The sequence below is a fragment of the Phascolarctos cinereus genome, unplaced genomic scaffold (assembly GCF_003287225.1).
Source record: "Phascolarctos cinereus isolate Bilbo 61053 unplaced genomic scaffold, phaCin_HiC Scaffold_5;HRSCAF=322, whole genome shotgun sequence".
Lineage (NCBI taxonomy): Eukaryota > Metazoa > Chordata > Mammalia > Diprotodontia > Phascolarctidae > Phascolarctos > Phascolarctos cinereus.
In genome coordinates, this window is record NW_027555958.1 from 376,693,235 (window position 1) to 376,765,023 (window position 71,789).

Sequence of the window (71,789 nt, forward strand, 5' to 3'; positions counted from 1 at the left end):
TTTTTAAGTTCAAGTCACTTTACTGATCACAGCCCTTTAGGAGGGAAGAATAATCCAACCTATATAACCAGAGGTTTTACTGTCTTCTCCCCAAATGCCACACAAAGACACATAGTGACTTGCAAATAAACCCATTTATCCAAGTCCAAAGCAAACAGAAATCAGAGAAGTTATACACATTAAAACATATCAGATAATACACAGGGTAAATGAGCTCTCCCATTGGGAGTGAGATATCTCTGCTGAATTGAAAAGAAAGAGGGGAGGGGAGAGAGGGGAGGGGGGGAGAGAGAGAGAGAGAGAGAGAGAGAGATTGAACAACCTTATTCAAGGGGAAATTCTCCAAAGTCTCCAGTGTAGTAAGTTGGGAATAGGGAGGCTCCTCTAATTGGCTCTTCTAAATGTCATCTTTTTCCTGGAGTATTTCTCTCACTTCAGGGATCTCTCACTGAAGAGAACATGGAAATTTGTGTATCCTCTTGAAGTTGGAAGCCGGAGAATAGGATCTCTTCTCTCTCAGGCTCTCATAAACTTTGCCCTTCATGCAGGCCAGGAACATTAAAGAACATTCTCTACCAATAAATTCAACATGTGACTTTAAGATATATCTATGTTGGGGCAGCTAGGTGGCTCAGTGGATAGAGCACTGGCCTTGTATTCAGGAGGACCTGAGTTCAAATCTGACCTCAGACACATAACACTCACTAGTTGTATGACTCTGGGCAAGTCAGTTAACCCCAATTGCCTCACCAAAAAAAAAAAAAGATATGTCTATGTTTCCTTTGGAATTTCTTTCTACCTGCTTGTGTGCATTTTAAAAAATGTTTCCATGCTCTTTTTCATTCTTTTCTTTTTGCAACCCTATGGATATTCTCCCTTTCCCTCTGTCCTCCTCCTACCCTAAAAGAATTTAAAGAAAAGGAAGCAGAACCCTAGGCAAAACAAATTTCATCACTATGTCCAAAACTGTAGGTCTCATTCTGCATCTTGAGTCCTTCGCCTCTCTGTCAGGAGGTGGGCAGCCTGCTTCACCTTTGGTCCTCTGGAACTATGGTTAATCATCACATTTAACATTCCCGAAATTTTCCAAGTTGACCTCTTCTATAATGTGAGTATTATATTAATTGTTCTCTTGGTTCTGCTCATTTCACTCTGCATCAGTTTATGCAAGTTTTCCTGGATTTTGTTATTTTTTATGGTGCAATAATATATGTTTATATTGACAAACCATAATTTGTTCACCATTCCCTAGCTGATGGACGATCTTTTGTGTTCTGGGCTGGGTCTAATGTAGGTAGTTTAAATTCTGTGTTGGAACAAAATGGAACATAGTAGGTTACTCACCAGTTAATGAAAGATTTCCTTAGCCAGAACAGAAGCATGTTCAATAGGAATAGGCATTAAAGATACCTCAAGTTGGTTCAGCTGAGGGAAGTTCATTTGCCTGAGTTTCCCATTGTTTTCCATCAACCAAGAATCATATTGTTCCAGAGTTCCTTATGGCTCTTTTGTGTTCAATCAGGAAGTGAGATCAACAACCCTTTAGTTTCTTAAATCAGCCAGTCTCAAGGAGAGTCTTAATATCTAGAATAGAAGGAATATACTAGCCTAACTTGCATGGGGGCAGGGGTTAGGATATACCTTCTACCATCCATTAGTTTCCAGTTCTTGGTTAAAACAAAAAGATCTATAAATTCTTTCAGTACATACCCTTTTCCTCTTTCTTTGATATAGTGGTATTACTAGGTCAAATAGTACATACAGTTTAGTAACTTTCGGAGTATCATTCCAAATTGCTTGCCAGAATTAACTTGAGAAATTTAGTGAACCTTGTAGTCATGTTATAAATCAAAGGATCCAAGGTTTTCTTTTGTTTTATTTTTTGCAACATGGCTAACATGGAAATGTGTTTTACGTGACCTCAGTGATGGATATCACTTTTCTTGCCTTCTTGATGGATGAGGAGGGAGGTAAGGGGGGGAGAGAATTTAAAACTGAAAATTTTAAAAATATACCTCAGAGGTCCACTCCTTCTTCTAGTTGAGGAAACTGCAGCCCAGAGAGAAATGGATTTTGTAGTCATACAAGGCAGCACCGACAGGATCCAAATTCAGGTCATTAGGGTCCAAATCTGGTTCTCTTTTCACTACATGAAGAACGCTAGGAAGCTGGAGAGGAGAGAATATCGGCCTGTACAGTTTCTCCTTCTAATGGCAGAGAACATCAGCTCAAGACAGGGCCCAGGAATGGTGGGAGCCTACAAGAGGATCACATATTCAGGAAGGTGATTACGAGAATTTATATACAACTTTAGGACTAATGGTCACTCTGTTTCATTTCCCTTCTATGAATAATACTTGCTTCTGAAATGTTGTGAACTGCCCATTTGCAAATGAGGAGTTATTCTCAGAATACTGGAAAATATCAAGCATGCACTGTCTCAGGTTTCCTGGTTGGCAGCTAGGAATACGTGAGAGTGAGGAAAGACCCTGAAATGCGTCTGAGGTCTTGGATTCCTGCAAGACTCCGACAAAGGCTTACATATGATGAGAGTCCCAGAGAAGTGTTGAATCGCTAGATGACATCTGAGGGGGAAGGACATTCTGCACTGGGAGCTGGAGAGACTTTTTAAAGGGGTACCCACTGCTCCATTGGCCACTTTTGGCCCCCAAATCTCCAAACCCAAAATAGGTGAGGAAGGAGCATGGGGGTCCATTCTGTGTCTCAGTCACTCCTCTGGCCTTGTTTGCTCACATATAAAATGAAAAGTAATAGACACTAGATGATTTCTAAGGTTCTATTCAACTCTATTGGTGACTGGGATAAAGAGGGTGTATAGGAACTTTTTTCTTGTGTATCCCTGCCCCATGCCCCTACTCATCCCCTACCTCTTTTGACAGAGGGGTTCCCAGGCAGACCGGGGTGCCCATAAGCAATCATTTCTCTTTCCTTCATCATTTCTTTTTCCTCTCCCCCGTTTTGTTGTTGTTGTTGTTGTTTTGGTGAGGCAATTGGGGTTAAGTGACTTGCCCAGAATCACACAGCTAGTTAAGTGTTACGTGTCTGAGGCCGGATTTGAACTCAGGTCCTCCAGACTCAATCCACTGTGCCACCTAGCTGCCCTTGCCCCCTGTTTCTTAGACCTTTTAGGGAACCCTATGGGCTCTGATTAGCCTATTGGGAGTCCTCAGGGCTGGAAGTGAAGTGGAGTGAATCTCTGTCTTGAGGCAGTGAAAGGACCTCACAGTAGATGGTCAGCCCCTGGAAAACAGGAGTGGATAAGGACAGGCACAGGGAGCCCCAGGGTCAGTGTGTGTGGTTTCCTAGCTTCCTCTGGGGACAGCCAGCCCCAGCTGGGCAGTTCCTTTCCAAGGAATGAGGCAGGCTGCTCAGTGCAGGGCCAAGGACAATGGGAAGAGGATAGGGGGTGGAGTTGAAGCTACTAATGCATCTCTCAAACCATCTTTGATTTCTCCAGAATCCAGCCTATTAGCAGTTCCCCTGGGACAGTTTGGCTTCTCATAGCATCCCCCATTTCCTAGAAATGAGAAGTAGCAGGAGGTGGGTTGGGAGAAGGGGGAGGTTTCTGTAGGGAAAACATGGTGGTAGGCCCAGTGAGGTTATGCTGCTTAACCAAAGTTCTATGGCATTCTGGCACCAAGAATCAGGGCTCTTTGCATGCTTCCTAGACCACCATGGCTGAAAGAAAGAAAGAAAAGGAAAAGAAAGAAAGAGAAAGAAGGGAAGGAAGGAAGGAAGGAAGGAAGGAAGGAAGAAAGAAAGAAAGAAAAAGAAAGAAAGAAGAAAGAAAGAAAGAAGAAAGAAAAAAGAAAGAAAGAAAGGAAGGAAGAAGGAAGGAAGAAAGAAAGGAAGGAAGAAAGAAAGAAGGAAGAGAAAGAAAGAGAAGAAAAAGGAAGGAAGAAGAAAGAAAAAGAAAGGAAAAGAAAGGAAGAAAGAAGAAAAAAGAAAGAAAGAAAGGAAGAAAGAAAGAAAAAAGAAAAAAGAAAGAAAGAAAGAAAAGAAAAAGAAAAAAAAAAAAAAAAAAAAGAAAAGAAGAAAGGAGGAAGAAAAGAAAGAAGAAAGAAAAAAGGAAAAAAAAAAAAAAAGAAAAGAAAAAAAAAAAAAAAAAAAAGAAAGAAGAAAAAAAAAAAAAAAAAAGAAAGAAAGAAAAAAAGAAAGAAAGAAAGAAGAAGGAAGGAAGAAAAGAAAGAAAGAAAGAAAGAAAAGAAAAAGAAAGAAAGAAAGAAAGAAAGGAAGGAAGGAAGGAAGGAAGGAAGGAAGGAAGGAAGGAAGGAAGGAAGAAAAGGAAGGAAGAAAGAAAGAAAGAAAAGGAAGGAAGAAAGAAAGGAAGGAAGGAAGGAAGGAAGGAAGGAAGGAAGGAAGGAAGAAAGAAAAGGAAGGAAGGAAGGAAGGAAGGAAGGAAGAAAAAGAAAGGAAGAGAAAGAAAGAAAGAAAGAAAGAAAGAAAGAAAGAAAGAAAGAAAGAAAGAAAGAAAGAAAGAAAAGGAAGGAAGGAAGAAAGAAAGGAAGAAAGAAAGGAAGAAAGAAAGAAAGAAAAGGAAGGAAGAAAGAAAAAGAAAGGAAGAAAAGGAAGGAAGAAAGAAAAAGAAAGAAAGAAAAGGAAGGAAGAAAGAAAGAAAGAATGGAAGAAAGAAAAAGAAAAGAGAGGCAGGTTTGTGATTCATGGATTCCTAAAAGAGGCAGCACGAAGGAGGGACAGAAAGATTGGATTTGAATCCTAGCTGTGTTACTAATTGCCCTGCACCATTACTATCTTCCTGGTTCAGTTCCAGCTTTACCATTTACTGATTGTGTGACCATGGGGAAGCTGCTTCATCTCATGGCCTCAGTTTCCTCATGTGTAAAATGGGGACTAGTTGCAATAGTATAGCCTAGTTTATAAGTTCCTAGATCAAGATCTAAAAGGGATCTATAAAGGCTTCTAATCCAACCCATTCATTTTACAGATGAGAAAAATGAAGCCCCAGGGGCAGCTAGGTGGTGCAGTAGATTGAGCTCCAACCTTGGAGTCAGGAGGACCTGAGTTCAAATCCGGCCTCAGACACTTGACATTTACTAGCTGTGTGACCCTGGGCAAGTCACTTCACCCCATTGCCTCAGCAAAAAGCAAAAACAAAACAAAAGGCCCCCCAAAATGAAAACAAAACAGAAAAAGAAAAAGAAAAATGAAGCCCCTAGAGAGGTTAAATGACTTACCCAGTCACACACCTAGTAAGTGTCAGAGCCGGGATTAGAACTCAGCATCATTCCACGCCAAATCTAACATGCCCACAGTGTCTACACCCTTTGTAAGTCGTGATGTATGCTACAGAAATGTGAGCTATTATTTGAGCTATGGGCTAGGTGGTGCCACAGTGCATAGAACACTCACTATTTTTTTCTGACCGAGTTCATATCCGGCCTGAGACACTAGCAGTGTGACCCTGGGTAAGTCATTTGACTTCTGGCTGCCTTAGTTTCCTCAACTGCAAAAAATGGGGATCACAATAGCACTAACTCCCATGGCTGTTGTGAGGATCAAATTAATTAAGCCCTCAGCACAGTGTTTGGCAAATAGCAGGTGCTACATAAATGCTGGCTATAATTATTATTAGAATTAGATGACCAGAGGTCCATCTCAGACTCTAATTTATTTCCACAGGTGCTTCTGGTGAGGTGATAACCCAAGGCTGGACGTCTGAAGAAGAATCATTCGTCCCTAGCAGAACTCATTGGGAGATCTGGGAAGAGATAGGGACCCTTTGTCAGACAGAAAAACTAAAACCCGAAGCAATGCTCTACCCTGAGACAAAGTGCCATATTTCCTAGGACCTGTGGGAGCACCCTGCACTCTTCTACCTTAATAGTTACTTCTTACTCGTTTAGGGAGCTGGGAGACAGTGAGACCTGATTTTAATCATGTCTGGGAAAAATCAGAAGGCTAAAGCTGGAAGTAGAAACCCAACACCCTTATTTTACATTTTGCAGCTGAGGAAAACAGGAGGCAGCTTGATGGAGTGGAAAGATCCCTAGATCTGGAGTCAGAAGGCCTGAATTTACTGTCTGTAACTTTCCAGTAGTTTTGTTGACTATCACCTATGTGACCTTGGTGAGTCACATCCCATTCCTCTGGGTCTCGGTTTGGCCATTTATAAAATGCAGGGGCTCAGCTAGGTGAGATCTCAGGTCCTTCCAGATCTAAATCTTATGACCCTATGAGGCCCAGAGGGGTCAAATGATTTCCCAAATGTCATCCAGTTCTTAGACACCATCCCTGGGAAGTCCTTTCCACTCTCCCCACACTGCTATCAAGATAGGCAAGGATTTTCTGAATGGTTAAGTTTTATAACGGAGCCACAGTATAAAGAAGGTGGGATTGGGACACGCAAAAGATCATGCAAGTGTAGAAGATTAGTGTTGTAAGGGAATTTAAACCATACAAGTCTATTTCCCAGGACCTGTAGGAAAAGCTTACACTTTTCTACTTCCCCTCATTTAGGTTTCAGAAAGCTATGGCCTGAAGATCCTGACCAATAGCTTGGCCTTTTGAGGACATTAAACCCAGCCTGCTCAACCCCATGTCTCACAAGAGCCCAAGTGAATGATCCTCCCAGAGGAGAGCAATTAGGACGACGAAAAAGCAACTGAAGGAACATGAGGATGTTTAGCTTGGAGAAGAAAAGACTAGAAAAGAGGGGGCATGAGAGCTGTCTTCAGGAAGGACTGTCACCTGCAAGAGGGCTTCTCTTTTCTTTTTCTTTCTTCCATTCTTTCTTTCTTTCTTCCTTTTCTTTCTTTCTTTTTCTTTCTTCCTTCATTTTCTTTCTTCCTTTCTTTCTTCCTTCCTTTCTTTCTTTCTTTCTTTCTTCCTTTCTTTCTTCCTTCATTCCTTTTCTTTCTTTCTTTTTCTTTCTTTCTTCCTTCCTTCCTGCCTTTTCTGTCTTTCTTCCTTTCTTCCTTCCTTCCTTTCTTTCTTCCTTCCTTTTCTTTCTTTCTTTCTTCCTTCCTTTTCTTTCTTTCTTTCTTTCTTCCTTCCTTTTCTTTCTTTCTTTCTTCCTTCCTTTTCTTTCTTCTTTCTTTCTTTCTTTCTTCTTTCTTTCTTTCTTTCTCTCTTTCTTTCTTTCTTTCTTCCTTTCTTTCTTTCTTTCTTTCTTCCTTCCTTTTCTTTCTTTCTTTCTTTCTTCCTTCCTTTTCTTTCTTTCTTTCTTTCTTTCTTTCTTTCTTTCTTTCTTTCTTTCTTTCTTTCCTTCTTTCTTTCTTTCTTTCTTCCTTCCTTCCTACTCTAACATGTAGGTAAGCGGTCATTCAACTTCTATCTGAAGACATCTGGTAAGAGGGAACTCACTACTTCTGAAGGCAGTCCATTCCTCAGACTCTCCAGAGGAATGGGAGAATGGTATTGCCATTATAATACTATATATTATATAATATATAATGTATATATGTAATATATAATAATAATATAATAAGGAAGGTAGGGGAGGGGCAGGGTTTAGAGAGAAAGATAATGAGCTCAGTTTTGGACATGTTGAATTTAAGATGTCGATTGGACAAGTGTTCCCAAGGCAGTTGGAGATGTAAGATTAGAGGTCAGCAGAGAGATTAGGGCAGAATACATAGATTTGAGAGTCATCAACATAGAGACAATGATTCAATCCATGGGAGCTGATAACGTCACTAATACAAAGTAATATAGAAAGAAAAGAGAAGAGGGCCCAGAAGAGACACTTGGAAGGACACCACAGCCAGAGAGCCTGACCTGGGTGAGAATGCAACAAATCAGGCAGAGAAGGTGCAATAAGCAGAAAAGGGAGAACAGTTAGACATAATGGCTACAATACTGTAAATGTGTATTCTAAAACAAAGGTGGATTGTGACCAATCTTTGCCCCAGAAGAGATGAAAAAAAATGCAACCTCCCTCCTTTCAGCATGGAGGTGGGGAATTATGGTATAGAATGTTGCTTATACGGCAACTCCTGGACAGCTGTGTTTGGAAGTGTTTCCTGCTAACAAGCCTATGTTAGCCTCTAGGCAACTTCTATTCCATGCTCCTGGTTCTTTCCTCTGAGGCCAAACTGAAGCCCTCTTGCAGGTGACAGTCCTTCCTGAAGACAGCTCTCATGCCCCCTCTTTTCCAGTCTTTTCTTCTCCAAGCTAAACATCCTCATGTTCCTTCAGTTGCTTTTTCGTCGTCCTAATTGCTCTCCTCTGGGAGGATCATTCACTTGGGCTCTTGTGAGACATGGGGTTGAGCAGGCTGGGTTTAATGTCCTCAAAAGGCCAAGCTATTGGTCAGGATCTTCAGGCCATAGCTTTCTGAAACCTAAATGAGGGGAAGTAGAAAAGTGTAAGGTTTTCCTACAGGTCCTGGGAAATAGAGCACTTTATCCCAGGATGGAGCATTTCTTTAGGGTTTGGTCTTTCTGCCTGACAACATGTTGTCCCAAATTTCCCAATGAGCTCTGCTGGGGACAAATGACTTCAAAGGGCCAACCACAGGTTTCCTTCTGTCACTCCTTTCCCCTGTTTCTGTAACTTTTCAGCTGAAAATCCCCCTGCCTCCTGCTCTTTTTTCCTAGGATGGGAAAGAAGTTGGCCCCAAAACACAGGGCTCCGCTCCCTATCTTTTCCATCTTTCTACCGGCACAAGCAAGTGTGTCCTAATTCAGGGGAATGCTAGGCCACTTGGATGTCAACTGCACATGGCAAGTGTGCCTACAGGGTCCATTCTCATGTAATTTTCAAGCTGGGCTTGTTTTGTGGTTCCTAAAGTCATTCATCACTTTTTGAGTTTTCTCTAGACTTTCTCACCTCCCCCCCCATACTTTCTCCCTATTTCCCTCTCACTTCTCTTTTTCTCCCTACCCTTTCATTGTCTTTCTCCTCTTTTCCTTTCTTCTTTCCTTTTCTTGCCTGTCTGTCCTCTCAATGCTACACTATGGACCACTTTGTTAAAAGAAACTGGATTTGGAGTCAGAGGACATGAGTTAAAAGCCCAGCTGTTTTGCTGCGTTACTTCATACCTATGTGACTTCGGATGGGCAAATCACCTCACCTCTCAAGGCTTCAATTTCCTCATCTGAAAATGAGGTGGTTGGATTTGATTATCCAAGGTCCTCTCCAATTTTAGAATTCTCCTAGAGTCTACCAGAAACTAACTTCTCTGACTTTTTTTTTTAAGGTTTTATTGGTGGCTTTTGTTTTTATATCACAATCTTAAGCAAAAACTAGCACAATGACTTTGTCTAAGTATAAGCAACATTCTATACCATAATCCCTCACCTTTATGCTGTCAGGAGGGAGGCTGCACTTTTTTTTTTATCTCTCCTGGGGCAAAAGCGCAGTTTGCTTTTGTTTTAGTGTACTCATTTACTGTATTATAGTCATTATGTCTATTGTTTTCTTGATTCTGGTAACTCATCCAGGTATGCCTTCTAACTATGGGTGTCCCTCCTGATTTGTCTTGGGCCCTCTTCTCTTTCCTTTCTATCTTCATATGATTTTATCAACTCCCATCCATTTAATTGTTATCTCTATATTGACGATTCTCAAATCTACAAATCTTGCCCTCACCTCTCTGCTGACCTCCAATCTCACATCTCCAACTCCTTTAGGACATTTGTCCAATCAACATCTTAAATTCAACTCTGTCCAAAACTGAACTCATTATCTTTCCTCAAAACTCTGCCCCTTTTTTTAACCTTCTTTATCACTGTAGAAGGCAATACTTATCCTCTCTTCCCTTAGGCTCACAAACTAGGTGTCATATTGGGCTCCTCACTGTCTCTCACCTCTAAACAATCCATTGTTGTCAGCTCTCTGTTTTATCTCTGCCACATCTCTCCTGTATAGCCCTTTCTCTCTGACACTGCCACCACCTTTTTATTTTTTTGGCTAGGCAATGGGGTTAAGTGACTTGCCCAGGGTCACACAGCTAGTAAGTGTTCTGTGTCTAAGGTCAGATTTGAACTCAGGTCCTCCTGAATCTAGGGCCGGTGCTCTATCCACTGTGCCACCTAGCTGCCCCCTGCCACCACCTTTTTGTAGGCCCTTATCATTCTGGACTATAGAAATGTCTCCTGGTGGGTCCCTCTGCTTCAAGTCTCTCCTTGTTCAAACCCATCCTCCATTTATTTAGCTGCTGAAGTGATTTTCCTAAAACCTTTAAATCATGTCACTCTCCTACTCACTAAACTCCAATGGCTCCCTATTGCCAAATACAAAATGGTCTGTTTGGCATTCAAAGTCCTTCATAACCTGGCACCCTCCTACCTTTCCAGTCTTCTTACACCTTACTCCTTGACCCAATGGTCTCCATCTCTTAGCTCAGGGCATTTTCTCTGACTCTTCCCCCATGCCTACCTGAAATGCTCTCCGTTCCTTAAGTTACTGACCCATTGACTTCTCTGGCTTCCTTTAAGCTCCATCTTTTATAGGAACCCTTTTCCAGACTGTCTTAATTGTAGTGCTTTCTCTCTGTTAATCATTTCCTATTTATCCTGTGTATAAACTGCTTTGCATATATTTGTTTGCTTGTGTCCCCCCCCCATTAGATTGTAATCACCTTGAGGACAGGGATTTTTGGCTTTTTGTGTGTGTGTCCCCAGCCTCTAGCACAGTGCCTGACACATAGTAGGCACTTAATAAATGTTAACTGATTGAGTGATTAGCTCAGTTCTCATCAATTCTTCTCTGAATTCTTTATATTTGTTATTTCTTAGAGTATAATAATATCGTGTTATATTCATACGCTACTATTTGTTTAGCTCTTCCCTAATCAATGGGTACCCACTTCATTCACAGGTTTGTTTGTTTGTTCCTACCACAAAAAATTTTGCTGTTAATATTTCGGTGAGTACTTTTTTTCTTTTACCACCTGGGAGGATATGCCCAGAAGTGGGTTCTCTGGGTCAAGGAACATGAACAGTTTGGGGACCTTTCACTCATGGTACTTTCTGACTTTAGCTACTTCCTTCTCCCCCCACCCCCTTCTCAGACTCTCAAGGACAACTGGATTTCATAACATTCAAATTAACCTCCAGAGGGCTCTACAGAGATTGAGTTTCCCTCTGATCTGAAACTCCCTAGAGGAAAAATGACCCAGCTGCTCCCCTTCCCCACACACACATTTTAGGACCTAGCTTTGGGTGCCCCACTCCTGGTTTTGTGAAAGGCAGCTCAGAAACCATACCTGTTGGGACCTTGTTCAATTTCTGAGAAATGGGGGAGTTTTTACAAGCGGCTGATTTTTTTTCCCCTTCCTGTTTTTACCGTCTCTAGATAGGAAGGGAAAAGAGCGAACTGGACATTATGTGCAGCAAGAGGGATTGAGGCTAGACCAAGGGAAGTCCTTTTGCTAGGGAGGGCGGTAAACAATGGAATGCGTATCCCGGGGAGGTTGTGAACTCTTCTTGGGATCTTCACAGATAGGGCCAAAGCCCACTTGCCTGGAAGGGATAGGTCTTGTTCTGCCAGGAGAGAGGGGGGCGGACAAAATGAGAGCCGCGGTGGCGAGCTGCAGAACACCTGGGCTGAGGGAAGCGCAAAGAAAGCTCCCGTGTTGATGTTTTGCTTAGGGCTGGGAGGCGAGTGGGTGTGCAGACACATTGTTCAGGTTAAGTACAGGGTAGTGCTGGGCACAGCGCTGGAGTGGAAGGCCCTGAGTTATTGCAGGGTCATGCCACAAGCTGTTACAGATGCAACAACCCAGACCTTTCCCCTTTCCTCGCTCCACGCATCAGCCCCACCCACCCCCTTGGAGCCCCCTCCCTACACCTTTCCCCGCCTCTCGCCTCGCCCCGCCCCGCCTTTCAGCGACCTCAGCGCGCATGCTCCCTCCTCTCGCAGTGTAACCTGGAGATTTAAAAGCCGCCGGCTGGCGGGCGTGGGGGGGTGGGGAGGGGGGGGGTCGGTTCTGCACGCGCCGCGCGGGGCCGAGGGTGACAGCCGCGCGCCACGGCCAGGTAGGAATGCGCCTTGCGTTCTCTGCGGGGACAGGGTCTCCGGGCCAGAGGGGGAGCAGAAACGAACGCCCCAGACTCCCGCGGAGGCGCGTGCTCTGCCCCCCGCGGGATGGGGGGGCTGCCCCGCGGAGGAGCTGGAGTGAGTCTTCCCGGTTTGCGGGCGCCCGCCCTGTAGTCCAGCTGCACGCTGTGCACGGAGAGGCGGAACGAGGGGAGCGCTGGGCGCCCCCGGAGATCGGACCTCCGTAGTGTGGAGAGCTAGGAGGCACCCTGGGTCCCAGACTCTCCAGGCCGGGCTGTGGGGGGGCGGAGGGGCTCCTCCCTGGGGACTGGGGCTGGCCGGTTGCACGCTCGCTCCTGTTGCAACCTCCCGCGTCAGAGTTTTCTTTGGAAAGTTGCATTTATTTTCTTCCCTTGTTTCTGCTTCACCGGAAAGGGGGAGGATGAGTCACCTCGGGCGCTCACGGTCCCGGGCATTGGGGGCGCAGGGAAAGGGGCTCGTGGTCCGTTCGCGGACTTGGGCGCCCGAGCAGCTGCAGGGTCCCCAGCGGGCGCGGTGGGAGAATCTTTCGCAGGAGCTCCTAGGGAGCACCTCTGGATATGTGAAAAGGTCGCGGGTCACTTGAGGGACCCTTCCTCTGAGAGTGAGATGTCCCGGCTTTTACCTTGCTCTGACCAAGGTTCCTTGGGGGGTGAGCCCAACCGTTTTCTGGAGCTTCGTGCTCCGTCTCTGGAAAGGGGGTCAGAAGGAGAGGGAGCAGAGAGAGAAAACAGAGGAACCCTCCTGTCCCTTGCTTCCCTCTTCGGGCTGGTGTAGGGATGGAGAAAGTATCCAGTAAGAGGTCCTGGGACAGGTGCATCCAGCGAAGTGGATTCTGGAATCCCCTGCCCTCTGCAGACATTCCCTCGATTTTTAATTCAGAGGGTAGTTTTGGAGAGCCCCGCAGAGGGTGTTCCCAGGAGGGGTGTGTGTGTGGCCAGGCTGCCCCTTTCTCCTTGTGTCCGTCAGTGACCCGAGAGGGGTGAATTCTCGTCTTTTGACGTCTAACCTACCCTCCACCTGCTACACAGAACTGTCTTCCCACTGTGGTTGCTGACCTCCCCACCTCTTCTCCCTAGGGCTAGGGTTCCGCGACGGGTGTGGGTTACCCGGTAAAGTGCTTGGAGTTGGAGGTGAGGAGGAGTTTGGCTTAGTGAGTACCTGGCTGGAGGGATCGTCCTTCAGCTGTCGACGCAGACCTGATCCTGTGAAACAGGGGCTAAGAATAGCCCTGGTACTGGGCTCATTCTTACTCTTTCCCCTGGAAGAGGATCAGAGTTAGTGAATCCACTTTTCTCATAGACTGAGGAATGGCATTGGGTTGGGATTTCAAGGAGGAAGTTTCTGGGCATCTCGGATCTGGCTAACTTTAGAGAGAGGTTAGGTTATGTTCATTGGCTACAGGAGGGGTACTGGTATCCTGCTTGGGAGTGGTAGAATGTCAGTGTCGGAAGAGTTAGAAACTCGGTGAGTTAGGAAGGCAAGGAGAAACCTGGGGAAGGTAGAAGCAATCTATTATTGTTTCAGTGACCGTGGGATTGTTTAACAGCTAACTTGTCTGGCTAATCTGTACTTTCCCTCAGTTCCTTCATCCCGCAAACATATACATATCTCCCAGTTTACTCTAGTTTGATTCTCCTTTCCTGAAAGAAGTTTCTGGGAGAATAAAGTTTGAGTCACCAAGATGAGTCTGGAGATAAAAATACAGCTGTGGATGAAAAATACAGCTGTGGAAGCACAAGGCCCCAATTTGTGTGTGTGTGTGTGTGTGTGTGTGTGTGTGTGTGTGTGTGAGTATGAGGTGGGGGGAGGTAGTTTTCCTATATACTCATGATCCACTTGTAGTGAGCTCTTTCTTTCTCCTCTGAGTAACTAGCAGAACTGAGGGAAGGAGAAGGAAGAAATGAGAAATCCTGGAAGGGAAGTGGAAGGGGGAGAACAGGGCGGAGAAGTCTCTCCAAGGTCACTTTAGCAGCTGTGGGATGAGTAAGGGGATCCCTATATGGCACACTGGGGAACAGACTCCTTTCTTATATGGACCCAGTCTTCCTCCAAATCCTCCCACCTTTCTTCTGGTTGTCTCTACTTTGACATAGACCCTGGAGCTAATGCATATGATTACTTGGTGTTCTAGGTACTGATAGTAAAGTTAAAGACCACCACTCAGCATTCAGGATTGGGTCATCTGGCTGCCTTCTAGAGAAGCCTTGATTCCACAGATGAACCTTGCTAGATTGGTAATACTATTACATACACACACACACTGATAATAATAATAGCTATCACTTAGCCCTTTAAGGGTTTTCTTAAACTTGTTTTGTTTTTGTTTTGTTTTTCTTTTCTTTTTTTTTTCAAATTCTGAATTTAACAAACCATGGTTTAAAAGATTTGCTGATCATTTTATAATCTCACTTTATCTTCACAAGAACCCTGGGAGGTCGGTGCTATTATTATCACCCTTATTTTACAATTAAGGAAACTGAGGCTGACAGAGATTAAGGTCACACAGGGAACATGTGAGGCTAGATTTGAACTCAGGTCTTCATGACTCCAGGTCCAGTGCTCTATTTATTTATCTTCATTAGTAACCCTGTAGCCTATATCAGCATAGGGCTATTAGCCCAACAAGGGATAGGTAGGTGGTACAGTGGATAGAGTGCCCAGCCTGAAGTCAGAAAGACCTGAGTTCAAATCCAGCTTCAGACACTTCTAGCTCTGTGATCCTAGGGAAGTCACTGAATCCTGTTTGTTTCAGTTCCTCATTTGTAAAATGAGCTGGAGAAGGAAATAGCAAACCACTCCAGTATCTTTGCCAAGAAAACCCCAAATGGGGTCATGAAGAGTCAGACATCACTAAAAACGACTAAACAACAACAATTAGCCCAACAAGGGACTGACCTTAGGGGCCCTGCTGTAAATCCTTGGCCTATCATAAATCTGGCTGAAATCTCTTGTCACTTCTGGGTACAGAGTCCCTCTTATAAAAATAATCATGATGATAATCTTTTCTTGTAGTGTTTTGCAGTTTATACACCTCTTTTGCGTACATGCTCTCATTCAAGGGGGAAGGGAGTAAACATTTACTGAATACCCACTATGTGCCAGGAACTGTGCCAAGAGCTTTTTACAAATATCATCTCATTTGTTCCCCACAACTACCCTGGGAGGTAGATGCTATTATGATCCCCGTTTTACTGATGAGGAAACAGATGAGGCAAACAGGTTAAATGACTTGCCTGGGGTCTCACACCTAGTAACTGTTGGAGGCCAAATTTGAACTCAGGTCTTCCTGACTCCAGACTCAGTGCTTTCTTTGAGACCCCTCTCCCCGCTGGAGGCTTAGGCCAATCTTGCCTAGGATTCTAGGTAGTAAATGGAGAACGGAGATGGCTTAAAGGCCAAGTCCTTGATTCTGCCCCAAAGGGACAGAAGCTAGGTGTGTGGTAACTCCTCTAAAACAATACCATCTGCACCTGAATGCTGCTATATGCATCTGAATACATGAGGATAATACAGGTGAGGACTCTGATCTGAGACTCTGAGGGTCTGATCATCTTTCCATCAAGAGATTCTGGAGTTTTTTATTTTATCTAATGATAAATTCCTCTCTGTGTTCCAGTCTGACATTGTGACTTTTTTTGAAGGCAAACAGGGCTGGGTCCTTTTCTCTGCAAAAGCTATGTGACCTCACACAATTTATTCTCCAGGCCTGTTTGCTCACCTGTAAAATGAAAGGGGCGAGCTCAAGAGACCACCTTTGGTATAAGTGGAAAGAGCCAAGACCTACATTTAAATACCTGTTTTATCATATGGCTTTGGGCGAGTCATTTTATTTCTTTGGTTCCTCATTTTCCTCATCTATGAAGTGAATAAGTCAGACTAGATGGTCTCAAAAGGACCTTCCAAGCTCTAAAATTCTATAATCCGTACTGTTCTGTGCCTTAGTTTCCTTATCTGTCCTGATTAAACTGGCTTTAGCTATCATGTAGGCTTGTGGTAAGGACAAAATGAGAAACTAACCTTACTTCCAATACTGTTTTTATAACTATATAATTTTTTTAAAGTTGTATATGAGAGGGAAGAGACTTCCTTCCTTACCTTCTTCCTAACTCTCACTCCTCAGCTATACTGCATTACTTTCTGGTGTCCAGAATTAAAACTCAGTCTTTACTTTCTTCTAACAACCAGTGGCTCTGATCCAAGTGATGTGAGGGTGGGGACTGGACCAGTTGGTGCCAGCTCCAGGCCTCTGAATGTTGGTACCACTGCTCCCAGCAATAGAAATATATGTGTTGAGCTTTGTCCAGTGTATTGAATGTGCCTTGGGTGGGGGTGGAGGGTGGGGAGAGCTGGGAACATTGCTTGTGTGGGGATGGTTATAGAGCCATCATGGATCAGTCTTGGTCTGTAGATCTCTGTCGACCTTCTGGGAGGAAAGATCGATAAGTTTACCCAGTCCTCGCTGACTTGGGAGGACTTGGTGCTTCTTAATTGGGATTGTCCTGAACTGCCCTAGCTAGGGAGCAGGGTTGAACCAGAAGGCAGAAGGTTGAGCCTTTTCCTAGTCTTTCACAATCTTCCCTCACTTCCAAAAATCAGTTCACAGCTGGCTAAATAAATAAATGCCCAAATAGATGGAAACAGTTCCTTCAGCAACTAAACTAGCCTTCCTTCTTTCCCTTCCCCTCCACCTCACACCATGTTGTCCCCCCCCCCATGTCTCTTATCACAGGTGTACTTTGAGTTGGTAAACATCCCAGGAAACTAGGCAGTCATTCACTTTCCCTTTCCCAAAGGGAAGGCCAGATTAGCTTCTTTCTCTTTGACAGCTGGCCTTACATTGACAGAGAAGCAGCCAAGAAATCACCGTAGTAGTCCAAGCCTGAGCCTGCCTTCCATCCTAAATACCCCTGTTGGCATTAACTTTCAGATATGATATCAGACAGAAGATATGCTGTTTCCTGTGTGCCAAGCACCGTGTTAGAATGGAGGGCAATATAGAGAAGAGTAAGATAATGTCATTGCTTGAAAGGAGCATAGACACTACTTGGGGAAAATGAGGTAAACACACCTAGGGAAGAATCACTGTACCATTATGGACCAAATGATGTGGTACCTTTTAAAGGCTCAGGGTTGAGATGAATAGGGCTAGGCTGTCCCATAGGAGTTTGGATTTGAGCTTGAAGGACTAATAGTGTTTGAATAAAATGGAGTTGGGGGCATCAGTGAGCATAATGAGGAGTTTAAAGATATCTGGTTTTGGGGGTTTTTTTTAGGCAATTGGGATTAAGTGACTTGCCCAGGGTCACACAGCTAGTAAGTGTCAAGTGTTTGGTCTGAGGCTGGATTTGAACTCAGGTCCTTCTGACCTCAGGGCTGGTGCTTTATTCACTGAGCTGCCTAACTACTCCATTTTTTTTTTCCAGGCAGTCAGGGTTGCGTGACTTGCGTAGGGTCACACAATTAGATATCAGTATTTTCAAGCATGTATGTCAGCCCTGTCCTGACAAGTTCTTATACCCTGACCCTGGCACTAACTATAACAGAGAAAAGCATATCTGCTCACTTGCCTTGTGCTTTGGGTAATCTTTTCTCTTCTCTAGACCTTGGTTTAGGGCAGCTAGGTGGAGTCACAGAGCACCAGGCCTGGAGTCAGGAAGACTTTTCTTCCTGAGCTCAAATCTGGCCTCAGACACTTACTAGCTGTGTGACCCTGGGCAAGTCACTTCACCCTGTTTGCCTCAGTTTCCTCATCTGTAAAATAAGCTGGAGAAGGAAAGAGTGGCAAATCACTCCAGTATCTTTGCCAAGAAAACTCCAAAATGGGATCATGAAGAGTCAGAAATGACCAAAAGATGACTGAAGAATACCAGAAGTCCTAGACTAGAGGATTTTTAGGGTCTCTTCCGGTTCTAACATTCTAGGACCCTGACCTTTATGAAATCTCTTGTCTGATGGCCCGAGAGGACCACTGAAGATTGGTGTCTGGGACTAATGGCAGGTGGTCTCTCCCTTTACCCACTCACAGCTGCAAAGAGAGAATGGTGATAACAGCAATACCACTTTATCCCTGTACAGGAAGCTACTTTTCCCCTCCAAGTGCTCACTTGATTTATGCCAAATAATCCTGTGAGTTACACCAAGCAGGTATCGTTATTTCCACCGAACGGGTGAGTACGCTTGACAGTTGGGTGGTACAGTGGTTAGAGCACTGGGCCTGGTGTCAGGAAGGCCTGGATTCATATTTGGCCTTAGATACTTCCTAACTGTGTGGTGCTGGACACAACCTCTGTCTGCTTCAGTTCCCTCAGCTGTAAAAAATGGGAATTATAACAGCCCTGACCTCCCAGGGTTGTTGTGAGGATCAGATTAGATACTGTTTGTAACGCCCTCAGCACAGTGCTTGGCCCTGAGTGGGCTCTGTATGAATGTTAACCGTTACGCTGAGGCTCGGACAATAGGACTTTGCCCAGAATCATATGGCTTGTTAGTGGTAGACTAGTCATTAGAACTCGAGCCTTCTGACTTCTACTCTTGTTCCCTTTCTAATACAATCCCAGTGGATGTATGATCTCACCAATGCTGGTCTTCCCTCCACCCATGCAGAGGACTCTCCATTCATACTTGTCTGTCCTATGTGACTGGTCCATATCCTCCATCAGTTTGCTGCTGGGCACCTTTTTTTTTTAATTCTTTTGGTGATGGAGCATGAAGGTTGTTCATCTTTTACCCCTCATTCTCTGTCTCCCTCTCCCTGGTCAGACATTTCTTTAATGCAATCTTTCACTTGATTTTCCTGCCTGATTCCTTCTTTGTAATTTATTGTAGTCTGCTAATAATAATAACTGACATCTCTACATACCACTTTGAATACTTTAAAAATAGCATTATAAACATCCCATTTGACCCTAATGGCAATGTTCTGAGTCCAGCGTTCTGTCCCCTATGATATGCTGCTTCCCACTATACCATGGGCATAGTTTCATATATAACCTCTTTGGAAATGGGAAAAGGGACAGCTGAATATAGCTATTACTCAGCCGTTTTTCAGTTGAGTCCTACTTTTTGACACCCCGTTTGGGGTTTTCTTGGCAGAGATACTGAAGTGGTTTTCCATTTCCTTCTCCAGCTCATTTTACAGATGAGGAAGATGAGGGTGAAGTAACTTTCCCAGGGTCAGATAGTAAGTGTCCATGAGTCTTCCTGACTCTGGACCCAGTGCTCTAGCCACTGTGCCCCCCTAGGTGCCCCCAACAAATATAGGCTTGAACATATTTCTAAACATTCTTCTGGGGTGGGTTTTGATGTGTTGATGGTGTCTTGGCTTGAGTAGAAAAACACATTTTTGAGGATGGCAGTGGCTTCTCAAAGGACTAGGTATGGTGTAGAATAGCGTGTAATGGCAGAGCTCCCCTAAGCCTTTGGAGGCCTCCGGTCCTGTTCTGTAGGAGGCATTGGGGAAGAAATAGAGTATGTTTCTCTTTAAGCATTCCCCACCCACCCTTAGGGCCGAGTTCTAACTGAAGTCCTGTTGAATGCAACATGATTCTAAATGGAATGAGGCATACAATCATAGATTTTTAGAGCTGGGAGAGGCTTAGAGCTGGGTTCGAGCCCTGCCTCTCTGAACGTTAGTTTACTCATCTGTAAAGTGAGGTGGGTCACATCCACCCCACTGTGAGATAAAGGGTGAGTAAGAGATGATTATCCCTCCCAGCCAAGCCCTCCCATTTAGGTCCAGTCCTGTGCTCTCTCTCTCTGGACAGCATGGCCCATAAATTGACTCATCGCACCAGTTCAATGGCAGGTTCCCCTAAGTAGACCTTCCCCTTTAGGGGAAGGCAAGGGAGGAGGTGGTAGAGGGACATTAGGGTGTCCTGGCCAGGGAATGGAGGGAGCGGTTGGTCTGGCCCTGTGGGTGTTCAGGTTTCACTGCGCGCGCGTGTGTGTGTGTGTGTGTGTGTGTGTGTGTGTGTGTGTGTGTGTGTGTGTGTGTGTTAGGAACTGCCGCTCTAACCTTCAGGGTAGTTTTCCCTCTTGCATAAATGGAAAGTGCACTTGGCTACTGACCTCTTCTGGGAAAGGAGCCCAGCCAGGGGGAGGGTAGGGAGGAGGGTTGTTCTGCCCGTAGATGTCCTCTTTACATCCTCCACCACCACCAACAAAGAATTCCAAGTGCCCTTTGACTCTTAGCATTATGTTGGTGCCAGAGCAGAGAGTAGACAGGTGATGGGGAGGCAAGCCAAGCACAAGGGGAACCCTGTCTCATCTAATTGTCTCCCTGAGGTCTTATTCCCATAGTATAACTTCGTGGAAGTGCCCTGTCTATAAAGACTTCCCTGGCCCCCTCCCCTGGAGTGGGAGGGGAGGGAGCAGTGTCCAGGACGTCTGGCTTCTTGGCCAGCTGGTGGCTAAAGGATATGCGCTCCATCCAGCTACTAGTACTGCCCCAAGCCTCCCTTCATCCCTAGGCTGGGAGCCATGGGAATTGAATGAGGGAGGAGCAGGGAGCTTCGTATGTTTTTGGCATTCTTGATGCTGAGGGAGGCATCTTGTTTTGGGGGGATGGGGTGGAGATGGAGGGTCCTTGGGATAGAAGAAAGGCAAAACTTTGCCTTTATGTGTCCTCTTAGCCTATCCTTTTTCAACTTTTACCAGTCAGTTTCTAAGCAGAGGAAGAGACTGAGGCAGGGGATTCTGTGGTATTAGGGCTCTGATTCCTGAACCTGATTCCCTATCTGACTTCCCAAAGAAGTCTGAATTTTGAGAGTGTCTGGTCTTGGAGTATGTGTATGTTTTCATTTTGACTGTATCACCCCCCAGGTTTCTGTTTAGAGCTATGAGCAGTAGGGGGGATGTCAAGGACCCCGCCCCCCTCCCTCCTTGCCCTTTATGCCAAGAGGAACCAAGGTGAGGCCGAGGCTCGGATCTCCTGGGCTTTGGCTCAAGGGAGAGAGGGAGTCGGTGCTAGGAGCAGAAGGGAGCTATTGGTGCTGGGGGTGAGTGGCGGGGAAGGTCCCTGCCATCCTCTTCCCTTCAGACCTTCCCTAGCATTTGTTCCTTTGGAGGGGCTGGGTTTGGACTCTCAGACAGGGTGACAAAAGCAACTTTCCTCCAAGCTGCTGCCACCTGTTGGGTTTTCACACATTGAGGGAGAGGGGGAGGGGGCAGGGAATCCGATGCCCTTTTCCCAGTGGCTCTTGTGTCCTCATCTCCTCCTCTCTCCCGCCAACCTCCCCCCCTCCCCAGCTCCAAGGATTCACTTTGCTCTTGACAGGGCCCCGGAGCAGGGGGGTGAGGGATCAGTGGGAGGCTGAGAGCAGCTGGAAAGGGGAGCATTGAGTGGGAAGGGGCCAGTGCTGGCAGGCGGGGGGAGAATTTGATGGATTACTTTGCAGGCCGGGGGGCTTTTCCCTAATCCCCTTTTGTATCCCAGCCTGCAGTCCCCTCGCTCTCCCCTGACAGGCCGCTGAGCAGAAACCTCCTTGTCCCTAGTGAAGAAAAGACAGCTCAGCAGGGTGAAAGCTAAATCCCCAGCCTCCGAACCCTGGAGGGGGTGGGGAAGGAGGGGAGTGTGTGGTGTGCCTTGAAAAGGGGGGCATGGATCTTCCTCCCTTCTACCCCTTACCTCAGCCCTTTTGGCAATGTGGGGTGAGGGGGAAGCTTCTCTTTCATGGGGTGGAGAGTTTGGAGGCTAGGATGACATTTAGACTTGAAAGTCTGGCCCTTTGGTGAAGTGGCCTTGGGAGTCTAATGAAGGGAAGGAGGGTCTAGCTGTTGAGAGGCAGGCTGGTGGTTTTGTGGAAAGACATTGAACTTGGTGCCAGAACCCACCAGCTGAGTGACCTTGGTCAGATCACTTCACCATTAGAAAACTCAACTTCCCCACCTGTAAAATGGATGTCATAATATTTGAACCACCAACCTTTCTAAACCTTAAATCACTATGTAGATGGAAGCCATTATTTTAAAGCTGTTGACAGTACAATTGGACTTCTGCTGACTGTCTTTCTGCACTGCATAGAATTATTATTGTGGAGTGAGTTTTTCATTTTTTACTTTTTGGAGGGGATAAGGTGAATAGGATCGGAAAGAGAAATTGGAAAGAGAGCCTTGGAGTGCCCTCCCAGGAGAAATCTTTTGAAGTGTCTGAGGCTCTTGGCTTAGCTAGGACTGGACAGTTTTCTTTTCATCTTTCTTTTTCTGGAGGCCCAGTCTCTGCCTCTAACTTCCCCCCCTCTCACCTCCTAGCCCGCCACCCTATTTCCAACTCTTCAACTCCTTGGGACAATGTAAGGGCTCTCCCTGAAAAAATGGGGGAGGGTAGTTGCTGTTCAGTTGGAACTCTTTCCCCCCACTTTTCATTACTTTAGGACCACTCCCCCTAGGTTTCAGTGATATGCCAGGGAATTCGATTGGGAGAAAAGGACGAAGGGGAAGCTTTCTCTTGAAAAGCCTAGGAGAAAGCCCTCTTCCATTGTGACTACACAGAGACAGAGGTCATGGCACAGGGCGTCGGCTGCTTGGAGCTGGGGATTGACCGTTTGATGTGTCTTGGGGCAGGGGCGGAGGACTGGGGGTCTAGATAAAGAGGCTCATAGAATCATTGAACATATTGGGGGTGGGGTGGTGGCTGTGTCTCCTTTTCTTCATACCCCCCAGGCTCTGGCCACACTCTAGCCTTTATTTATCAGTCTGAGTAGGGAGAACCCCTGTGCTACCCCCTCTGCCCTACCTGAGTCCATGGAAAGCCCTCAATGACTTCTTTATGCTTCTGTCCACACTTCCCTGGAGTCTGTGGCCTTTCTGCCTCCCCTCTGTCCGCGCCTCCACCCCCCACCCCCCAGCTCCAACACTACCTTTTGAAGTTTGAGAAAGTTAGAAAGTTCAGGTCAAGTTTGTTCCTTTTGCTCGGTGACCTTTCCCCCTTCCCTGGCCTCTGGGTAGAGATATTGTGGGGGGTTTTAGTTGGGGAGGTCCAGTAAATGAGGATCTCTTTGATCTTCCAACTGTGGATGGTGGAGTCCAGAGTCCTAGGCAAAGTGAGCAGGGGATCCCCATTCCTCTTCTTTCCTTCTGACACACACATGGTTCTTGGGGGAGACCCGGAGTCCTGATGACTGGAGCAAGAGACCAGAAAGGCCAGGACTGCTTTAGTTCCTTACTTGGTTGCCCTTCAGTCTCTCCAGACCTAGGTATTTCCTTCCGGTGTAGAGGAAGGAGTTTTGTAGACCAGTTGGTGCTTGTATGTAGTGGTGGTAGCAGAGATGGAAGGTTTTGGGGTGGGAAGAGTTCTATCTTCCTCTGATTGTGTGTGTGTGTGTGTGTGTGTGTGTGTGTGTGTGTGTGTGTGTGTGCGCGCGCGCGCGCGCGCACACACATGCTCTCTCTTGTGCATGCATGCATGCATGCATTCTCTGAGGTCTCCATGAGTCAGGGGGAACCATATCTGGAAGGGATGGGGATATAGGACTAGGTCTAGAGGAGCAGGCTGGACTATGGAAATTCTTTTCCCTGAGTGCTCTCTGACTTCTTTCCTCGGTGGTCAGCCAGATTCTCTCCCTTCCTGTTCTGTCTCTTCCCAGCCCACCCCAGCCCACTCCCCTCCCTTTACTCCACTTCTCTCCTTCCTCTCCAGGTGAAAGCCTGAGTTAGTGATCTTTTGTTTGCCAGATGGGCAGAACACAACAAGGAAAGCCAGGCAGCTGCGTTTGAGGCAGAGATGATATCCTCTAAGGCTGAGAGGAAGGAGCAAGAAGTTAGGGGGCCAGCATCTCAGCCCCTGTTTTCAAACCTAGTGTCTATGAATGCCGGCTGATGAAAGATGGGGGCACTTAATGAGTAAACTGGAGTTTCCGAACCTTGTAGAAGTGCACGTGCAGGAGCTAGCTCAACGCTGAGATTGGGGCTCATTGTCACACCTCTTTGCCTAGCTTAACTGGAATCCCCGAGGTAGGCAGTGACCTTTCAGGTCTCATGGCTTAGAGAGTCAAGGTGTGATGCCTGGAGTAGATCTGTCTGGGGGGAGCTGGAAGCTCCTCAGTTCTAATTTATTTGTTCTATTTGTATGTTGCAAAAAAACCCCAAACCCCTCAGAACAGGAAAAAGACAGTCCTTGACAGCTAAATCCCTGAACCCTTCTGTATGAGGCATTCTTACCCTGCCTCTTTTGGAGGAGAGGGGCAGGGCTGACCCCTTAATTTTTACTGCTACCAGGTCCAATCTGATCCCCAGGGCACCAGGATTCTCCTTAAGGTTTCTTATAAACCACTAAAAGCAAGATAGAGCTAATTTTTTTTTAAACTAGAAAATTAAAAGAGAAAAATAACATAAAACAAGATAGCAAATGTTTACTAAATGTTGTGTTGTCCAATAATTGAAGTGAATGTTTCTCCAGATCAGTAGATTGTTAGAACTGGAAAAGACCGTAGAGCTTGCTACTAGCTCCTTGAGGACAGGGACTAAAGGGTGGTGTTTTTGTTTGGGTTGGTCTGTTTTCCCATTGCTTAGAATGGGTGACTAGCACAAAGTAAGCACTTAAATGCTTGTTGGATTTAGTCAGGGGTCCTTAACCTTTTTTTGGGTCCAAGGACTCCTTAGACAATTTGGTGAAGGGTATAGACTGACCTCTTTTCAGAATAATGTTGTTTTTTAAAAAAAAATCATAATGAAAGAAAATGCTAAATTTCAGAGGTTAGTGAAAGTAAAGGTGTAATTTTTTTTCCCTTCCAAATTCACTGACTCCCTGAAAAAGGAGTACATGGAGGATTCCAGGTTATTGTCTAGGGGCTAACCTTTTCCTTTCATTTTTTAAAATTCCTCTTCCTTTTCCACATGAGAAAAATTGGGGCTTGAGAAAGTCAAATGACTTGGCCAAAGTCCCACAGTTAGTTAATAGTTAGTTAATTCGTACTCTAACCCATAGATTAAGAGCCATCCAGTCCCACCTTCCCACATTCATTTTTTTTTTTCAGATGAGAACACTAGGCTGAGAGAGATTAAATGACTTGTCCAGGGAATAAGCGGCAGGATTTGAACTCTGGTCTTCCTGACTTACAAGTCTAGCACTCTTGCTGGCAAAAAAAGTTGGGGGAGATTAGAAAAGAAGAGGAGAAAAGAAAGTGATTTGGGGTAGTGATAAGCTGCTTCTAAGGTTGTCAGAAAGTTGCAATTGGCTTAGCCCTTCTAAAGGGCTTTGATTTTTCTGGGACTGGGTACCTAGGCTGAGAAATGTGTCCAGTGCCTTGAGGGTATGGTAAAAGAAATCCCAGTGGAACTAAAATCATGGCTTTGGAGACATTGAGAGGGCGGCCCCGACAACCAAAGAGTTGAGGGGTAGAGTAGGGCCAGGATTGTGCCTGCTGCTTTTCTACTTGACTCTTCAATGAGCTCTTCACCTGGCCCAATCCCCAGGGAACTAGGTAAAGAGCATGGGGGTGGGGGAGGGATGCCCGAGTGGGAAGGCAGGTAGCCTGCTCTGTGTTAGAAGAGGGCACCCCCCCCTTCTCCCTCTCACACCTCCTGCCCTTCCCCCTGTGCTTCCTGGGGAGCTGGGCTGGGGAGGGTCCTGTCCCCTAGCCCCAGGAGCCCCTTGGAGGGCTGAGGAAGGAGCTGGCTGGATGCAGAGAGGTGCTGGCAGCTAGCAGGAGAGAAGGAGGAAGGTGGCATGATTAATGTTTGCTGGAGAAGTGCAATTTATTTTAAATAGCAGGGAGTTTAGAAGGGGGTGGGCCTGAGCCATGGGTAGCGCTAAGGTTGGCAGAGCTTCTGTTTGCTCAGGGAGGGTCAGTCCCTGGGAAATGTGAAACAGGTGAGTCCCTTGGTCCCTCCCCGTGGCAGAGTAGAAGGTGGGGGTGGGTGGCGGCGGCGGCAGCGGAGCTGAGCGGGAACTCCAGCTTCCTGGAGCCTGGACCCCCTGGGTCAGAGGAGGCTGGGCTCTTTCTACAACCTGCCTCCTCTCTCTGGGGGAACGGGCTGAGTGAGGGATGGGAGGATGGGGGCGGAATAGTGATGATGCTTACTCAGGGCGCATGGAGAAACCAGAGTAAAACCTTTCGGGTGCTGTGGTTATACCCATCTTCCTTTGGGAACATCTGCTTTGCTGCTCGAGTGACATTGGGCAAGTGATGTAACCTGAGGCAAATCTTTCCCACCCTCATCCAGTTTCCTGGATATTGGTAGGACTCCCCTCGAGGTGTGAAGCTCCTGAGTAGGAAGGGAACTGGTGGTAATTACACAGTCCAGTCTTAGATGTTTATATAGCCCCTTTGTTCCAGCATGCGTTCATTCATTCAAAAGTCATTAATCACTTACTTTCCGGGGGCAGCTAGGTGGTGCAGGGGATAGAGCACCTGCCCTGGAGTCTGGAGGACCTGAGTTCAAATCCAGCCTCAGACAATTACTAGCTGTGTGACCTCGGGCAAGTCACTTAACCCGATTGCCTCCAAAAAAGAAAATCGTCTGCTTTCTATGAGGCACCTTGCTAGGCACTGGGGGATACAAAGAAAAATGAAAAACAGTCTTTGCCTTCAAGGAGTTTCCATTCCTTTGGGAAGGGGAAGGATGGGTATTTACACAGATAAGAGAGCATTAACTTCTAAAATGGTCAGGAGAGGCTTCCTATAGGAGGTAGCATTGAAGCCAGACTCTGAGAGGCAGAGAGGGAAGGAGGGGAGAGCATTCTAGACAAAGGGGACTCTGGGCAGAGCCTGGATGTAGGAGGTAGAATGGTGACTTCTGAGGACGGTAAATTAACTGTTAGTGAAAAGGAAAGGTAGGCTAGTGCCAGACTGAAGGGCTTTGAATACCAGACCAAGGAATTTGTAGTTTGTCTGAGAGGCAGCAGGGGGACACTGGAGATCTTGCTTTAGGAATATAATTTTGGCAACTATGGATTAGAGAGGGATACAAAAATACCAAGTTAGGAGTCTTGGCTTTGTCACTTACCCACCTAGGTGACTTTGGGCAAGTCATTTAATCTCCCCCCCTCCCTCCCTCCCTCCTCTTCCCTCTGCCTCTCCAGAGAAAGAGAGGGAGAGAGAGACATTGGGGAGAGAGGGAGAGGTTCTCTCTCTCTCTCCTTTCTCTTCCCTCTGCCTCCCCTCCCCTCTGTCTCTCTCTGTCTCCCTCCTTTCTCTTCCCTCCCCTCCTCCCTCCTCTTGTACTTCTCTCCCTCATCTGTAAAATGAGATTATTGAACTAGATGGCCTCTGAGATCCCTTCCACCTCTAAATCTCTAATCCCATGAAGATATTGCAGTTAATTCAGGTGAAAGTTGAAGGCTTGAGCTAAGGTGGAGAGAAAGGATTTTTGTTCAGTTGTGTCTGACTTTTCTTGATCCCATTTGGGGTTTTCTTAGCAAGGATACTAAAATGATTTGCTATTTCCTTCTGCAGCTCATTTTACAAATTGATGAACTGAAGCAAACTGGGTTAAGTGACTTGCCCGAAGTCACACAGCTAGTAAGTGTCTGAGGCCAGATTTGAACTGCCCAAAGAGAAAGGATAGATTTCATTATTGTAGAGATCTGGGGAGTAAGGGAGATTGCAGAGTCAAGGATGAGTTTGCGGCTGTGAACCTGGGTAACTGTAAGGACTCTGGTGCCCTCAAGTTCAAGGGAAAGGCAGTTTTAATGGAAAGATAATGAGATCTGTTTGTATATGTTGAGCTTCGGTCCTAGTCCAACTAGCCTTAAGCGCCTGCTTGTGTGCATTGCACTGTGGTAGGTGATCTGTAAGCCTTTTCCAGATAGAAAATCCTGTGTCCATGGGCTTTAGTCATAGAGGCCCCATTTAGGGTTAGTGAGGCGCATGTAGGCAGCTCTCTCCTTGTGGGAATCTTGGAACACGAGCTCTATGCCCCTCACTTGGGAATGCAGAAGAGTGAGAAAGAAGATCCTTGGGGACGGTCACCATGTCTAGCTAGGGGAAATAAATGCATTAACTGAGATAAATGAGCTCTCGGATGTTTTGTACAGATTTCACAGTCCACAGGCTTTCAAAGGAATTGATTTTTAGCTCATGTATTTACCATCTGGGTGAGTCTAGGCAAGTCTGTAAAAATTCGGTGAATTGGTCCAATTAGATTGGTGAGGTCCAGAGGGAAAGATTCTTGGAGGGAATGGGATTTGAAGGACAGGTATTCTGGAGGATAGTAAGAATGTGAAACTGTGCCCTTTCCCCTTACTTCTGCCCCCCTGCCCCAAGCTGGGGAGGATGGCACACTTCAGACTTTACTATCTAAGTCCTTTGGGTTCCCCAGTGTTCCTGGTTTCTTTTTCATTGATCATAAAACAGCTGGCACCTGTTCCAGAAAGCTGTGTGCTATACAATACAGTGTGTGGTGGATGCCCAGTAACTATGACTCGGCACAGAGCTTGTATGGGGAAAGTATGTTTGGATTCCTCAGTGGGACCTCCTTCAGAGAACAAATGTTCTGCTGGTGGTTTGAGGTCCGAATAGGAACTGGGTGGGAGAGAAGGGCACTGTGCCAGACTCAGGGGGATGTGGGCATCACAGGTGTTTCCAGGTTGTGTGGTTGAGACCAAGCCCCTGGGAACAGCCCCAGAACAGTTGAAACAGTTCATTGTGGGAGTGTTTCTTCCTCATTAAAAACAGCTTCCCTCAGAGACATTTTAAGATGTTTCACCAACAAGTTTAAAATCAAGGCATCCCTAAAACATAGTCTTTTCTGTATTACTCAACAGGACACCCTTTTCTTTTGAGGGAGGGCAAAAAAAGCGTTCACAGCTAGGGTGAAAGAAATAAGAAATTTGGCCAGAAGGGGCTTCAAAGCAATCTAGTTTTGGGAAGTACAAAGGGATGGGAGGTTGAAGGTTAGGGGGAGTTCACACCAAACCCATGGAGCAGCTTGGGGATAGGGGTGGGGGAGGAACACGGTGATGGGGAGCTGGGTGTGGGGAACTGGGAGTTCAATAGCCTTGTTTCCCATATTGATGGGAAAGAGCTGTCCAATGGAAATCCAAGCCAGAAAATAATGACAAACCATTTCTCTTTGAATGTGGAACATATTATAGGATTTTTGTTTTGGGAGCTGATTTGTCTTTCTAATGATGTCGGTCGTAAGCTAACATTGAAATATATCTGCATTTTCAGACACATGGATGAATGGATAGTGAGGAAGGTGCTTGGGAATCGGTTCACTGAGGGGAGGGAAAGGGACAAGCATTTATTAAGTACTACTATGTGCCAGGCACAAATATTGCTTCATTTAACCCTCACAGCAATCCTACAAGATAGATGCTATTATGATATAGTTGAGAAAACTGAGGCAGACAGAGGTTAAGTGATTTGCCCAGAGTCACATGGCTAATAAACTGTCTGAGGCCAGATTTGAACTCTGGTCTTCCTCACTCCGGCCCCAGCACTGTCCTGTATCACCTTGCTGCCTAAGAGGCAAGGAAGGCCAGCCTGGAATAAAATACTTGGTATAGATTATAGATTCTTAACTTGGAGTCTGTGAACTTTAAAAAAAATAACACTTTGATAATTCTAATGTAATTTGTTTCCTTTACAATCATATGTATTTTATTTTATGCATTTAAAAACATTTTTCTGAGAAGGGGTCCATAGACTTCACCAGACTGGTCAAGGTGTCTATGACATACAGAAAAAAAAAATCACTTAAGAACTCCCTGGTATAGATGATCAAAAGTTTGCCCCCAAGGTCTAATACTCCATGTGTATGCTGGTCTGTCTCCTAGGATCAAAGTTGCTAAGATGTGCCCACATCGAGGAGTCTTTCTGCCACAGGACACTTGGCGTGGTCCAGGAAACCGAACCTGAATCAGGGTGATGGTAGAGATGAAGGGTTCCTGCGTGAGTCAGAGACAGCTGGTGGCCAAGCACAAGAAGATAGGTCTTGGGACCTGGAGCATAGCTGAGCCTTGTTCCTGCTGGGCCGTCTGATTCACAGTTCCCATATTCCCCAACATTTTTCCTGGAGGGCCATGGCCCAGAAGCTGTGGACAACTCGGCTGCTACGGCATCGGAAAACCCAACTCCTCCTGGTCAATCTGCTGACCTTTGGCCTAGAAGTCTGTCTGGCTGCAGGGATCACCTACGTGCCTCCCTTGTTGCTGGAAGTTGGGGTGGAAGAGAAGTTTATGACAATGGTCCTGGGTAAGTCACCTTTCACATCTTTTTCTACTCCCTTCTGTTGACCCCTTCCTATCCCCAAAGTTCATCAGGGCCTTTGTATCCCTACCTAGTCTAGGGGTATACCCTTGAGGGAACAGGGACATCTGGTCTTCCTGCTGAGGAGGAAGTAGATTTTCTGGTAACTAGGGAGATTTTATGCTGTTCTCATGTCTGGTGGATGAGCAGTGCCGAGGAATGCCATCATGTCCGTGGTGGCCAAGGGGTAATCCTAGTTTGGAAAAGACCCTTGGGGAAAGTGAAGAATTTTTTTTTTTACCTTATCAACTTTTTGGGGGTAATTTTTTTAAACACATTTTTTAGTGATCTTATTTTTACAAAAACCTATCTCCTCTCCTTTCTGAGAATCATTTCTAATAATAAAGCATTTTTAAAAAGGAAAAAAGGGAAAAAAATTTCAGCAAAACCAAATATCACATTGGAAAGGTCTGATGTTATATGCAGCTTTCCATGCCATGGATCCTCATCTCTGCAAACAAGTGTGGTAGGGGATGTCTTTTCATATCTTTTCTTTGGAACCAAGTTATTACTTCACAATATTTAGTTTTTTATTCTTTTGTTATTGCTATTATTTCTGTTTACACTGTTTATCAACAAGCATTTATTAATTGATTACTATGTACCAGGCATTGTCCTGGGAACACAAAGAAAGACAATACCACCATCCCTGCCTGCCCTCTGAGAGCTGACATTCTAAATGTTCCAGTCCTTGTGCACTTGGGTTGTTTTCCTGGGTCTGCATCAGTCCATAAAAGTCTTTCCATGCTTATTCATCATATCCATTGTTTCTTAAAACAGTAACATTCCGTTACATTGATGTCCATGATTTGTTCAGCCATTCCCTAATTGAAGGATAGTCACCTATGTTGTGAAATTTTTAAAAATTAATTTCACTTTTTTTCGATCAACAAAAATCTGAATTTTTCTCCCTTCCATCCCTTTTGGGGTTTCCCCCATTTTAGGGGGGAAAGCCCTGCCTCTGTTACAAACATGTGGAATTGGCCACATCCCCGTCTCAAAGGAAAAAAAAGCTAGGTTTGAGTCTGTCCTCTGAGCCTTTGTCCTTTCTAGCAGGAAGTGGTTGGTCTGTTTGATCATTAGTCCTGTGGACTCCTGGTTGATCATTATTATGATGTTGATGAAAGTTCCTAAGTCTTTAAAAGTTGTTTGATTTTAGAATATTAAAGTCTTTGTATAAATTGTTCCTCTGGTTCTACTCACTTCCCTCTTCATCATTTATACAAGTCTTCCCAAGTTTCTCTGAGACCATTCCCTTCTCATGTGAAATGTTTTTCTGAAGCCTTTTTTTTTTTTTTCGGTGAGGTAATTGGGGTTAAATGACTTGTCTAGAAGTCACACAGCTAGTGTTATGTGTCTGAGGCCAGATTTGAACTCAGGTCCTCCTGACTCTAGGGCTGGTGCTCTATCCACTTGTGCCACCTCACCGCCCACCTCCCCCTTTTTTAATCTTCACACAATCTCTCTCCAGCCCTGCCCAGAATTCTCCCTTATAACAAAGAAACAGGTAAGCAGAGCTACCAGACATGGAAGTGTGTGTATTTGGTGCTCTCCACCATTTGATTTCCAACCTCAGTTGTCTGGGGGAGAGTGCCTTTCATCATTCGTCCTTTAGACGGGTTAGCTGATCAGTCAGCGAGCAGCGTTAAGCAGCTGCCGTGTGCCAGGTTAGACTCTGCCCTCACGGGGCCTCTGTGCTATCAGGGAGACAGGTCCGTGGGAGTTTGTGCAGAGCACACCCTACGAGGTTGTCTTTGTGGGGAGCTGCCCTGGCAGCTTGGCTGTCAGGAAAGACTTCAGGTAGACAGTGTTGCTTGAACTCAGTTTGGAAGGAAATGGAGGATTCTAAACAAGGTCATTTCCTCTAACCTGCATCTAAGGTCTCAAAGAGTGGGGTTTTTTTTTTTGTTATTGTGATCTTTGTGCGTATTATTTTCTCAGCCGTCCTCGGATCATTGCATGCACGACTTCCTGGGCATTAGTGAGGCACGGGTGGAAGGTTTGTCTCTGCAGATAAATGCTGCAAAAGGAATGGGCAAGCAGCATATTTTTTTCATCATTTTGTATGAACTGAATATATGTGTGTATGTGTGTGTGTGTGTGTATATGTACATACGTATATACGTGAATGCACACACACACACATATATACATGCATATATATTTACCATCTTGCATGGACTTCTGAGAGGGAGGGAAAGCTAATGAAGACAGTCTCCACTGACCCCTCCTCTGTTCTCTCTCCGCAGGCATTGGCCCTGTCCTGGGCCTGGTATCTGTCCCCTTCCTGGGCTCAGCCAGCGACCACTGGCGTGGGCGCTACGGACGCCGCCGCCCCTTCATCTGGGCCCTGTCCCTGGGTGTGCTGTTGAGTCTTTTTCTCATTCCTCGGGCAAGTCGCCTGGCTGGGCTAGTGTACCCAGATGCTCGGCCTCTGGAGCTGGCGCTGCTGATCCTGGGTGTGGGGCTGCTGGACTTTTGTGGTCAGGTGTGCTTCACCCCCCTGGAGGCCCTGCTCTCTGACCTTTTCCGGGACCCAGACCATTGCCGCCAGGCCTTCTCCGTGTACGCCTTCATGATCAGCCTGGGAGGTTGCCTGGGATACCTGTTGCCGGCCATTGACTGGGATGCCAGTGTCCTGGCCCCTTACCTAGGCACCCAGGAGGAGTGTCTGTTTGGCCTGCTCACCCTCATCTTCCTCACCTGCGTGGCGGCCACGCTGCTGGTGGCTGAGGAGGCAGCCCTGGGCTCATCGGACCCCCCCGAGGGGCTCCCGGTACTCACTGCACCTTCTCGTTGCTGCCCATGCCGGGCCCGCCTGGCATTCCGAAACCTGGCTGCCCTGCTGCCCCACCTCCACAGGCTCTGTTGTCGAGTGCCGCGGGCTTTGCGCCGGCTCTTTGTGGCCGAGCTGTGCAGCTGGATGGCACTCATGACGTTCACTCTCTTCTACACTGATTTTGTAGGAGAAGGACTGTATCGAGGTGTGCCTAGGGCTGAGCCAGGCACTGATGCCCGGCGACACTATGATGAAGGTGAGGAGCCCCGTTGCCTTGGGGAGCAACTTTTTAAGATTGGGAGAAGTTCTTGACCCTGTCTCTGTGTGGTGGGTGAAAGATGAAATGACTGAGGAGGCCAAGGTTGGAGCTTCCAAACATATTGATTTACTAAGCAGTGCATGCCAATTGCATAACAAATCAGGACAGACTTCCTCAACTTAGCGCTAGACCCCAAATGCAAGGGGAGACAGGCTTTTATGCATTAAAAACAATTAATCAAATAAGACCAATTAATTAAAAGAAAACAATAGAAAAATTAGGTAATCTGATTTCTAATTGGAGAAAAGATTAGGGCCTTTCCAAGTTGGGAGGAGAGAGTGAACAGGTACAGTCCCCTAAAATCAGAAAAGAAGGTGTCCCACTCCCCAGATTGTCTGCATTCAGTCAAAGGAACATGGAAACAGCAGCTGATTGGCCAGTACCAGGCCAGGTTTCAAATAAGACCTAAGGGTTGCTTGAGATGTGCAGTTGTGAAAAAATGCCTTGCATCAGTCTTTGGATCTGACTGGGTTTCTGGTCAGCATAAGGTAGGTCCTTAGTGAAAGGTCTCTGAGCAGCAGGGAGAAGGTGGTCCAGCTTCTCAGCCACGCAGGGCTAGATTCAAACAATGCAGTAAAAGTTTCTCCTAATTCCCACAATTGAATAAAGTTTTCTCATGGGACAGAAATTGGACTAGACCCATAATTGAATAGAAAGGGAACTGAGCTAACCCTGGAATTGAGTCACGAGATGGAGTTGCTGCAGTTCACTCAGCTCCCACAGTTAACCTCTTTCTGCTTTAATTATCTTCAGTTCCCTCATATGGGATGGTCTTTATACCTCACTTCCCTTCTCTGGCCCTCTGTCTTCTCACCTGTAAAATGAGTGGATTTGACTCTACCTAAAAGTTCGCTTCCAGGTCTTAAGACAGCATCACATGTCCCCAAGCCAACAACAGGATTGTTTTCTCAGTGCTCCCAATTCTCCTATCCCCAGAGGTCAGGGGCCATTCTGTTTGAGGTTTCAGAATAAATCCCATTTTTCCTAACCTTTGGCAACACTGCAGAATGCAATCCACAAAGATGGTAGAGGGCTCAGAACACAGTAGCCTGGGCTGGGGAGAGGGGAGGCCGTGTTCCCAAGTTGTAACCTCTGGATTCTGTTGTGACTTTCCATTTCTTTCCCCGCCTTGTTTCTGGAAGGTGTGCGTATGGGGAGCCTGGGGCTCTTCCTGCAGTGTATGATCTCCTTACTCTTTTCGCTGGGTATGGACCGACTTGTGCATCGCTTTGGGACCCGGGCAGTGTACCTGGCCAGCGTGTTCGCCTTCCCAGTGGCTGCTGGTGTGACGTGCCTGTCCCGGAGTGTGGCTGTGGTGACTGCTTCAGCTGCCCTAACAGGCTTCACTTTCTCTGCGCTGCAGATACTGCCTTATACCTTGGCCTCACTCTACCACCGTGAGAAGCAGGTACCTGGGTTTGGGATGGTGGGAGGGAAGAGGAAAGGAAAGAAGAGGGGACCCCTGACCCAGAACTTCTATCCATGCCAGAGTCACCAGGGAAAAATCTCCTGAGGGTCCAGAGAAATTTGTGTTATATCCAGAAGAATTTAGGTTGGATTTAGAGATACATCTTGGTTGTCAGGGGAAAATCCCCCTTATAAATCCTTCAGAATCGGGTGAGCTGGGCTCCTTCTGCACCCTGCCTCCTCTGGGGGTAGGGTGGGGTGAAGGATGGGCACAGTCGGGGAATAGGGAGTGGAGATGCTCAGAGAAGACCACTGCACCAGGTGAGGCGTAGTCATGCTTGGAGGCAGAGGAAAGGACCAAATGACCTCTGTTTCTTCATCTGCTACAGGGAGCAGTCAGGCTTGATAAGTAGATTTCATCATCTGCCAGGGGGGAGAAAAAGCAGTGGATGTTTTAACTACTAATAGCTTAGCTCCTGTAGCCCTGAGGCCAAGCTCTGAGGGGTGGGGAAATCCCAGCAGGCTCTGACCTTTTCTTCCCAGTTTTTCTGCCTCTTTTCCTTTAATTCTTTCTTCTTTCCTTGCGTCTGTTGTCCTCCTCTGCTCCTTGACATCCCCCATTGCAGAGCCTCCCCCAGCACCCCCTACCTGATGCCTTCGATGGTCTGGGCACTGCTGTAAGTTGGGACATTTCTCACCTACTCCTTCTCATACTAATCCCTCAATGGTGGTGGTGGTGGGGGGGGGGGGGCGCGCGCCTTTGCCCCAGGGCTAGAGGCAGCTAAGTAGTACATACTGGGCCTGGAGTTAGAAAGACCTGAGTTCAAATCCAACCTCAGCTACTTACTAACTATGACCTTTGGCAAGTCACTTAACCTCTGTTTGCCTCAGTTTCTTCACTTGTAAAATGGGAATGATATAGCATCTAGCCTTCAGGGTTGTCGTGAGGATGATGTGAGATAGTATTTGTGAAACACTTAACACAGCGCCTAGCACATACAGTAGGTACTTAATAAATGCTTGTTTCCTTTTTTCTTTCCTTCATCCCCTCCATCCCTTTTCCCCATCCCTACACTGAGCAGTCCCTGTGTTCAGACTTGTACTGCTGGAGGGAAAGAAGAGAGAGAGTCCAGAGGGTAGGAGAAGCCCAGGCCTTGTCCCTGGGGAGTTCTCAGGCCGAGGTGGAGGGAAACTGGGAAACGTATCCCTTAGCAAGAAAACCCAAGTGTAGGTGCAGTGAGTTAAAAAGGAAAGGTTGGTGCCTCTGGAGTCAGAGAGCTGGGTTAGAACTAAGCCTTAGACACTTACTAGCTATGTGACTGGGGCATACTCACCTCCCTGGGCCTCAGTTTCCCCATTTGTAAAAATAAGGAGGTTAAACTCAATCCCCTCTGAAGTCCCTTCCAGCTCTAAATCTGTGATCTTTTTAAATGAATACATGGCCAAATCTCAATTATAAACACATGGGGTACTCAGTTTGTGAGGTTTTTTGTGGCCAAAGTCTGTGGCCCCCTCTCTTCTAGCAGTCTTTAGAATGCTTCTCCTTATGGTCACAAATTAGTGTGGACTCAGGGAACATAGACTCAGTTTCAGATCTGTCTGAGGTATATAGAATTGGGGGCAGCTAGGTGGTACAGCGGATAGAGCACCAGCCCTTGGAGTCAGGAGGACCTGAGTTCAAATTCGGTTTCAGACACTTGACACTTACTTGCTGTGCGACCCTGGGGCAAGTCACTTAACCCCTGATTGCCTCAAAAAAAAAAAAAAGACATGTAGAATGACATAATTCTGTTTTTGCTTTTGCTTTTTGGTGAGGCAGTCGGGGCTAAGTTTTCTAAGGCAGTTTTCTAAGACTATACGTCAAATGCAGTGGTGAAGAGATTTCTACACAGATGAAATCCCAGGTCCAGTGTCATCTGCATCTCTTACATTGAGCCTTCTCTTCCACCAGCACATCCCCCCTTCCCCTCTCCATCATCCCTACCCCATTGCAAAAAAAAAAAAATTTCCAGGCTAGTATGGGGGAGGGGGAGAAGGAACTGAAAAGGAACATGACAGCTGTCATGGCGCTTTCATTGCTATGTACTTCTCCGCACAGGGCAACCTATGAGTATTTGCTTTGTAGAAAGGGGTAGGTGGACAGCTTCCCTTCTCCCCTCATTGACTGGGCAGGCTGCCCTCTTGTGGTGAGATTGTGGCCTAGCCTTGAGAATTGGGGTTGGTGGGTAGAGAAGGTTGTGTTGAGTGAAGGGAGGGTCCCTTTGGCTCCCGGAGGGCCCTCTTCTATCTCTCGCTTGCCTCCAGTTGCAGAAGGGATCCCTGATCAGAGCTAGAAGATTTCTGAGGCTCCTCCCACCTCTTGTAATCATCATCTTGTGACCCCCAGCCTGGTGTTACTAAATTTTAGGCTTTCTCTGGAGTGGTGGTAGAACATGTTAAAGTCGGCTTTGCAGCAGTCTTGGGGGATTGGGGATGGCTGATACACATAGAAGATATCCCAAGCCGACTGAGTACTTGTGTGAAGAATACCAATCACTGTATGTACCTGTGGTCACTGCTGTCACCATTTGCCCCACTTTGGCTTGTAGCTGAAACTTCCTTTCCTAGCATCTAGCTTAAAACAAGGGAAATAAGGAAAAGAAGACGTGGATGTTAAATGCTGTTAGGATATTCTTGGTGAAAGAGCGCCTTCCATTGACACCTGGCTACTTTGTTATATCTCCTCCATCCCTGGGCTGATTGAAGGGCTTTCTCAGCCCCAGGAGCTAGGTGGAAGTCTAGCATCTGGCTGCTCATCTGACTTGCCCTCTTTCATAGAATGGAAGGAGGTCTGACTCCAGAAAACCAGGCTATCAAATGTCTATTTCCGTGTCCCCCATCTCCATTGGAAGCCCTGTTGTGAAGTCTATCAATTGATAGCAGGTCTCCAGTGCTAGTTAGTGTCAACCTAGGTTGCCCAAGTTTGGGGGTGACCCTCGCTAAGAACAGCCTGTACCCAAGATGATCTCTAGGTTTTGGGGATCCATAGCAGAGCTTATCCCAAAAATGAGCCCTGGGGGAGGGGTAATTGGGACTCCTTGGTATTTTGATAAATAGCTTGAGGGTAAGGTGATTGGATCCTGGCTTACTAGGAAGGGTTTGTAAAGGGGTAGGATGATAGCTTCTGGACTTAGCTGTCAGGGCCTGAGGCCCCTATCTTGCTATGACCTTTTTTTCTCTTGCTTTTCAGTCTTCTTACCTGTCCTATAAAGTCCTCAGGCTTCCCCTTTCCTCCAGGGTTCTGTTCCATTCTCATATGGATAACACTAGGCAGCTGTGCCAGATCAAACTTGGGGTGAGAATAGGTGTGTATTCCTTGTGCCTCACTTTTCCTTTGCCACTGTCGAGTTCTGGGAGTGTGGTGGTCCTTCCTAACAGGAAGAGCCAGATCCTACCCCCCAGCCCCCTTAGGGAGAAATTCTCATTGTGAAGTTCCCCCAAAAGAAATAGGACCCATAAAAAGACTCTGGCCACCCTGGAACCCCTCCCTGTTTTGAAAATCAAGCTATAAGTTCTTTCAAGACCTATTTGTTGTATTTTGGGGCCCTGCTGTCTGATTTCTGTGAAGTTGATTTTCTATCTTTTTCATGCTAGGCTGATCCTTCTTTGGGTGTGTGTGTGTGTGGGGGGGAGAGTTGTCTCTGGGCCTATCTGGTTAGGTTGACACTAATTATCTCTTTTTTTCCTCCTCTTCTCTTTTCCCAGGTATTCCTACCCAAATACAGAGGGGACACTGGCAGCAACAGCAGTGGTGACAGCCTGACCACCAGCTTCTTGGCAGGCCCCAAAGCTGGGGGACCCTTTCCTAATGGACATTCAGGGGCTACCAGTACGAGCCTCTTTCCTTCTTCACCCCCCACTGTGTGGGGCCTCCCCTTGTGATGTGTCAGTGAGGATGGTAGTTGGGGAGGCAGCTGAGCCTGGGAACCCAGGCCGGGGCATCTGCTTGGACTTGGCCATCCTGGATAGTGCCTTCCTCCTCTCTCAGGTGGCGCCATCTTTGTTCATGGGCTCCATCGTCCAGCTGAGCCAGTCGGTCACAGCCTACATGGTGTCAGCAGCAGGCCTTGGGGTGATAGCCATCTATTTTGCCACTCGGGTGGTATTTGACAAAAGTGACTTGGCCAAGTGTTCCATCTAGGTGTCTCCTGACCCTGGGAGAAGGGCCAGAACCTTCTCCCCTTCTTTGACATCTTTCTCCCTCCCTCCATTTCTGCATCTGTCCTCCCCATTCCCACCTGGTCCAAGACTTGGGTTGGGAACTTCTGAGAATCACAGCTCCGCCCACCTAGGATTTCTCCCTCCCCTCCCCACTTGGAGTCTGTAGGTCTCAAAATCCGTTCCTGTCCCTGCCAACGTGGGGTGGGGCAGCTCTTTGCTGCCTCCCAGTGGTTGTGAAGTGCTTAGCAGAAGACATGATTGATGAGCAGGAGCCTGGTGCCTCTTCCTCTCTCGAAGTAAAGGAACTGGAGAGCCCCAGGATAGCCGTGGCTGGTTTCCTGGCTGACCTAATAAGCCTTAAGTTCTGGCTTCTAGTTGGGGCTGAGTACGTGGTGGGAGAACGTACTTACTGGGAGACTTCATGTTAACTCTCTGGGAAATGCATGAGTCTACGGGACCTTAGGGATAAGAGCTAAGGGCCAGAGTCAGGACAGATGAGAAAAAGGGATAATTTGCAGGGTGAACAAACCAAAGAGGCCAGCCTCTCCTCTTCCCACCCCAACACCTCCTCACAAAGCTGTCTAATGCTCCTCTTCTCTGCCCTTGGGGGTTTCTCCTCCTGAGGCTGTTTCAGCCTGAAACTCGCCCCTGCCCCCAAACCCAGGATTGGAAAATGTGAAAAAAAATCCTTTTTTTTCCCTGAGACTTTTGCCCAGACCCTACTGCTGTCCTTTCTGCTGCTTTCTCCACCATCCCCTTCCACCCTGAGTTTGATCAATACCTGGAAACGTTTCCTCATTCCACTGGGAAGGTCTTGGGTTTCTGTATTTAACACCAGCACTGTACACAGGTCTATAAACATTTAACTTATTTATTTACCAGAATAGGAGGCTGTTGCTAGCTTGCTACCCAGTGGGCTTGCTATATTAGATCTTTCAGGGCCTGGTTTCCTGTTGGTTGAGCCAAGCCCGGCATTGCCAGGTTCCGGATGCCTATTACTTAGCCGGTTGCCAGAGGCTCTTGTCTCACGTGATGTCTCCCATAGTGCCTTTGCTTACCTGCCCCTTTCAGCTTTCCTCACTTCAGCACCCACCTCTGCTCCTCTCCCTGGCTGTGGCTGGATGCAGCCCACTACATCCCTTCTCACCAGCTCCACTGCCTTGGTTCCATCTCTAAGGCATGAGCTTGAGGTCTATTTCCCTTGGTACTGGGACTTCATCTCCCCCCCACCCCATATTGTGTTGTCCCGAGGCCTCTTGCCTATCTCAGCCCCCGAAGGCATGCACTGTGCTATGGGGACACAGGATCTCAGGAGCCACCCCTACCTGGGCCAGGAGGTCTTACCTCGGGGGTGTAAATGCTGTTTGCAATAATGTTTTATGTCTTATTTATTTAGCTAAGTGAATATTTTGTACAGTGTGCAAGCAATCAGAGTATAAAGTTTATTAAGGTGAAATAAAGAAGCTTCTCATATATTTAACAAGTAAGGATATTTGTGTTGTGTGTGGGAGGGAGTGCCCATCTACCTTGGGACACAGACTTCACTGAATTTTTTATTTGCACTTTCAGTGCCTGCAGGTTGCAGGTCCCCCCAGTAGATGGTGCCACACCATCACCCCTTCCCTTCCATTGTCCATCCACAGGCAGAGCCCTACTCTGGATGTACAGAAAGATTGGGCTGCCGATGGGAATTCACAAGGGAGTTGTGGTGGCAGAATACTCACCCAGACACTCCTTAAGGCACTTAAAAACATATTCAACAAGAGTGAGGACAGAGCTGGATGAGATGGGCTGAGATTTAATTCCCACCTCTGCACCTTTGCCCCTCTTTGGCCTTACTCCCCTTCTTCCCCCTTTATTCAGAAGCTGTTCCTCATGGTTAAATCCCAGCCTTCTTCACAAAGCCTTCCCTGACCCCTCCAGCCATCACTGGTCTCCTCTGACCCCTTTTCTACTTCTGTAGCCAATAGCTGTTGGTAGAGAAGACAGTATCATATGATGGAGTCAGAAGACCTAGGTCTTAGTCCTGCCTTGGCCACTGAGGGGAGTATGTGACCTTTGTCCAAATGGCTGCCCTACTCTGAACCCAAATTTCCTGTAACATGAGTGACTTCAATTAGATCAGCATTTTAAAAACTGCTTTGCAAAAGCCTGTTCTGGGCAAGTTGAATTGGGGCAGGGGAGAAACTTGATACTAATAATTTTTTTCCTCTAAAATTTAAAATGTGACATATATAACAAAACTACTTATTATAATGATTTTTTCCAGCATAAAAATAGATTTAATTTTTAAATGGATATTTAATATCAATAATATAGATTTGATATAAAATAAATTTAATAATAGATTAAAATAGATTTAATAAAAATTAATTTAATTTTCCTGCAAAATTTCTCAGACCTTATTTTTTGTCCAAGGGTTCTTCTGTATCCCTTCAATTATACCATTTATATGCCAATCCCAAAAGTACTCTGCGTCCAGATTACTTTGGGAAACCTGCTGAGGAGCCCTTCCTGCTCTAACCTTGAGGCCAAGCCTATCTCTGCTGATCTGCCAAAGTCTGAGTGACTTTGGGCAATGCTGTACCACAAACTCTCTGAGACTCAGTTTCCTGTAAAATGGATATAAGTAGTTGTGCTACTTACCTTGCCAGAATTGTGAGGCTGAGGTAAGATAATGTATGTGAGTGCTTTGGATACCCATAAAATGTTATTATATAAATCAGTTCTCAGTCTTGTTCTGTTCTCCAATTATTTCATGTATTTATTTCATCATCTAAATTGTAAGCTCCAAAGCCCTATGTTTTTCTTCCTGATAGGTGATAGGCCCTCAAAGATTTTTTTATTTTCTAGTTCTGGCTAGTTGGGCTTCAGAAAAGGGGAAACAGAGGTCCCCACCTCTTGGTGAGCATAAAAAGCTGAGTAAGAGATCAGATGCCTGTGATGTGACTTCTTGAGGGTCAGGAAAGTAGAGTGGATGATTGCTGGACTTCCTTTTTTTATTCTCCCCACTGAGTCGTGGAGGATCATTTCAGCCCTTTTCTGCTCCAGGGACCAGGGCTCTTCTTCCTCCTAAGGAGATGGACTACCTTGAAGCAGTGAGCTCTATCGTTGCTGGCAGTTTTCAAGCAGAAGCTCAATGATCACTTGGCAGAACCTACAGAAAATTTCTGCTCTGGAGTGAGAGGGAGGACCTATGAGGTTCCTTCTGTCCAACCAAAATTCAAGGACAAAGTCAAGACAACTGAGGATGGGCCAGGATGCAGTGGATGATCTTGGCATCTTGACCTTTTTCCTGTCACTGGACTCTGGAAGAAAGAGTGAGGCTGATGACTCTGCCTCACTTAAATCCAGTTCACGTGCAAATCCAGACATCACCCATGATGTCATTGGTCCTTCAAAGATGAAGGATGAACAACAATGAGAAGAACAGTTCCAGTTATTGGAGGCTGAAGCTTTCAGCTGTTTCCTTGGCCTAGCTTCTTACTCCAGAACCAGTGTCCTTCACAAACCACCCAAGGAGAGGCAGGGACAAGATGTCCATTTTTTTTTTTCTCCCCACTGCCAAGAAAGAGAAGGCCCCAAAGAGCTTGTCAGAAGTAGAAAGACAAGTGGATTGGCCAAGGAAATTCTCTGATGATTTTCAGTTCTCTGAGATTGATTTGAGCTGGTAGCCTGCCAGTTCCTGGCTCTCAGTTTGGCATGCCATGCCAAGTAAGTAGATTCTGTTCCTTGTTCTCTGTGATCCCTGGTGCTATCCAAGTCATGCTAGCTTAACATTTCAGGCTGAAGTCATTAACCTGCGAGGGAATGAGCAATATCTTCCAATTCTAGGAGGCCTTTTAAAGTGTGAATGTGTGTTGCCAGGTTGGAAGAGGAGGAGAGAGAGGAGGTTCAAGGTAGTTCCAGCCAGGGGCCAGTCTCAGCCTGCCATCTCTGCCAAAAGGCAGACCTTGCACTGAGCTGCTGCTCCATGGGACTAAGACCTTCCACCTCAATCCTTCAAAGCCCTTTAGGGCTTGCCACATTCAGCCCCTCCTACTACCACTTGCCTTCTCCTGAGGTCTGGTAGGTCTGATCTTTGAAGTTGTCTAGGTATACCCATTGCTAAAAAAGGAAGATTGCCACCACCTTCCTTCATCCCCATTATTCAGGCTGGCAGGTAGGGAGCCTAAGAAGTCACTTTAACTTCCTGGGCCACAATTCCTCATCTGTAAAATGGAGGTGGGACTAGATCGCCTCTGGCATCCCTTCTGGCTCTGGAGCCAAGATCCTAAGGGATGTTTTACCCCAGAGAAAGTCAGTTAAGTTGGGGCAGGCAGCTTCAACTGATTAACCATTGAGCACTCACTGTAGGAAAAGCCCTGGGAATGGTGGTGGTGGTAAAGTCAGTAAGCATTTATTAAGCACCTACTATGTGCCCGGCACAGTGCTAAGCCTTGGGGATGCAAAGAAATGCAAAAATCAGAGATTGTATTCAAGGAGCTCACAATTTAATGGCGGAGACAATATGCAAATAACTACATAAGAAACAAGGTTTGTACAGATTAAATTGGAGATAGACAAGAGAAGGAAGCCACTAAGAGAGTGATATCTAGGTGCAGTGGATAGAGTGCGGGGCTTGGAGTTGGGAAGACCTGAGTCTAAACTCAGCTTCAGATGACTTACTAGCTGTATGACCCTGGGTCAGTATTATTTTTTGCCTTAGTTTCCTCAGTTGTAAAATGGAGATAATAACAGGACCTACCTTGTAGAGCTGTTGTGAGGATCAGATGAGATAATATTTTGTATTAGTATATATTTAAATATGTAGTATTAACATTTTTATTGTTACGATATAATGTAAAGCACTTAGCACAGTGCCTAGCACATAGTAGGTGCTCTATAAATGTTTATTCCTTTCCCTACTAAGATTAAGGAAGATTGGGAAGGGCTTATTGTAGAAGGTGGGACTCTAGCTGAGATTTGAGGAAGCCCTGGAAGCCAAGAGGGAGAGAGCTTCCAGCATGGTGGACAGCCGGTGAAAAATGCCCAGTCAAGAGATGGAGAGGTCTTGTGCAAGGCAGCCAATATTAGTGAATAAGCTGTAAAAAGACTGGAAAAGTGGGAGTGGCAAGGTTATAAAGGGTTTTAAAAATGAATAGGATTTTATATTTGATCTTGAAGGTCATAGGGAGCCATTGGAGTTTATTGAGTGGGGGCAGAGGGAGTGACATGGTCAGTGCTGCATTTTGGGTGATCACTTTGATATCTGAGTGGAGCAGAGACGTGAGTGGGGAGAGACTTGAGGTAGGAAGATCAATCAGAAGGTTATTGTAATAGTTCAGGTGGGAGGTGATAAGGGGACCTGCACCAGAATGGTGGCAGGGGGTGTATATGGGAGATGTTGCAGAGCTAGAAACAACAGGACTTGGTTACTAGGTGGTTTCTGCTTGTTAGGAATGTCGCCTAATGAGGAGAGGGCTAGCAGGGCTGGGTTTTAATACCACACTCGTGATCAGAAACAAGCATTTCATCTCGGAGTCTCAATAACCTCTTCTATAAGATGGAGATAAGGCCTATAGGCCCTGCCTCACAGAGCCCTTGTGAGGCTCTCAAGAAATAACACAGCACTTTGCAAATTAACATATAGCTAGATTATTACTATGTGAAAGGAGAGTTTTGTCCATCCAAGGGGAGGAGAAACCAGGGAGGCAGGAGGCAGAGAATTCCTACCCCCAGAAAAAGGGGCCATGATGATAATATCTTCCTTCCCCTGAGGCAGAGGGAGGAAGGGAGGAGAGGCCCAGATTTTAGGATTTAGAATTGGTCTGGAGCTTAAATATAACCTAGCCAGGGCCAGCCTGGTGAAGCCTATAGACAAACCCCCTTCTCAGAATGTTTTCAAATGCATAAAATACACAGCACTTCAAAGGAAACCAAAGATTAGTGAAAACAAAGATAGAATTTTTCTCTCCAAGCCAATTCATGGACCCCAGATTAAGAAACCACATGTGTAGAGGGTCCCACCTGTGGCACAGCCTGTCCTGTATGATTCAGAGGGTGGCAGAATACACATCTCTAGTTTCTCCTCCCCTTCTCTAAGGTATAATAGTAATAATAGTAACTAACATTTACGTAATGCTTACTATGGGCCTGGAACTGTGCTAAGGGCTTTACAAATATTATCTCATTTGATCCTCACAACAACCCTGGGAGGTAGCTGCTATTATTATCCCCATTTTACAACTGGGGAAACTGAGCTAAACAGAGGGTAAAAGTGACTTGCCTAGAGTGACCGAGCTAGTAAGTGTTTGAGGACAGATTTGAACTGTCTCCCTGACTCCAGGCTTCACACTCTATTCACTGTACCACTTCCTCCCAGGAAGAGAAACAAAATTGGGGCTGGAGGCCACCCTTCTCTCTTCAGAGGGAGCGGGGTTATCTAGAATGATATCTGTCTGCTCCCTTAAATATTAGCCTAGGGGATATGATAGGGTTCCATCTAGCTTCTGATCACTTTGTTATTTGGGGAGAAAGAAGGGAACCCAAAGCTCTATATCCAAGGCTTGACCCTTTCTCCACCTAATGAACACACATAGCAAATAGCGAAGAGACCCATTTATCCAAATTATAGCAAAACAAAGATCAGAGAAGGCTTATGTAGGAGAGTAGATACCAGACAATACAGAATGAAGGAGCTCTCCTATTGGGAGTGAGGTAACCACCCAACTATGAGAGAGGGCCCTGGATCTCATCCAAGGAGAAACTCCCCAAAGTCTCTGGAGGAGACATGATGGATTCTGCCCACTCCTTACATGTCTTCCCAGTCTTTTCCTTCAGCAACATGAAGTAGGGTTGATGTCTTCCATCTTCTCTTCCAAAGCTAGAAGCCAGGAAGACTTGAAGCTTGACCAGTCCCCTCTGGGGACTTTTGTCCCCAAAGGGGGACTGAGAATCGAAGCTTTAGAGGCCTCCCTGCTGCCCCGGGTGGATGATTGGAGATGAAGGAGAGCAGCAAGGAATACTGAGCCCAGCCCGTTTCTACGTTTCAGGGCCCATCCATGCTGGTCACCTTTGTTTTCCAGGTTCAGTTTCCATCCCATTGGCCTGCTGGTTGTGAAGACTGCTCAGAGCTGGGGCTTTGTGACTATAACACTGCACAGGTGCACCCCAAAGCAAGCTCCATTCCCCTTCCTACCCACTTTGCTAGCCTCCCATGTGGTTCAAGAGAGGCTGAGAGAGAAAGACAGAGACAGAGATACAAAGACAAACAAGAGTCAGAGAAAGAGAGACATAGACACAGAGGGAGAAAGAGAGAGACAGAGAGAAGGAGAGGGAGAGAGAGACAGAAAGAGAGAGAATGAGAATTCAGTGGAAAGGGAGGGGAGCCTAATAGAAACTCAATATATATTTGAAGTTAAGTGACTTAAGGTTCTGTAAACTCATCATATCACCTCTAGATGATATAGACCCTGGACCTAAAGGTGGAAGGGACCTCAGAGAGACCACCTAGTCTAACCTCCTCATTTTACTCAGATGAAGAACCAAGGCCCAGAAATGGGAAATGTTCAAGGTCATACAACTAGTAACTGGTGGTTATAATTTGAATTCAGGTCCTATGTTTGCAAGTTTAAAACTTTTTCTACTGGTGATGCAATATGAGTAGCTGGTCAGGAGAATAATGAAAAGAGAGACCCAGAAGCCAGCTTTTGCCAAACTTTTTAGTGTTATTTTGTGGAATCCCTGGGTCTAAATAAGCTTTTCACACATTTATAAGTCTACAGGCACATATATTTATTCCCTTGAACAATTAACCTGGTGGTGTCAGACTCAAACTGCAAGCTAAGTTTATAAAGCTCATTTATGTGTAGGACTACTGTTTACATTTCTGCTTTTCTTCCCGGAAGGCTTTTCATCTGATCACATCTTCCTCTGAACAAAGGGGTGTATTGTGTAACGTATACCTTTGGGGGCTGCAGCAAGTGCTATTGGCCATAGTCTAAGGGACTGAGATTCTTGCATTAAGAAGCATTTATCAGATGCTTGCTAATCACAGTTCACCTTTATTTAGTGCCATAGGCAGTACAACAATACTGTGGGGTCCTTATTTCATATTATTCCCCGTCATACACCCTATACCCCTACCCATCCAAAGTGGAAGTTGTTACCCGCTAACCTGACATTTCATCTTCAGTCACCATGCCTTTATATAGAAGGTCCCTCATCTCTGGAATGCACTCCTTCCTCACCTTTGCCAATTAGAATTCTTTTTTAATTCATTTAGTGTCTGACTCTTCATGACCCCATTTGGCGTTTTCTTGGCAAAGATAATGAAGTAGTTTGCCATTTCCTTCTCCAGCTCATTTTTCTGATGAGGAAACTGAGGTAAACAGGGTTAAATGACTTGCCCAGGGTCACATAGCTTGTAAGTGTGTGAGGACAGATTTGAACTCATGAAATTTTTACTTTCACCCCAGCACTCTCTCCACTGTGCCACCTTGCTGCCCCAATTAGAATTCTTAGCTTTCTTCAATGCTCAGCTTAGCAGTCATCTACCTATATGAAGCCTCAGCTGGCTGTCCCCCAAATTGCTCAAGCTCACTCCACCACTCAAGTTATCTTGCATTTGCTTAATATGTACTCATTATATCCCCTATTGGAATGTAAACTCTTTGAGCATTGACACAGTTTTTCAATCTTGTCTTTGAGTCTCCAGATTTGGATTATTTTGGATGTAGTGTTTTGCATTTAATACATTTATTAAATCGAATGATTCCCTTTTTACAGGTGAATGAGTCTCAAAGTGACTTCTTCATGCTCACACAGCTAGTATGTGTCAGCTACTCAAGTCTTTAGACTTCTTATACAGCATACAACTGGGCTACATACAACAGACACAGTCCTAGGCAAAGAGGACCGAAGATTCTTGGCTCCAGGTGGGCCTTTTGCCTGAGCTAACCCTGATCTCATGTTCTGGTTCTAGCACTGGAGGTCTTGCCTGGCCCATTGCATCTAAGTCCCCTGCATCCTAGTATTGGTACAATTATATATAAGATTTTAGACCATTCAGGTCACCTAATCCCAATCTCTTTATTTCTCAGATGAAGAAACTGAGACCCAGTTTGTTGCCCAAGTTTATACAGGTAATATGCATCACAAGAGAAGGGATTTGAATACCGTCCTCTGCACCAAACCTCATCTTATTTCTCCAGTATCCCATCTCTGCTCCTGACCCTCCCACTTAAGTCCCTCTCTTTGTACCCTAAAGGCAATTAGGTGGCACAATGGTAGGGTGCCAGGCCTGGAGTCAAGAAGATCTGAGTTCAAATATGGTCTCAGACACTTACTGACTATGTGACTGTGGGCAAGTCACTTAACCTGTCTGCCTCAGTTTCCTCATCTGTAAAATGAGGATAACTAGCACCTACCTCAAAGGGTTGTTGTAAGAATAAAGTAAGATATTTGTAAAAAAAAAAGCATTTAGGATGGTGCCAGGCACATAGTAGGCACTGTATAAATGGTAGCTATTATTATCGTCACTCTATCCCATACTCTAGTGTTTCCAGGACTTGGACCTTGCCCACAAACCATATACTCTATTGTTGGGTCCTTGCTACAGCTTCCCCTTCTGAAGAGGGGAAAAGATATAGTTTCCTAAGGACTTTATAGTGGAGATGAGGGAAATGTGTATGAAAAAGATAAGTATTAGGCCAAGACAGTAGGATAAGTTCCCAAAGTATTTTCAGAGTGCAGAGAAGGAAGAGCTCACTATATTAGCTAGATGGTCAGGAAATGTTTACAAGTCCAGGACGTAGTGGGCGGAGGGTGGGATGAGCCAGACCTTGGGGCCAGAGTAGGAAAAGTAGCTGGAAACTAGAAAGACCTGCTGGAGCAGGCATTCCAGGGATGTCCTACTAGAGACCAGCAAGAGAGAAATGGGATGGATGGGTGGGTGGAAGGTCAGAGGAGGGTGTCAGCAGGTCTAGGCAGGTTGCTGGTTTATGGCAAAGAGGGCCAATGGTGGGAGCAGACAATGTCTAGTCGAGAAGGGCAGGAAGAAGAGGTTCAGGTTGGCAGCAGATGAGCAGCAAGGAATTAGCTATTGGGTTAATGGGCAGGACCTTTAGTCTTAGAAAAACGGATAACAGAGAGGGTGCCAAGGTATCTATGGTGGGGGAAGAGAAGGACAAAACAGGGATCTGGTCCCTGTGACACAGGGTGGTGAATGTCATTATAATGGACAGTGCAAGAACAGAGTTACTACAACCAGGGCATAAGGACAGAGCAAGATTAGCAAGAATGACTTGTTGCCAAACCCCTGAGTTATAGATCTATGAGTCTGGTTTCCTTGACTAGAGATTGTATTGAATCTAGGATCTGCAATTCATTTTAACAATTATTTGTTGAGAGGCCACTATGTGCAGGGTACTGTGCTAGGCTCTGGGGATACAGAGTCCCTGCCTTCAGGGAGCTTACTTTCCACTGCCTGGAGGTGGGCAGTAGTGATGCCCCAGCTGGAGATATGATGGTGCAGAGATCAGGGCCCATTGTTATCAGGCTTTAGGTTGGAGTGATGGACATAGAGAGCCCAGAATAGAAGATCGGGAACCAAGGAACCTAGGGCCAAATCCCAGCCTAATATTTAGTAGCTAAGTCTCTGATAGGTCATTTGATCATCTGGAAAGCTAGAATATTAATATCTGTATGACCTGCCTCACAAGGTCATTATAAAAAGGGGATTTTGCTAATAAGCTATAGAGATATGAACTATTATATTTAGCAGAACTATTTGCCCACTCCAGCCCCGTCAGAAAAGTGTAGGGGAAGAATTATAATAGCCAAAAAATTATTTTGTGAAATAGTAATATTGATTTTATAACATCAACTTATTTCTAAGGATTCATACCTTCCTTAATATGTACATATTCTCCACTGATGCAGATGGCAACCCCTCTCCATATTAGCCGCTGGTTACATGAGATACTATGACCATGTCTGGACTTCCAACTCTCGGTGATGTGATGAGCCTCTGTGTTTCGCTAGACCAGCTTCCTACAGCAGACCTAGGCCTATGCTTGAAGCCTGCCCAGCTTGGAAGGGCCTGCTGGAGCTTGTACTCTCCTGGCATAACTTTTGATAACCCAGGGCCACTGCCACACCCAGAGAAGGCATCGGAAGATAATTGATTAAACATATCCAACATCTACCCCTCCAGTATAACAACACACGTTTTTCTCAGCCATCTAGATGAATAAAAATGTGTTTCAACACACACGCCTTGTCCCCAGCTCTCAAAGCCACATCAGCTGAGTCTTCGGTAATACCGGTTCAGAAGTTTGGTTGCCCTTGTATGCTGAGGACTGGGCCTGAAGGCTTTGACCTCGGATGGGCCATGTTGTTTACTTTCAGAATCAGCTTGTCCTTATCTCTTGAGTCTAGAGGGAGGTAATGCTTTGCCACTAGTTTGAGCAAGTGACAGTTTGTGGTTTGTGCTATGGCGAGGTACAGTCAGATTTTGTTTTATCGGTCTGTGTATGATGGGGGAGGGGGTGGGGAAAAGGAAAGAGCAGAGAAGGACCCTAAAAATAGAATCACAGAAGCTTAAGCTGTTCGAGCTAGAAGGGACCACCTCTAGTCAGTCTGGCACGTAGTAGGCCCTTAATAAATGCTGGTTGATCAACTACAAAACTGGTAGCTGAGTCTAATGCTGTAGATAAGGCTCACACAGATTTCAGCAAAGCCTTTGATAAAGTATTCTATACCACTCTTGTGGAAGAGATGTGAACTAGATAATAATATGATTAGATAGATTTGAACCTGCTGGATATCTGGACTCAAAAAGTCATAAATAATAGTTAAGTTTTTAAAAAAATAATTTAATCTGAACCACACACACACACACACACACACACACACACACACACAAGCATTTCCACGCATCCAGCAGAACACAAAAGGAGGATTCCATCTGAACCATTGCATCTTGACTTTATATTGCTTCTTTAATAATGGTTCAATGTTGACTCAACAGAAAGTCTCCAGTGTACTTGGACTGGGTACTGTGCCAAGCGTTGATCCGATTTTATCAATGACTTGGATAAGGGGATAGATGGCATGCTCATCAAATTTGAAGATGGCACAAAGCTGGGACGGATAGCTAGCACATTAGATGAAAGAATCAGGACCTCAAAAGATTTTGAGGCTAACATATTGGGCTAAATCTACTAAGTTGAACCTGGATAGGAATAAATATAAAGTCTTTCACTTGGATTCCAAAAATCATCTTCACAAGTGATGTGATGCTTTGTTGGAAGCCAAGATGAGAAGCCTACAGCCAGTTGGCTGGATTTGCTCCATTGCTTAATCTCATGTGGCTTACAGCAAATACTTCTGAAAATATAGACCCATGACAGTAATACTTTTAGCTTTTTAAAAATAGCATTTTAAGTGTGCCTCATCTATCTCCGCTATTACTCAAATCTGTCACTGGTAAAGAAGGGTAATATATGTAATGGCATGGCAACCAGTAGCTAGTTTTCAAAACTTGCTCTCAGTCTTGAATGTTTATTTGTATGTCAAGTCAATAAGCATTTATTAAGCAACTACTGTGTTTTAGGCACTGTGCTAAGAGCTGGTGTGTGTCTCATTAACATATCTTTCAATGTCTCTGTATTGCCTACGTGGTAAAAATCATTCTCTTTTGCCTAGCATTGCAGAACCTTCAAATTCAAGGGGGCTTGATGATGTAATGGATAGAGTGCCAAATTTGGAGCCAGGAAGGCCTGAGTTCAAATCTGGCCTCAGGCACTTACTAGCTTTGGGCAAATCATTTAACCTGTGTCTGCCTGAGTTTCCTCACCTATAAAATGGGGATAATAATAGTACCTATCTCCCAGGATTGTTGTAAGAATACAATGAGATAATATTTGTAAACTGCTTTGCAAACCTTACAATACTACATATACACAAGTATATTAGCTGTTCATTTCTTTAGCTCCTATACCTTCCTAGTCTTCTCAGATGACTTCCTTCACTGTATTCCTACACCCCAGCCAATTTGGACTATACGGGATTTCCTGTATTTACTCTTGAGCTTCTCTGCCTCCTTGCATTGGTTTCCCTGAATACGCCCTGAGCCTCCCTGGACTCCTTGGTCTGTTTCTGCTACTTTTTAGCTGTTGTTGTTCAGTCATTCAACTGTGTCTGACTCTTTGTGACCTCTTGGACCATGCTGCCCATGGAGTTTTCTTGACATAGATATAGGAGAGGTTGGCCATTTCTTTCTCCAGCTCATTTTAAAGATGAGAAAACTGAGGCAAACAGGAGTAAGTGACTTACCCAGGGTCACACAGCTAGTAAGTATCTGACGCCATATTTGGACTCAAGTCTTCCCAACTCCAGGCTCAGCACTCTGTCCACTGAGCCACTTAGCTTCCTCTTGTTACTTCTATTACTACTATGCCAATGACTTAATCTCTCTCATCTTTAGTTTCTTAACCTATCAAGTGAGATATTAATGCTCGTACTGCCTACTTCACAGAGTTGTTTTGAAGGAAGAACTTCGTAACCCTTAAAGCTCTGGATTCCTTGGGGGAGCATCAGAGTTTTTACAAAGTCAAGAATCGTATGCAATTTAATAAACCATCAAATATACTTTCTGTAGATTGCAAAAATGTTTTGCACATATATGTGCTACTGTTTGTTGTTTGTCCCTTCGTTTTTAAAGAGGACCAGTGGATGTCACAGGGTGATGTCTTGACTTGTGAGTGAATTGGATTTAAGTGAGGCAGAGTTGCACAGTCATCAGCCTCATTCTCTCTTCCTGAGTCGTTGAAGTCCAGTGGCAAGACAGAATCAAGATGACTGGTGATGGCCCGGGATGCGTTGGATGACCTTGGTGTCTTTGATGTCTGACCAAGCTCTCAGTGCTCAACAGTGCCTGCTTCAGCCGTCTCCCTGGCTGTTGGAACAAATTGTTCTCATCTGCATATTCCATAGATGAAAATCTTCACAAGTTTAGGGCCGACATCCCCCTAACTTACTGACAGGTTTGAAGCCTATAAGTTACCCTCAACCTGGTTTAGCCCATCTGCTGAAGTTTACTAGGATGTAGCTGTGGAGCGTGCTGCAGCGATTTGGAGCCACAGGTGAGAGCTGAGTGCCAGGAGGTAGACACCAACGGTGGATGAGCAGCCCTGAAAAGGGCTTGGTAAGCCCTCACACCGGAGGTGCTAGTCTTCCCTGAAAACCCCACACCCAATATATTTTTGAATATATGTAGATATTCTCACTAATCAAATACAAATTCATTTAAATATGTTACTGAAGTAATGTTTTGCCATATATTTTCATGATTAATAGATGGTAGTACAGTAGCACAAATTCAATCATATGGGGATGTCTATGAGATTTTTTGACATCAGAAAAGGTTCTCATACTCAAAAGTTGGAACACACGATCTCAAATATATAAATATGAGAAGTTCTTATGATGCTTGGAATGTCCTCCTTCACCTCGGTCTGTTAAATTCTTATCTAATCTTTTTTTAATCTTTAATTTTGTATTATTTTTAATTAACAAGCATTTATTTTTCTCTTTCCCACTCTTGGCCCAATTTAAAAGAAAAAGAAAAACAAAATCCTTGTAACAAATATGCAGAGTCAAGCAAAACAATTTGTTTGGCCACTTTGGCCATGCCCCAAAACATATGTGTCATTCTGCATCCTAAATCCATCACGTCAGAAGGTAGCCTATCTAGCTGTTAAAGCCTGACTCAAATGCCTTATTCTCAAAACAAGGAACATCTCCTTGATCTCTGAAGCTAGCAATATATAGAAATAGTTATCCAAATGTACATGCACATATATATGTGTATATGTTTGTATCTATCTATCTATCTATCTATCTATCTATCTATCTATCTATCTAATCTTTCACAGATCTCTGGTTAAGAACTGTCATTAGAGAATACATTTTCCCTTAGTGATGTCATTCACTTCCATGGTTTCAGTTATGACCTATACAGCCAACTCCCAAATCTTTATCTGTAGCCCTAATCTCTCTCTGGAGTTCCAAACCCGTATCTCTAACTGCCTATAGGCAATCTCTATCTGGAAGCTCTACTGGATCCTGAGAAGCAGCTGGTAGTGCAGTAGATAGAGCATTAGGCTTAGAGTTGGGAAAACTGAGTTCAAATCCAGCCTCGGACACTTACTTAGCTGGGTGACCTTGGGCAAGTCACTTAATCTCTGTTTGCCTCAGTTTCCTCATCTGTAAAATAGGGATAATAATAGCACCTACCTCCCAAGATTGTTGTAAGAATGAAATGAGATAATAACAGCACCTGTTATAGTAGGTACTGCACAGAAGCTTATTTCCTTTTCCCTTCTTCCTCATTTAGCATATCTAGAATTGAGATCATCCTCTTTCTTTCCCCCTAAAATTGGTTCTCCTTTTGAATTCTCTATAGCTCCACCATTCGCCTTGATTCCCCACGTTCAGAACATTGGTGTTAGTTTTGACTCTTCAGTCTCTCTCTTTCACCTCTCATATCTTACCAAATCCTGCTAATTCTGCCCCAACAATATCTCTCTTAAATCCTTCCCTTTTATTTTTATTGCCCCCACCCTAGTCTGGGCCTCAATTACTATCCATTTGGACGACTGCAATAGCTTCTGCTAGCAGATCTACACACTTTTACTCTCCTCTATTCAATCTTTCTTTATTGTCACTGTCAGAATAATTTTCTAATGCATAAAACTATTTCATTCCCTACTGCAAAAATATTCAGAGGTTCCCTCTTGCTTGTTGAGTAAAGTAATCATCTTTGGGGTGGTTTTCAAGGCTCTCAATTATCTGGATCTAACCTACTTTTCCAGTCTTGTCTCATGTTACCCTCTTCTCTTTATTCTGTGCTCTGTCCAAATGGCCTGTTCTGCCCCAGAGCATACCTTATGCTTTCCTGTTTGTTTTCCTTTCCTTGAGTTGTTCCATATGCTTAGAATAGGTTCTTTGCCCCTCCACTTATGGACTTCCTGGGGAATATAATAAGTAGCGGAGTCTGGCTAGAATAATAGAGTTTGTGAAGGGAAGTAATATATAATAAGCTTGGAAAGTCGTTGCTCTTTGAAGTCCAACTGAAATGTTCCTTCCTCCAGGAAGCCTCCTTTGATGTGCCCTCTCCAATTTATTAACAAACAATGTTTCCCTTCTCTGACTTTATGTGCCACTCTGTACCTCTCATGTCCTTATGTAGTACTGCTACCTATGTATATGTTATTCTCCCACCCTGTGAGCTCCATGAAGGCAGGGATTGTGTTTTATCTAAACTTTGTACTTATCCTAGTGCCAAGCACAAAATACTCTGTTCAAATACTTAAATGTCTTTCTTGCTGTGAGTCTGTAGTTTGGAGGGCTTTTCTATCTACCTAGTGTTCTTCGGATTCCTGGGTGGGATGGTTCCTGGACAAAGATATTCTTCAATATTGGATTGTATACATTTATAAAGGTCTAACTCTAACCAGAAACAGGGAAGGGGGAGTGATAGTTGTGTTAGGCTCTGCACTCATCAGGCCTCACCTGGATTATTGTGCTCAGTTCTGGGTACCACAGTTTAAGGAGGGCATTGAGGCACTAGAGAACATTCAGAGAAGGGCAACCAAGAAGGCCTTGTAAGGCTTCTTGAGTCTATATCATAAGAGGATCAGTTGGAGGAATTAGGCATGGATGGCCCAGAGAAGAGAAGACCTGGGGGGAATATTCTATCTGGACTCAAGTATTTAAAGGTTTATCACACAAAATGATAAATGTTGAAGAAGATGTGAGAAAATTGGAACACTAATGCATTGTTGGTGGAGTTGTGAACTGATCCAACCATTCTGGAGAACAATTTGGAACTGTGCCCAAAGGGCTAATAAAACTGTGCATATTCTTTGACCCAGCAATATCACTCCTAGGTCTGTGTTCCAAAGAGATCATAAAAAATGGGGAAAGGACCCACATGTACAAAAATATTTATAGCAGCTCCTTTTGTGGTAGCAAAGAATTGGAAATTGAGGGGATGCCCATCAATTGAGGAATGGCTGAACAAGTGGTGGTATATGAATGTAATGGAATACTATTATGCTATAAGAAATGATGAACAGGCTGACTTCAGAAAAACCTGGCAAGACTTATATGAACTGATGCTGAGTGAAATGAGCAGAACCAGGAAAGCATTGTACGTATTACCAGCTACACTGTGCAATGACTGACTTTGATAGATTTATCTCTTCTCAGCAACGCAAGGATCTAAGACAACTCCAAAAGACTAGTGATGAAAATGCTATCCACATCCAGAGAAAGAACTTTGGAGTCTGAGTGCAGATGGAAGTATACTATTTGTTCTCCTTTTCTTTTGTTGTTTTGTTTTGTTTCTTCTTTCTTGTGGTTCCTCCCATTAGTTCTAATTCTTCTTTGCATCATGGCTAATGTGAAAAATATGTTGAATATGAATGTATAAGTAGAGCCTATATCAGATTGCATACTGCCTTAGGGAGCAGGGAGAAGAGGAAGGGGGAGAAAATTAAAAACTCAAAATCTTCTGGAAGTGAATGTTGAAAACTAAAAATAAATAAATTACTTTTAAAAAGGTTTATCATTAAAAAAATTAAAACAAAAAGAATTATTACACAGAGAAAGGATTAGACTTGTTCTGTTCGGCTTCAGGGGGCAAAACCAATTAACGTGGGTGGAAGTCTCAAAGAAGCCCATTTAGGTTTGACATTGGGAAACACTCTTCTAATAATCATTGTTGTTCCAGTCATGTTCAAATCTCTGTGACCCCCATTTGGGGTTTTCTTGGCAAAGATACTGGAATGATTTGCCATTTCCTTGTCCACCTCATTTTTACAGATGAGGAAACTGAGGCCAACAGGGTTAAGTGACTTGTCCAAGGTCACATAGCTACTAAGTGTCAGAGACCAGATTTGAACTCAGGTCTTCCTGACTCCAGGCCCCATGCTCTATCCACTGTGCCACCTAGCTGCCCCAAAAGTAGAATGGGTTGCCTCAAGGTGGTGAGTCCCCCTTTCTTGGAGTTCTTTAATCTTAGGCTGCATGACTTCTCTTCAGGGATGTCATACTAGGGATTCATTTCATGTGTGGGTTGGACTCTATAGACACTGTGGTCTCTTACAACTCTCAAATTCCGTAATTCCATAATTCTTACTAAGAACGACGCTAGGGACACGGTCCAACTAAGGACAAAGCAGTGTTACCACTTGCCGTCTGTGTATGAAGATCAGGAAAGTGCCAAGGGAAAGAAGGGAGGAGAAAAAAAAACACACCCACACCCAGTAAACAACTTTCTTATTTACCGGCTGAAGGAGAATTAGAATTTTCTTCCCCCGAGGGAAAGGAAGTCAGGAAGCTGGTGACTGTCTTCTTTCTGTGCTAGTGAAGACTCACCTCCTGAGCTCTCTAATGTGGCCACATTGAGCAAGGCAGGCAAGGGGTCATTACTCATTCTTGAATTAGCATCGCATCTCTTCAGTCTCCACTTCTTTCAGGAAATAGTCCCTAACCGAAGGCCAGAGAGGTGATGATTTTACTCTCTTCTTGCTTACTTTCCTGTTCATACTCTTCTGATGGAAAGGCCACGAACAAACACTAAGCCAGTGCTGTCAGGATCCTGGGATAGGTGTCTACACATTTCTTCATCTGCATGACCCTTGCTGTTGTCGTATCGTCCTTTTACAGGTAGCTGGGTTCTTTGTGTCCCTGCTCGTGTCTGTGTTGTTTGTTCTAGATTGAAGTTTGACTTTCTTGTACAATAATGGCATCAACTTTACACTGGTGGTCTAATAACAATAACAACAACAACAATAATAATAATAACAATGATAAGAAGGAAGAGGAGGAGGAGAAGGAGAAGAAGAAAGAGGAGGAAGAGGAGCAGAAGGAGGAAGAGGAGGAAGAGAAGGAGAAGAAAGAATTATTATTTCATCACCATCATCCTAACTGCACTGGTCAAGAGGATGCTTTCAGTGAGCCTATACAAGATACCTTTACATCCCAATATTTCAATTCAATTACCAAAAGCAATTATTTTCTCTGTCTGTGCACTAGTGTAAAGAACATGAAATATAAAACAATAATAGATAACAACTTGTTCCACAACCCCCATACAAAGAGATGAGACAGATGAGATAATAACAATAATACAATAATAGCATCAGTCTTCTCTACCCTTCTGATTGGAAGGTGGAAGAGATCTTCCCAGAACCTCCTTTTAAGGAGGGCGACCAGATCATCCTTCTCTTTCATTATCCACCCTACTCCACTCCTTTGGATTTCTCCATCATGCTTCCCTCCCTCAGCCAGATACCTACTTTCCCTCAACTTTTTCAATGTCCTTTTGTGTGTTATCTTTCTCCATTAGATTGTAAGTTCTTTGTCTTTTTCATATTTGGACTCTCAGCACTTAGCACAGTGCCTGGCACATAGTAGGTGCTTAATAAATGCTTATTGACTGACTGACAATAGCAGGGTATCATAGAAAAAACAGCAATGGATTTAGAATTAGTGAATCCTAGGTCTGATTCTCAGCTCTGCTGTCTATGTGGCCATGGTCATCATTTCCCCTCCACTGGTTCTCAGTTCTCTATAGTGTGATGGTATTGGACTTGATTGTCTCTAAGGTCACTTTCAGCTATAAATCTATGATCCTAAATTTCTTGGGAGGGAAGGAAGGGTGAGAGTGACTCTTTTTTACATTTTATTTTTTAAATTTTTAATTAATTTATTTTGAATTGTCAACAATCACTTCCATAAGCTTTTAATTAATTAATTAATTTTTATGCAATTGGGGTTAAGTGACTTGCCCAGGGTCACACAGCTAGTAAGTATCAAGTGTTTGGTCTGAGGTTGGATTTGAACTCAGGTCCTCCTGACTCCAGGGCCGGTGCTGTATCCACTGTGCCACCTACCTGCCCTTTCCATAAGCTTTTGAGTTTTAAATTTTTCTCCCTCTCCCTCCCCACCCTCCTCCCCAAGATGGCATGCAATCTGATATAGGCTATATATGTATATTCCTATTAAACATATTTTCACATTAGTAATGTTGTAAGAAAGAATTAGAACCAATAGGAGGAACTACCAGAAAGAAAAAAACAAAACATAACAGAAGGAAAAAAAGCAAATAGTATGCTTCGATCTGTATTCAAACTCCACAGTTCTTTCTTCTTTGTGGATAGCATTTTTCATCACGAGGCCTTTGGAGATGTCTTAAATCCTTGTATTGCTGAGAAGAGTTAAATCTATCAATATTAGTCATTGCACTATGTCGCTGTTACTGTGTATAACGTTCGCCTGGTTCTGCTCATTTCACTCAGTCCATACAAGTCTTTCCAGGTTTTTCTGAAGTCAGCCTGTTCATCATTTCTTATAGTACAATAGTATCCCATTACATTCATATACTACAACTTGTTCAGCCATTCCCCAATTGATGGGCATCCTCTCAATTTCCAATTCTTTGCCACCACAAAAAGAGCAGCTATAAATATTTTTGTACATGTGGGTCCTTTTCCCATTTGAGTGATCTCTCTGGGATATAGCCCTAGAAGTGCTAATGCTAGGTCAAAGGGTATGCACATTTTTATAGCCCTTTGGGCATAGTTCTAAATTGCTCTCCAAAATGGTTGGATCATTTCACAATTCTACCAACAAGGCATTAGTGTTCCAATTTTCCCACATCTTCTCCAACTTTTATCATTTTCCTGTTTTGTCATGTTGGCCAATCTGATAGGTGTGATGTGGTCTCAGAGTTGTTTTGATTTGCATTTCTCTGATCAATAGTGATTTAGAGCATTTTTTCATATGAATATAGACGGCTTTAATTTCTTCATCTGAGAACTGCCTGTTCATATCCTTTGCCCATTTATTAATTGGGGAAGAGAGTGACTCAATTTATGATTTCATTTTTATAGTGAACTCCCAGTGAGGAAATCCCTTTTATCAATGCAAATTGGAAAGTCTTCTGCATCTTAGAGTTGTAGAAGGTGCCTGGGATGTTGAGAAGGGAAGTGACTTTTCCAGAGTCATAGGAACAGAACATCATAGGTAGGATGTGAACCAAAGGCTTCTTGACTTTGAGACTGGCATCAAATCCATCCCCCCAACTTGTCGCTCTTTATAACCGACATTTATGTACTACTTTATAGTCACAGAATTCTTTAGAAACATTATTTCATTTAATCAATGAAACAACACAATAAATGGAGTAGGTAGTGCAAGTACTCATCTTGTAGATGATGAAACTGAGGCTCTGACAGGTGAGCACAGGTCACACTGCTAGTTAGCAGCTAAACAAGGATTGGAAACTAGGTCTTTTAACCAGACCAGTGTTCTTTCTCTCTATGAAGCTGCTTCTGCTCGTTGATGTTAATGAAGATATCTTCTGCCAATGGTCACTCAGGCAGAAAAGGCAGAGAAATACAGGAATGGGGTGGGAAGGGAGGGGCTTAGGGAGGGGCGTGAACAAGTACTTACTATATACCAGGCACTGTGCTAAGTGATTTACAGATATCTCATTTGATCTTCACCACAATCCCAAAAGGCAGGTGCTTAAAAGATTACAGAAATAAATAGCATTATATGCCTAATAAAATGTTGGGTGGGGACAGCTAGGTGGCAGTGGATAGATTACTGGCCCTGGATGTAGGAGGACCCGAGTTCAAATCCGGCCTCAGACACATAACACTTACTAGCTGTGTGACTCTGGGCAAGTCACTTAACCCCATTGCCTGGCCAAAAAGAAAAAAAAAGGAGTTACACAAAATGCTGGGCGGACCACCCAGAACTTGAATTTTGTATAATGACTGAATTTTGCAGTTCTGAGGCCATGATGTTCACCTTTCCTAAAGATCATAGACTCATAGATTGTATCCAGAGCCACTGCCAGTCACCTTGCCCTGTGTCTTGCCACTGGACTCTGATGATTGTAGGAAAGAAGGAGGCTGATGGCTTTGCACAGCTCTGCCTCACTTACATCCAACTCACTTGCAAGTCAAGACATCACCCTCCTGATGTCACTGGTCCTCTCTGAGAACAAAGGGTGAACAGCAGACTCCTAGGTCTGGAGCTGGAAAGGATCTCCAAGGCCATCCATTCCAATCCTTTTATTTTACAAATTAGGAAACTGAGGCCTACAGAAGGTAAGTGATTTACCGAAAGTCGCCTAGGAAACAAAAGATCTGAAGCAGGATTTGAATTCAGGTCCTCTGACTCCAAAATCAGTGCTTTTCCCCATGACAGAAGAAGACCCAGAGCAGTTGTGTCTGGCTAGGGGAATCTTTCTACAATCTCCACCCCAACCTGGAAGCAATTTCTCCTTCCTTCAATTTTGAGCATTTTGTCTGAAACTCTACTTTGCTCTCATTCCATTCCACCTTATGTTAGGCATCTGTGTCCATGTCTGTCTCCCCTTCCTTCCCCCCCCCTCCCCCCAGTGACTGGCTTCTTGAAGCCAAAGACCGCCATTTTTGTTTTTGTGTCCTCACAACCTTGAGAAGCAAGGCATAATGAATAAAGAGCTGGCCTAGAAGGCAAGAACACAGGAACAGCTTGTGACCCATGCTGGCTGTGGGACTCTGGGTAAGTTGTCATTTAACCTTTCAGTGTTCTAGGTAACTCTCTTAAGCTTTTAAGTTTCAGTGAAAATGCCACTCTAGACTGGTGGAGGGAGTTTCCTCATCTGGGAGCTCCCCATTGCAATGAAATCACACGTGGGTCCCCAGGCCCTAGCACAGTGCCTCGCACATAGTAGGCACTTCACTTAACAAATATATAATTAATTTAATTGAAGGGAAGAGATGGGAACTAGAGATCAGGGTCCTTTCCATTATTATTTTTTAAAAATATAATTAAACAAAGCAAAATAAATTCCTATTAGACCAAACAGGCTAGTTGTGGTGATGATGGTTGGGGGTGGGGGAGAGGTAAAGGAGGTGAGAAGGGACTATTATAGGTACTTAAAATTAAAATGCTGTTAAGTTATTCCCTGGTGTGTTTGTGACAGATCATTAAATCTATCAGATAGCTACTGTGCTCCAGGCATATAACTGCAATAATTCATGCCTTGTCTTGCCCTTTCCATTAAGGCATGCTAGGGTGTTGTGTGAAGGTTACCTCCCATGTTTCAGAGATCTCAGGCCCAGTCCATGGATCTTTCTGGGAGTTCTGTATTTTTGTCTGATCTCAGGTTTTGTTATAGACAGGACAGAGGGCAGCTGAAGCAAGATGGTGTCTTATGTAATAGTAATTCTAATCAGCCAGCACCTCAATTGCAAAGTCTATTTAATTTGGGGGAAGTTAAATTCCAGTCAAACTGGACAACTTTCTGTTCTCTCTCGTCCATGAAGCCTTTACAGCTGAAAGTGATCTCTTCCTCCTTGAAATTTCTTAGCTCACTTTTGCTGGGGGCCTCTCACTTCTCTCTCTTTTTCTTTTCCTCTCCCTCTTTCTCTCCACTCTTTCCTCTGTTTAGAGTCTAAGTTCCTGAAGAATAATGCCTGTGTCTTTGCCTCTTTGGATCCCTAGCATCTCACACAGTGTTTTGCACAAATAAATGTTTATTGAATTGAACTGGGCAAGTTTCACAGGTGCTGCCAAAATCAATATACTATTCTTAGTATCCTCATACCTGAGTTAAAGCTTGCAATTACTGACTGTTCCCAAATATGTGACTGCAAATCATCACTTCAGAGAAATCTTGAAATCAGTTGCTATAGGATGGAGCTCAAACCATTGTTCTACCTGCTTAAAAAAATCTTTCAACACGAGAGTAAAAAAAAAAAAAGCAGACGTATTCCTTCCCATTTTGTAGATGTGGAAAATGAAGTTAATTGAGATCATCATAGTGATTTGCTAAGGGTTCAAACATCAATAAAGGCAGATTCAGGAACTAGAACTTAGTCTTCTTTTTAAAAAAATGATCATCTATATCAATTTATTTATGTTGACATTAATTTTTTAAAATTTTGAGTTCCAAATCTTTCTGTCTTCCACCCATTGAGAAGGCAAACAGTAAATCAATTAAATACAAAACATATTTCAATATTAGCCATGTTGCAAAAAAAGCAAGAAAAATTTAAAAAGTGAAAACATGATGTTTCTATCTGCACTCAAGAGTTCATCAGTTCTCTCTCCGGAGGCAGATAGCTTTTTTCATCATGGGTCCTTTAGAATTGTCTTGGATCATTGTCTTGATCAGAATAAAAGTCTTTCACAGTCGCTCATCCTTGCAATATTGCTGTTACCCTGTACAATGTTCTGCTGGAGGGACTTAGGTCTTCTTTTTTTTTTCTGTAGACAATTGGGGTTAAGTGACTTGCCTAGGGTCACACAGCTAGTAAGTGTCAAGTGTTTGGTCTGAGGCCAGATTTGAACTCAGGTCCTCCTGAGTTCTGGTGCTCTATCCACTGTGCCACCTAGTTGCCCAACTTAGGTTTTCTTGATGCTAACCTTCCCTACCAATTTCTCCCTTTTTTTCTCTTTTTTCCTGTGGAATTAGTGGACTTAGAATTAGGAAAATCTGGGTTCCTATCCTATTGTTGAAGAGTACTAGTTAGGTGATTGCAGACAAATGACTTAACATCTCTGAGACTCCAGTGTTTTCATCTGTAAAATGGGCATGTTGATAACTGTACTCTCTACCTCCCAGGATCGTTGTGAAGCTCAAATGAGATAATGTTTGTAAAGCACTTTGCAAACACTCAAGTGCTAAATAAATCTCAGCTGTTATTATTACAAGCCTGTTTCTTTCTCATATGTTAGTACCTTGAGAGAAGCATAACTGGTCATTAAAATAAGAGTTCCAAGCTTACATTGTTGGTTCAACGTTTCCCGAAGGATGAGAGGCTGCCAGAATATCCTTCATAGCTCATAGAACACTTCATGTGAAGAATGAGGGGAGTCAGGAGAATGATGAAATAGTGAAATGTAGGGCAGGGAAAGAAAGATAAATGGAGAAAGAAAGACTAAAGCGAGATGTTATTAGAATAGGGTATATGAGTGAGTCAGGGAGTAGAGCCAGGAAGGGATAGAGTTAAAGCAATGGTTTAAAAAAACGGTAATACTTAGTTTTCTTATGTGCATATCTGGTGTCTCAGTTTCAAAGCTTAGAGGAGTTTCATGGTCTTCACGGTGCTTTGAGGGATCCACAGCAGATAGAGTCAGACAGGGCAGTAATGTGTAAAGCAGTAAGCCTTTATTTAGGTATTCTTTAATTCACACATGGGGAGGCAAAGGCATTGTTTAAACATCCAGAAGCAGGATATGGGGGAAGAGGGTTCAGGGGAAAGGCTCCATTTGGGTTTCAGTTGCTGGAGTGGAGTAGATAAAACTGAATCTTGGTCACTAGACCTTGTGATGGTCTTTAGGCCATGGCAAAAGGAGGGTTGGAGATTAGTGACGATTCTTCAGAAAGGCTTGCCTTGAGCTTGGAATGCAGGCTTATCACCTTTCTTCCTAGTCAATGTATGAGACAAGCCACTCCTTGTCTCCTCCATATTAGAGTTGTTCACCAAGGCAGGAAAGGGCCACGGATTGCATAGAGAGAATGTGAGTTCACTCAGACACATCTGGTTGATTTCTTCCTCCTCTCTTCCCCCACTCCCATGGCTCAGGCAAGGAAAATGTTAGTATTTGGTTATTGATTTAAATAGGGAAAGCAAGCACTGGATTATGACATTTTCCTGAAAAGCCTAAAAGACCAAGTTTTAGGCAGGAGGAAGGGAAGAGGGGGCAGTCCTGAGCACATGCAATCTGCATCAACTGCATCAAGCCAGTGGGCCTGAGAGAGGCCTGAAAGGGGTTTTTTATGTTATTGCTGGTCAGATCATTCCCCTTTCTTAAAAACTCTTCAGTGGATCCCTACTGTCCAATGAGTAAAGTTCAAATTACTAAGCTTGACATCCAAGACCTGCAAGATGGTACCATCTGAATCTGTGGCCTTCTAGGTCCTCAAGTGCTGGCCTTTTGACTGAGTCCAAGTTTTACAGAACAAATCCTTTTATTAAAGGTATTTTTCTGTGAAGTTTGGATTCAGTCAAAGGGCCACACCTGAGGACCTAGAAGGCCACATGTGGCCTCAAGGCCGAAGGCTCCCTACCCCTGATAGCCTCTCCAGCCTCCTTATACTATTCCCTTCCATGTTCTTTTGGCAATGTGATATAAGGGAAATACATTGCACTTGAAGTCAGGAGAGATCTGGGTTTCAATCCTGCTTATGGCATTTATCAATTGTGTGACCATGATCAAATCAACTTATATGAGCCTCAGTTCCTTAATTTGTAAAACAAGAATTATACCTGTAGAACTTACCTCATGAGGTTCAGATTTTTTTCTTTTTTTAAAAATTAACTTATTTTGAATTATCAACAATCACTTCCATAACCTTTTGAGTTTTAAATTTTTCTCCTCCTCCTTCCCTACCTCCCTCCCCAAGATGGCATGCAATCTGATATAGGCCATACATGTATATTCCTGTTAAACATATTTTTACATTAATCATGTTGTAAGAAAGAATTAGAACCAATAGGAAGAACCACCAGAAAGAGGAAACAAAACACAATAGAAGAAAAAAAATAGCAAATAGTACGCTTCAATCTGCATTCAAACCCCATAGTTCTTTCTTTGGATGTGGATAGCATTTTCCATTATGAGGCCTTTGAAGATGTCTTAGATCCTTGTATTGCTGAGAATGGTTAAGTCTATCAATATCAGTCATTGCACAACATGGCTGTTACTGTGTACAGTTTTCTCCTGGTTCTGCTCATTTCACTCAGTCCATACAAGTCTTTCCAGGTTTTTCTGAAGTCAGCCTGTTCATCATTTCTTATAGCACAATAGCATTCCATTTCATTCACATACCACAACTTGTTCAGCCATTCCCCAATTGATGAGCATCTTCTCAATTTCCAATTCTTTGCCACCACAAAAAGAGCAGCTATAAATATTTTTGTCCTTTTCCCATTTGAATGATCTCTCTGGGTTATAGCCCTAGAAGTGCTATTGCTGGGTCAAAGGGTATGCATATTTTTATAGCCCTTTGGGCATAGTTCTAAATTGCTCTCCAAAATGGTTGGATCATTTCACAACTCTACCAACAATGCATTAGTGTTCCAATTTTCCCACATCTTCTTCAACATTTATCATTTTCCTGTTTTGTCATGTTGGCCAATCTGATAGGTGTGATGTGGTACCCCATGAGGTTCAAATTAGATAATATACGAAAGTGCTTTAAAAACCTTAAAATCTTACATAAATGTCACCTATTATTAGACTAGATTATTTGTCATCTCTCATTCATGCTATGCATTATTCTTATGCTAGGCCCTGAACCTGGAATGTTATTCCCTCACCATCCCCCTTCTGCAAGTACTGAATTCTTACCTGGAGTTTTAAAGGTCAATTCAAATGCCACCCATCTAGGAAGCAGTCCCTTCCCACCTCTCCAGATGATTAAGGCCATGCCCCCCACCCCTTAAATACCTTTTTACTTATACTTCTTTTGTAGATATTGTATATTAGAAATTTCTATGTTATCTTGCTAGTAGAAGGTAAGTTCCATGAAGAAAGGAATGTCTTTTCTAAACTGTAACTTAACTCTAGCTACACATAGTAGACTCATTAATGAATATTAGTTTAAATTGAAGAAATACCATCAGGGGCAGGATATACAGAAAACTTAGTTATAAAGATCAAAAAGACATCTGGAAAAGTTAAGAAGGACATCCCTCAGTAGTAAATTGAGGAATTCATTGTCTAGTAAAAAACAACTTCATTCAATAAACAATGACTGGATAGCCATTCTGTGCAAGGTAGAAATTATACAAACTTGACATAGTCCCAAAAGAGAGAGAAAATAATTATCTGCCAACCTAGAAAACATAATTTACACCATTGACTCTGCAAAGATAATCATCTGTTAAGTGAGGAATTGTAAAATGAAATCCTGCACTTTTAGAACCCTGACTGTTGGAGAGCTAAATAAATTAATAGAATTTTTTTCATATAGCTCACTAATCTAAAATAGACTTTCATCTTTTTCTTTCTGGCTTCTTTAATGTTAATACATACTGTGTGTGTGTTTGTGTATGTGAATAAGATATTTGAAGACAAATATACCTGTAACTAATTTAAGACCAACAGTAGGGACTTACTTTTTAAGATTGCCTATAAGCTTTACATTTTTTTCTTTTTATATCATTGTCACTTCTCAATGATTCCCCACCCCTCCAAAAGAGTCCTCCCTGAAATAAATAAGTTCAATTAAGCAAAACAAATCACCCCATTGGCTATGTCTAAAAAATGTCTGCTTCATTCTGAACATATATAGTCTACCATATCCCAGCTAGGTATTCTAAGCATATTTTACTGTCAAGCTTCTAAAGTTATCATTAATCAACACATTGAACAGAATTCTGAAGTCTTCCAATGTTTGTCTTTACATAATTGTTATATAAAATTTTTCTTTTGAATGTGCTTACTTCACTCTGCATCAGTTCATACAAATTTCTCTGAATTCTTCTTATTTTTAATTTTTTTACAGCATAATAATCATCTACTACATTCATACGCCACAATTTATTTAGTTGTTCCCCAGCTGGTAGATACCCACTTTCTTTCCAGTTCTTAACTACAACAAAAAAGTGGTGCTATAAATATTTGTATATACTTGGGACTTTTTCCTTTGTTACTGACATATTTGGGGCACGTCTATTGGTAATATCACTAGGTCATTCAAATGGTATGTACGATTTAATCAGTTTTTTAAAAGAATAATTACAAATTATTTTCTGGAATGATTGGGTCAGTTGATAACTACCAACTATGCATTAGTGTGCCTAGAACAGAATTCTTTCTTTCTCCCTACATCCTCCCTCCTTCACAACTTTTCTATTTCTGTTGAACATCTCACCATCCTTCTAAGTCACCTCGGTTTAAAGCCTCAAAATCATCTTTGACTCTTCTCTCTTACCCTGAAGTCTTCTGAATTGTACCTCCACAATTTATCTTGAATCCATTCCATTTTCTCCTTTTCTATGGCCACCACTTGAAAGGCCTTCATGACTGTTTACTTGGCCTATTGCAAATCTCCTAACTGGTGTCCCTGCATCTAGGCTCTCTATTCTCTGATCCATCCTTCATACTGTTGCCATATTGGTATTCCTAAAGCAGAGGTCTGACCAAGTCATTACCCTGTTCAAGAAGTTTGTTGATTCCCTTGCCTCTAAGGATAAAATGCAAACTTCTCTATTTGGCAAATAAAACTCTTTGAAATCCAGTTCCAAACAATTTCTTAGGCTTATTGCGTATCATTCTCTTTCAATCGCTCTTCAGTCCTGCCAAACTGGGCTGATTACTGGTTTCTATACATAGAATTCTATCTCCTGTATCTGTGCCTTCGAATAGGATGTCCACCAATGAATACAATGTTTCCTCTCTTCACCTCCATTTTGTAAAATCCCTAGTTTTTTTTGTTGTTTTGTTTTTTAAATATAAATTTATTTATTTTTAGTTTTCAACATTCACTTCCACAAGTTTTTGAGTTCCAAATTTTTGCCCCATATCACCCCTCCCCCACCCCAAGATGGCATGCATTCTGAATATCCCTTCCCTAGTCTGTCCTCTCTTCTATCTCTCCCCCTTCTCTTATCCCCTTCCCCTTCTATTTTCCTGTAGGGCAGGATAGACTTCTGTACCCCATCTCCTGTATTTCTTATTTCCCAGTAGCATGTGAAAACATTTTTTAAACACATGTTTTTAAAACTTTAGGTTTCAAATTTTCTCTCTTCCTCCCTCCCCTCCCATCCTCATTGAAAAGGCAAACAACTCAATATAGGTTATACATATGCAGTTATGCAAAACACTTCCATAGTAGACATGTTGTGAAAAACTAACTCCATTTCCCTTAATCCTATCCTGCCCTCCCATTTATTCTATTCTTTCTTTTGACCCTGTCCCTCCTCAGAAGTATTTGCTTCTCGATCACCCCATTCCCACTCTGCCCTCCTCTCTATCATCCCCCTGCTCTCTTGTCCCCTTCTCCCCCTATTTTCCTGTAGGGTAAGACAGATTTCCATACCCAATTGAATGTGTATGTTATTCCTCCTTAAGCCAAATCCTATGAGAATAAGATTCACTCATTCCCTCTCACCTTCCCCTGTTTCCCCTCCACTGAGAGACTTTTCTTTTCTGTTTTTTTTGTGAGATAATTTACCCCATTCTACCTCTCCCTTTCTTCTTCTCCGAGTATCATCCTCTCTCATCCCTTAATTTTATTCTCCAGATATGACCCCTTAATCTTCAACTCACCCTGTGCCCTCTATCTATCTATATACATACATATAATTTTTTTCCTCAACTACCCTAATACTGACAAAAGTCTCATGAGTTATAAATATCATCTTTCCATGCAGGAATGTAAACAGTTCAATCTTAATAAGTCTCTTATGATTTCTCTTTCCTGTTTACCTCTTCATGTTCCACTTGAGTCCTGTATTTGAAAGTCGAATTTTCTATTCAGCTCTGGTCTTTTCATCAGGAATGCTTGAAAGTCCTCTATTTCACTGAATGACCATTTTTTCCCCTGAAGGATTATACTCAGTTTTGCTGGGTAGGTGATTTTTGGTTGTAATCCTATCTCCTTTGCCCTCTGGAATATTATATTCCATGCCCTGCGGTCCTTTAATGTAGATGCTGCTAAATCTTGTGTTATCCTGATTGTGTTTCCACAGTACTTGAATTGTTTCCTTCTGGCAGCTTGTAATATTTTCTCCTTGACCTGGGAACTCTGGCTATAATATTCCTAGGAGTTTTCCTTTGGGGATCTCTTTCAGGAGGAGATCTGTGGATTCTTTCAATTTCTATTTTGCCCTCTGGTTCTACTATATCAGGGCAGTTTTCCTTGATAATTTCTTGAAAGATGATGTCTAGGCTCTTTTTTTGATCATGGCTTTCAGATAGTCCAATAATTTTTAAATTCTCTCTCCTGGATCTATTTTCCAGGTCAGTTGTTTTTCCAATGAGATATTTCACATTGTTTTCTAATTTTTCATTCTTTTGGATTTGTTTTACAGTGTCTTGATTTCTCATAAAGTCACTAGCTTCCAATTGCTCTATTCTAATTTTTAAGGAAGTATTTTCTTCAGTAATCTTTTGGACTTCCTTTTCCATTTGGCCAATTTTTCTTTTTAGGGCATTTTTCTCCTCATTGGCTTTTTGGACCTCTTTTGCCATTTGGGTTAGGCTATTTTTTAAGGTGTTATTTTCTTCAGTATTTTTTTGGGTCTCCTTTAGCAAGCTGTTGACTTGTTTTTCATGATTTTCTTGCATCACTCTCATTTCTCTTCCCAGTTTTTCCTCTACTTCCCTTACTTGCTTCTCAAAATCCTTTTGAGCTCTTCCAAGGCCTGGGACTGATTCATATTTTTCTTGGAGGCTTTGGATGTAGGAGCTTTGACTTTGTTGTCTTCTTCTGGTTGTATATTTTGATCTTCTTTTTCACCAAAGTAAGATAATATAGTCTGACTCTTTTTGCCTGCTTGCTCATGATCCCAGCCAATTACTTGAGTTTTAAACTCTTTGTTAAGGTAAGAGTCTGCTTCCAATGTGGAGAATGTACTGTCCCAAGCTTCAGGGGTTTGTATAGCTGTTTTCAGAGATACTTGTAGGGACCTGTAAATTTTCAGTTCTTCCAAGGTGGTATGATAAGGGAGGTGTTTACTCCTTTCCTGGCCTGTGACCACAACTACTCCTTTCTTTCCTGTAACTGTAAGGACGGGTTTCTCTCCACAGCCACTACAAGCTACACCATGCCAGTGCTCCTCCCCAGCCCCGCAACGCCCAGAACTGTGACCCAGATCCAAACAGGGCAAAGCAAGAGATTCCTGCCTCAGCACTGGCAAAGAGATCCCTGCATCCCTCTCTGATCAGCCACTGGATTCCCCCTCAGTCTGTGGGCTGGAAGCTGGGAAGCAGCTGCCCCCCCCAGGGCCATGCTCTTGGGGAATGGAGCTGAAACCCGCCTTCCTCTCTGAGCACTGCAGAAACAGACTTTTCCCACTGACCTTCTAAATTGTCTTTGGCATTTGTGGATTGAGGAGTCTGGAAACTACCACAGCCGCCCGGAATTCAGTCCTCTGAGGCCTGCTCCAGGTTTGCTGCCGCCTGCAAGCCGCACTGTGCTGCGTTCCCAGAGTGGCACGATACACCTTTCTGATCAATCATCCAGGTTGTCTTGGGCTGGAAATTTGATTCACTTTGTCTTTTTGTGGGTTCTCCTGCTTCAGAATTTGTTTAGAGCCATTTTTTATGAGCATTTGGAGGGGTTTGGGGGAGAGCTCAAGCAAGTCACTGCTTTCACTCTGCCGTCTTGGCTCCGCCCCCAAATCCCTAGCCTTTTTTCAAAGTTCATCTCAAGTTCCATCTCCTAGACAAAGCCTATACTACTCCTTCTGGTCACTAGTACCCTCCCTCCTCCAAGAAATTACTTTAAAGAGCTAGCTTGTTAAACTCTACAGTCACTGAGGCTGAGGGAAGCTTTGTGGAGTGACTCCTTTCACACATACCTTGGGAGAAAGGGAAGGGATAGAAAGGGATTTCTTCTCTTTCTCTCTCTCTCTCTCCTCTCTCTCTCTCTCTCTCTCTCTCTCTCTCTCTCTCTCTCTCTCTCTCTCTTCTTCCTTTCCTCCTCTTTCCTTTCTCCCTCCCTCCCCCATTAACCATGGGAGCAGTACCATGGAAGAGACATTACCATTGGAGGGGGGGGAAGGGTGCAGATACACACACTTTCCAGACAGACACAGAAAGGCAGTGTTTGGTCACTTTCAAGGAATGGAGCCTCTGGCAGCAAAGAAAAGAG

General features: G+C 44.2%; 1 protein-coding gene across 1 annotated transcript; it reads left to right on the forward strand.

The window, feature by feature from the left end:
* Positions 1–11,900: 11,900 nt before the first annotated feature.
* On the forward strand, positions 11,901–40,385 carry SLC45A3 (solute carrier family 45 member 3). The gene is given in 6 exon segments (XM_078156374.1): positions 11,901–11,963; positions 29,726–30,143; positions 32,447–33,232; positions 34,438–34,703; positions 38,447–38,593; positions 38,595–40,385. Coding segments are annotated over 5 exon segments (1,659 nt in total). The 5' UTR covers positions 11,901–11,963; positions 29,726–29,971; the 3' UTR covers positions 38,883–40,385.
* The last annotated feature ends 31,404 nt before the right edge of the window (positions 40,386–71,789 follow it).